A 69,391-nucleotide genomic window follows, 5' to 3' on the forward strand; every position below is an offset into this window, starting at 1 on the left:
AACCAAGAGGTTTTTGCCACAAGCACCAGGTTGGACCATTGTCACTTGCAGCCGTGTACAAAATGTTCTTAATGTCTGGACCATCTCGGACAGGTCCCAGACCCATTGCTTGAATTACCTCTTGCTTTATCTGGTCAAAGGCTGCTTGTTGTTCAGGTCCCCAGTGGAAATGGTTTCTCTTTCGAGTCACATCATACAGAGGTTTCACAATCTGACTGTATCCAGGAATGTGCAGTCTCCAAAATCCCACTATCCCCAAGAAACGTAGGGTCTCTTGCTTGTTGGTGGGACTTGCCATGGTGGAGACTCTGTTTACCACATCCACTGGAATGTGTCCGCGTCCATCCTGCCACCGCACTCCCAGAAACTGAATCTCTGTGGTAGGCCCTTTCACCTTGTCTCGCTTGATGGCAAAACCTGCATCCAGAAGAATGTCAATGATTTTGTTACCTTTCTCGAAGACTTCCTCAGCAGTTTTACCCCAGACGATGATATCATCGATGAACTGGATGTGTTCTGGAGCACCGCCTTTCTCCAGAGCATCGTGGATCACTGCATGACAGATGCTTGAGCTGTGGATCCAGCCCATTGGCAGTCTGTTGAAAGTGTACTGGATTCCTCTCCAGGTGAAAGCAAACTGAGGCCTGCATTCCTCTGCTATGGGAATAGAGAAAAATGCATTAGCAATGTCTATGGTAGCATACCATTTGGCCTCTTTGGATTCCAGCACATACTGTAGCTCCATCATGTCTGGTACTGCTGCACTCATAGGTGGTGTTACTTCATTTAGGGCTCGGTAGTCTACCGTCAGACGCCAGTCTCCATTCTGCTTCCGCACAGGCCACACTGGACTGTTGAAAGGTGAATGAGTTTTGCTGACGACTTTCTGACTCTCCAACTGACGAATCAGATTCTGAATGGGCAACAAAGAGTCACGGTTGGTTCTGTATTGTCTGTGATGCACAGTCTGAGAAGCAACCGGCAATTTAATGTCCTGTATCTTATGTTGTCCCACAACTGCAGATTCATCAGAAAGTTCAGGTCTAGCAGACAGCTTCAATTTTTGTCCATCAATTTCTATAGAAGCTACTCCAAAAGCCCATTTGTAACCTCTAGGGTCTTTGAAACGCCCTTCTCTCAGAAAATCAATTCCCAAAATACAAGGTGCATCAGGTCCGGTCACAACTGTATGCTTCCTCCATTGTTTACCAGTTAAACTTATATTAACCTCTACCTTACTTAACTCTTGAGATCCACCAGTGACTCCCAAAATAGTTATAGACTCTGATCCCTGATAATTTGATGGTATTATGGTGCACTGAGCTCCTGTGTCAACCAAGGCCCTGTACTTCCGAAATTGTGAAGTGCCAGGCCACTGGATGTACACATCCCAATAGATTCTATTATCTCTGTTATCCCTCTCCTCCTCCTGGCGGGAGGCAGGGCACCCCTAGTTATGGGGAACATGCGCACATGTGCATTGCACATAGTTTGCAGGGTTATAACTTTGCATGTTATAACTGGAGCCACTGTTGGAGCCATAAGAGTCGTTCTGGGGAACTGTGGAAGTAACAGCTACCCTTCTGGTATTGCTACCTCGGGTTCTGCCACTTTGCAATTCCCTCAGTCTCCTGAAAAGATTAGCAGTTGGTTGGCCATCCCAGCGGTTCATGTTCTCACCAAACTGATCACGCAGAGTTATCCAAATAGTTCTACGTGATTGCCTTGGTGGTCTGTTTTGGAACGACCTGTTTTGGAATGTCCTGTTTTGGAATGACCTCCTTGGAGGACGTGTATTCCTCACAGATGAAACTTGTATCCACCTGGAGGAAGAATTGAAATTATCCCTTTGTGCCAATTGGGATATGGAATTTCTAAATTCATCTTTTAACTCTCTTATGCAATTCTGAATATCACCAGACATAGTTTTAATGGCTGAAACCAAAGAACCACGTGTCATGCTATCCTCCAATTGTCTCATTTGATCACTGAATTGGCCAACCGTGGGAGAAGCTCCACCATAACTTCTTGACACAATTCTGCTTGCCAGAAAGTTTGCATAATTAGAAGGAGCAAGTTTGATGATCTTTTTAGCAAGACCAATACCCACAGGAATGTCATCAGGATTCAGAGTTTCATGTTCACCATAGAGTAGCTCTCTAACAGCAAATTCTCTCAAGCGCTTAATTCCCTCATCTATGGTAGTCCAGGGTTTAGGGTTCCATGGAAGATCATCTCGGGAAGGGTATCTCAGGGCAACCGCCATTAAGAGGCGCATCCACAGATTAACCTTACCGAGAGCTTCGCCTAGATGTCTATCTATTCCATTGTCCCTTGAGAGAGTTCCTAACTGAGCTGCTGACTTGTCTCCAACTGTTAGAGCTGAAGCACCTGTATCATAACACCTACTAAGCCAAGCTAGAACTGGCTCCTTATCTGCCCTGGTGAAATCTTTACGGACAAAACGCAATTCCTCGCGGGGCGAAGAACAGTCTGTAATATCATCTTCATCTTCATCTCCCTGAATTCTTTGCCCATAAAATCCTGCTGTGATTCTCCTAAGGATCTCTTTAAGCTGAGAACCACCTTTGCCAGCTGCTTTCCTAACTTCATCTCTATCCTGCTTTGATCTCACTAGGTTAGCTAGATCTTTAAAACAAACCTTCTCTTCCTCCTGAGCAGGATCTTTTAGAGTAGAGGGCCCCTCACCAGGATCAGTCTCCTCCTCTTCTTCTCCATCTTTGCCCTTTCCAGCTCTAGTCTTTAAAGGAGCCACCTTAACTGGAGCTGTGTTTGAATTTACAGCCACCTTAATGGAAGCTGACAGGTCCTGAGATAAATCAGCTGCTGAGGCAGTGACTTCCGGTCCCACTGAGGGAGTGGGTGGAAGTGACGTTGCTCCGTTAATGGCCGACGGAGAAGAAGAAGAAGGAGAAGGAGTGGGAGAAGGAGTAGGTGCCATGTTGATACAAGCCGATGCCCTTGGCTGCTTGCTAGAATCAGCAAAGGCATTTAGAGCTGCCTTACCAATTAACTTTTTAGCCTTCTTTTTGACTGGCACGGGTTCTGCACAGTCCTCGTCACTAGATGACTCTGGGACTGATCGAGAGCCACGGCGTTTTCTTTTTGATCTAGTTTTAATAACAAAACAAGCTCGGGACACCTTTCTCTCTCGCCGCAAAGAAATCAGGAGATACACGATAATTATCACTGAGAGCAGAATTATACACATGAAATAAATCACCTTTGGATCCCAGGCATCACCTAAAGTTACTCTCTCCTCAGGCGGAATCTTAAAACCCTTTATCTCAATTGGGAGAGTGGTGGAGGTAACATTTCTGTATCTCACTGGCCATAATAAATTAATACATTTTCCATACCATAATTTAACTCTATACATAACCCACACATAAATTGTCCACACCAAATATTTACCCAGGTAATCCAAAATCAAACCCAAACAATACCTGTAAACCAGAGCCCCAAAAATTGAAAAGAATAATCGCTCCAGAAACCACAATACCTTCATGTTTGCTAATTCAGCTAGAAAACACTAAATCAATCAAATAATAAATTAAACTAATTATCTGCCCCACGTTGGGCGCCAATAAAAAAAATGTGGTGGGTTTGGAAGGGGTAAGGCCAAGAAGCCTCCTCCCTTCCCCCTTGTAAGGTAAAAGGGAAAAAAAAATTGAAGGGAAAGGAAAAAAAAAACTCGCAAGCTGAATTAGCAAAGCAGTGGAGCTATATTTACAAAGCAATGTAGGGAATGCAGGGGAATATTTACAAATTTACAATATCTACAATATATACAAAGATATACAACAGAGCAACACAGAAATGAGAGTAATCCCCCCTCGGCAGAGGGGTCCCCCACCTCCGCTCTCCCCTCTCTCCCCCCCCTTTCCCCAGAGTGGGATAGAAAGAGAAAGAAAAGAGAGGAAAAAAAAGTTAGAAGCAGTTCGTGTTAATTGGAAGGGAGTTAATATACAGGCCTGGTGTCTGGATTTCAAGGCCGAGGCCTTGGCAGAAAGCCCAGCACAGAGATAGCTGCAGAGCTGCTGCTCTAAGGATGAGCGGAAGCAAGACTGAAGATAAAAGTGCCGGAATGCCCAGGATACCCTCCTGCACTCCCAGTTCAGAAGGTGCTTCCTCCCACTTTACCAATGAAATAGTTTAGACTATTCCTTCCGTTTACCAACTTCCGTCCACCATATTCCCTTTCTTAAGGGGGCAACGTCAACCGGCCACATCCTATTGGCCTCAAAGCTGAATTCCCTGGCTGAATTTTTCTCCTGCCCTTAGAGCACACTCTGAAATCCCATAAAGGAATCTGCTTGCAATGCAAGAGAAGGAAACCCTTGCAGAACATAGGTCTGCTTTATGCTCCTTCAGGTTACCTAAATGATCATGGCAGAGATTTATTAATTGGTTTTCAGTCTTCCTCAAAGCCTTAAAACTAATTATTGAAACACAGCAAAGGAGCACTTATGAGGGCCCTGGTAACAGAACAGGATGTCTGCATGAAGAAGGTGAAGCTCTGGAGGCTCTGAGGATGACTTGGCTCTCTGTAGTGGCAGAACTGAGCCCTTTCGCACCACAAGCAGTAGAAGTTCAGGAGTGCTTGGTTCTATTCTTTTCAACCACCTAAAGCTGTTGTAGAGCTCCTGACCAACCTCATGGTGGAAATGTTCTTTTTCCAAATAATTGTTAGCTTCTAGTGAGAGGCAAAACAATCAATGAATTAATTGCTCAGACTTGAAGACCCCCAAGTAAGGAGTCACTGTGGAAGACTGGAGCCCTTGAGTCACACAGGGACCCTTCTCCTAGGCAGGAGCAGGGGGGAATGGGGGTATGGGGGGGTAGGATAACAAACACTAGAAGTGGTGGATGAAGGGATACTCACAGGACAAGAGGATCAAAGTGCTACCAGGTTCAGGACACTCAGCTCATTCTAGCATGAATACAGAATTAACCAGGTTGGAAAAGATCTTTGAGATCATCAAGAGAAGCAATCTACACAACTCTGGGTTACATCTGAGCCCTGGTTTCCTTTCATGACAGAAGAGCAATTTAGAGCCTGTTTGGCTAATGGAATTGAATACAGTTATTAGGCAAGATAATTATTGCTATTGTTATGGCTATAATCTATTTCATTGAGGTGTGGCTGAGGAACCCACTCTTGGCCAGGCCAGGCCCTGCACAAAGAGCCATTCCAGCCCAAGGGAGTAAGAGGGAAGGGCCCAGCCCTGTGAAACACTTAAACATATCTATAAATACCTGGGATTTGTTCCCTCAGAAGTCACCACTAATCACACATGCAAATTGTTGATGCTGAGAAGTTTCCAGCACAAAGTTTGACCACACCAAGCCAGACCTTTGCAACAGCCCAGCGGTCACCGGAGTAAAATGAGTAGATGAGAACCAGGATGGGGGAGCCAGAGAGGGAGAAAGGTGATTTAACCACTTGTAAATGACTTTCCTCTTTGTGGAAGGGCAGTATCTCCAACTGCTTCAGCTCTTCTCCTGTAAGTTGGTCTGAAGAGTTCCATGTTTCACTTGCCATCTCATGGGCTGACTGGAGAGGGTGCAATCAGGAGGAGCTCGTGAACATTGTTAGGGAGCTTTGAAAACCCATCAGCAATTCTCAATACAACCTTGAAGCTGTGACTAGGTCAGGGGTGGTGTTTTATTTTGCCCTTTGTTTCTTTTTTTCCTCTCCCCACCATGTACAAAGTCTGAAGCTTCCTGGGTCACCTGGGGAGGTCTCATGGAAACAGATGCTTACTCCTAAGGGGGAGAGGGAAATCAACCAACTGAACAAGCTGTAATTATTTAAGAAATGTAAAAACCTATCTATTATGAAGTAGTATGGCTGCCAATCTACCTAACTTCTACACTTTTGGAACTAATGAAAATAAAACAATTATAATAAAATTAGGAGGCTGCTGCTTGACTCTGACTACCCCTGGGGGCTTTCTTGGAGTGGGCTGGGGATGAAAGAATACAGAATGCAGAATTAACCCAGGTTGGAAAAGACCTATCACCCAACACCATCTAATCAGCTAAACCATGGCACTAAGTGCCTCATCCAGTCTCTTCTTAAACACTTCCAGTGATGGTGACTCCACCACCTCCCTGGGCAGCACATTCCAATGGCCAATCTCTCTTTCTGGGAAGAACTTCCTAACATCCAGCCTAAATCTCCCCTGGCACAGCTTAAGACTGTGTCCTCTTGTGCTGGTTGCCTGGGAGAAGAAACCAACCCCCACCTGGCTACAACCTCCCTTCAGGTAGTTGTAGACAGCAATAAGGTCACCCCTGAGTCTCCTCTTCTCCAGGCTAAGCAACCCCAGCTCCCTCAGTCTCTCCTCATAGGGCTTGTGTTCCAAGCCCCTCACCAACTTTGTTGCCCTTCTCTGGACACGCTCCAGCAGCTCAACATCCTGACCACCCTCATGTTGGGAATGGAGTACTATGTCCAGCTCTGGGGTTGTCAACAAAGGGAAGATGTGGACCTGTTGGAGTGGGGCCACAGGAGGCCACTAAAATGATCAGAGGGCTGGAAACCCTCTGGTGAGGTCAGACGGAGAGAGTTCAAGTTGTTTAGCCTGGAGAAAGCTCCAGGGAGACATTCTTGTGGCCTTTCAGCATTTAAAGGGGCCTATAAGAAAGATGGGGACAGAATTTTTAGCAGGGCCTGTTGTGACAGGGCAAGGGGTGATGGTTCTAAACTAAAAGGGGGAGACACAGACTAGATAGGAGGAATACACTGATTGCACCAAGGCACACAGTATGTTCTCCATGCATCAGGTAGTTCCCCTAGCACAGTGGAGAGGGGGAAGGCTCCTCAAGGCACTTTAACAGCAGCCTGCTTTCTCTTTTTGCTCTGCTCACCAATGTGGGTTTGTGCACTAGGCTGTTTCCAGCCTAACTGCTCCCAGCTGAAGACTGAGACACTACCCTCAAGCCAAAATCAGGCACCAGCAAGCTCTGTGCTTCTGCAAAGGGTGGAGATGACTGAGCACAGCCCTCCCACAAGCATGCACCCCTCCTCAACTCCCTCCCCACTGCAAATTGTCCTTAGACACCAATGCCACTGGTGGGGTAGAGTGTTGATCACACTTGAAACCACATCCCTTCCTCCCCACCAGCCAATTGGAGAACTCCTGACCTAACTGGGGGGGAGGGTCTTCCCCCTCCATAAAAGTGAGGGTTGAGAGGGTGATTTTTAGGGTAGGTAGGTTACAGAGAGTGGAGGTTTTGCAAGTGAGGAACTTGTAGCAAGCGCAGTCTCTGGGTGGTTTTGTCTTTCAGAGTTGCAACTTTTCTTCAAGTCTAGGGCACTAAGTGTGAAAGTGGACCTGCTACTTCCTTAACAGCTACTGGAAATGCCAGAGGGCCCCTCAGTGAGGAAGTTCCAGCTGCTGACCTCCCCTTTTGTGGGGCAAGTGGTGTCCAAAGTGGGGGGAAGCACAAGGAAGATCAATGTGAATGACCTGAATGCCGTGAGGCTCCAGGACTCCCAGGTGAGCTGTACTAAAGATGACCTTATTGGACCATGGTAAGTTTGAGGCACAGCACTGCTGACCTGCATCTGGATCACAGAAGGTGCAGAACCTGAGAATGGCACCAAGTTTGTTTGAGGTGGACCACTGGCTTTGTTTATAGCCCCCAGCATAGGTGCAGGTAGGCAAGGAGGTGTGAATGCCCTTTTTGGAGTACTGCAGATTTTGGGATCAGATCCTGCAAGGAGAGTGTTGCAGTTTGAGCTGGGTGCCCCCTGCTGTGTTTACTTCCTGTGTCCAGAAGTCCAGCCCAGAGGGGTGGACACAGGAAATTATGTAGTATTTCCTCCCACAATTCTTTGCACCACTATAAGATCCAGTGCGGAGTCTAGCACGCTCTCTTCTTCCTCCTCCGTCAGCTGGTAACTGGGGGAGATGCCTCCTGGCTCTGGGCCTGGCTAGGCCCAAGGCCATGGGGGATATGGGCAGTCTCAGATCGGCCAGCTGAGACTAGCCTAGTGGGGGGGGGGGGAGAAGGAGCCCTGGGGGTTTTGGGTGTACCCTCAGGTGGGGATGGGATCTCTCTGGGTTTGTTTTGGGATCTTTCTTTGTCACTGCGCTTTTGGCTTTCTGTAAATGTTCACTGCTTTCTATTTAAACTTTCCATCACTTTTGCAATCCGTTTGTCTGAGTTATTATTTCTGCCCGTGGTGGGGTGGGGGCTGCCTCAACCCAGCACAGAGAGGATGTTGCAGTGATATGGTTGGACATGGAGATGCACAGAACTATTTGCAGTTTTGAGTGCTGAAGTGCTGGTTCCCTGCCTTTCAAGGGATGAGGAGTTGATGTGGGTGAGGGCTCTTTGTAACAGAGATGAGAGTTGGTTTCTTTAGTATGGGGGTGCTAGAAGCAGCAGCCCCAGCTGTAAACTTTCACAGTTGCTCCTCTTAAACCAGAAGGCAGGTTTTAGCCTGGCTAGGTTGGCAACTGGGCAGCAAGTTAACTGTGAGCCAGCACCATCTTCTTGTGGCCAAAAAGGTCAATGGTGTCCTGGGGAGTTTTAAGAAGAGGAAGGGCAGCAAGTTGAGGAAGGTTTTCCTTCCCTTCTACTCTGCTCTAGGGTGAGGTCACGTCTGGAGTATTGTGTCCAGTTCAAGAGAGACAGGGAACTACTGGAGATGGTCCAGCAGAGGCTATGAAGGTGAGGAGGGGACTGGAGCACCTCTCTGACAAGGAAGAGTTGAGAGATATGGGGCTGCTTAGCCTGGAGAAGACTGTGAAGAGATCTTCTAAATGCTTATCAATATTTAAAGGGCAGGTCCAGACTCTTTTCAGTGGTACTCAGTGACAGGACAGGGGACAATGGGCACAAACTGGAACACAGGAAGATCCAGCTGAACCTGTGAAACAACTTTTCCTGTGAGGGTGACAGAGCACTGGGACAGGCTATCCAGAGAAGATGTGATCTCCTTCTCTGGAAAGATTCAAACCTGCCTGGATGTGATCCTGTGCAGCTTGCTGTAGGTGGACCTGCTTTAGCAGGGGGTTTGGACTAGATCTTCAGAAATCCTTTCCAGCTTCTACCATTCCATGATTCTGTGCAATGTCTGTGCTATGAGTACTTGTGAGATAGTCATACTGGGTCAGCTTCACTTGCCTCATTTCTGTCAGATGGTGATTTGATCTTGTCAAATGCTAGGGCAGTCTCATCTCTGATAACATGATAGCCTCAGCTGGAGGCACAGACATGGGCCTAGCCTGTGGCTTCAGAGCCCTCTCTGAGTTAGGCTGCCCTGTCTTGAGGCACTTGAGGCCAGCTCAAAGTGAAGGGGGCAAAGGAGAAGCAATGATGACATTTTGAAACCCTGAGTCTGTCCTGGTGTCTCTCTTTAGCTTCATAGGAGCTTCTAAGAGGACTTTGCACTGGAGTGGCATCTGGGCACCTTGTGTTTCATGTAGACAAAGAAAGGATGCTGAGAAGATGACTGCAGCTTTGATGGGCATTGCTCAGATGCTAATGAATCTCATTTTTTGGGTGGGGTAATATGCCTTCTATCTAAAAGAGGTAGACAATAGTCAGGTTTGTATGGAAACAGCCAGAAGTTACATGGATCCTTCATGCATCCCATCATTTTTCTTAGGTTCATGGGAAGAAGTTGTTCCTGGCATTTGTGGCAGCTGAAAGTCCCTCAGCACCAACTGCAGAAGAGACAGTGCTGCAAAGAGAGGCTGCTAATGGGGCAAGTTTCCCTGGCCAGGAAGGGCAAGAAGAGGTTTATGCTGCACAGACACATGCCCAGGATGAGGAAGTGCAGGAACTCCAGCACACCAGGTCTGAAATTCCAGATGCAGCAGAGGGTCTGGGCCACTGGCTGCGGTTCCGCTTTGGCTTGTTTGGCAGCGTTCGGGCAAACGAATTCTCCAGAGCAAACAAAGCAAATAAGAGAGGAGACTGGAAGGATCCCACACCCAGGTACTTAGTCAAGTCCTCACAAGCTCTGCTGTTTCCTTGCCTCTTGGTCTGGAGAGGGCATTCAACAAGTCCAAGTGCCAGGTGCTGCACTTTGGCCACAACAACCCCATGCAGTGCTACAGGCTGGAGTCAGAGTGGCTGGAGAGCAGCCAGGCAGAAAAGGAGCTGGGGGTACTGGTTGATAGTAGGCTGAACATGAGTCAGCACTGTGCCCAGGTGGCCAAGAAGGCCAATGGCATCCTGGCCTGCATCAAGAACAGTGTGGCCAGCAGGAGCAGGGAAGTCATTGTGCCCCTGTACTCAGCACTGGTTAGGCCACACCTTGAGTATTGTGTCCAGTTCTAGGCCCCTCAGTTTAAGAAGGACATTGAGACTCTTGAACGTGTCCAGAGAAGGGCAACAAGGCTGGGGAGAGGCCTCGAGCACAAGCCCTGTGAGGAGAGGCTGAGGGAGCTGGGGTTGCTTAGACTGGAGAAGAGGAGGCTCAGGGGAGACCTTCTTGCTGTCTACAACCACCTGAAGGGAGGTTGTAGCCAGGAGGGGGTTGGTCTCTTCTCCCAGGCAATCAGCACCAGAACAAGGGGACACAGTCTCAAGCTGTGCCAGGGGAGGTTTAGGCTTGATGTGAGGAGAAAGTTCTTCACAGAGAGAGTTGTTGGCCATTGGAATGTGCTGCCTAGGGAGGTGGTTGAGTCACCATCCCTGGAGGTGTTCAAGAGGGGATTGGATGTGGCACTTGGTGCCATGGTTTAGTAGTCATGAGGTCTGTGGTGACAGGTTGGACTTGATGATCTCTGAAGTCTTTTCCAACCTTATTGATTCTATGATTCTATGAATGTGTGAGGATGCTCTCAGCCCTGTCTTCTCTCTGCTGGCTCATGAGAGATGGAGTGGGTGTGGGGATTTTTTCAGCTTGTAAATCCACAGTGCCCTTGTGGGATGCACGTTGCCTGCCAGCCTGAGGGTCATGGCACCAGCTTAGGTGAGACTTGTATTCAAAGAGAGCTTTTAGAGAAATCCAGACCGAAGCATGCTGCACACTGCAGCACAGGAGGTTCCACCTCAACATAAGGGGGAACTTCTTTACTGTAAGGGTCACAGAGCCATGGAACAGGCTCCCCAGAAGGGTTGTGGAGTCTCCTTCTCTGGAGACTTTCAAGGCCCATCTGGATGCATTCCTCTGTGACCTGAGTTAGATTGTATGGTCCTGCTCTAGCAGGGGGGTTGGACTTGATGATCTCTTTGGGTCCCTTCCAACCCCTGACATCCTGTGAATCATACCCTGGAAATGCCATTTTTTCCTTTAGCACGGGGGGTGGGCTAGAGAGATGATACCCAGAGGTCCTTTCCTACTCACACCATTCTGTGATTCTCTGCCTTTCCCAGACTGGTTCTGCACTTTGAGAGTGGAGGGTTCCTTGCTTTCTACAACTGCCAGATGAACTGGTGCTCCTCTCCAAGGATTGATCCTGCTACTGACATCCTGTCTGTGGAGTTCCACCGTGGCCAGGCGTTGGATGCTCTCCACAAACCCAGTCCCATCTGCTACATCCTCTTAGACCAAAGATATTTTTCAGGGTTGGGTGAGTTCCAGGGCTGAGTAAGAAATGGAAGAAGGTGGGTGGGAATGTCTACAGATCCAGAGCTTCTGGATGTCTGAACCTTTTATTCCTTAGCTTTGTGGCTTCTGGTTGATCTTGCTGAGGAAGAGGCTTGCAGTCTGTAGCCACAGGCTTCAGATGCTTGAGTGGACTATGTAAGGCCAATGGTGCAGTGCTTACTGAGCCATCTCCAGACCCAGTGCAGGTCTAGTGCCCTCAATATAGGAAGGACATGGACCTGATGGAGAGGGTCCAGAGGAGGGCCATGAAAATGATCAGGGGGTTAGAGCACCTCTGCTACAAAGACAGCCTGAGAGAGCTGGGATTGTTCAGCCTGGAGAAGAGGAGGCTCTGGGGAGACCTAATAGCAGCCTGCCAGTACCTGAAGGGGGCTACAGGAAAGATGGAGAAGGACTGTTTACAAAGGCCTGCAGTGACAGGACAAGGGGCAATGTCTTCAAACTAGAGAAGGGCAGATTTAGACTGGATATCAGGAAGTTCTTCACTATGAGGGTGGTGGAACTCTGGAACAGGTTGCCCAGGGAGGTGGTTGAGATCCCTTCCCTGGACATACTCAAGGGGAGGCTCGATGAGGCTCTGGGCAGCCTGCTCTAGTTGGGGATGTCCCTGCTGACTGTGGGGAGGTTGGACTGGATGACCTTTGGAGGTCCCTTCCAGTCTGGACCATTCTATGATTAGTGTGGGTAGCTGTGTTTTGGCTTGTGGCTCAGAAGAAAGGAAAGTCTGCTTCAAGTGTAGCAGGAAGAGAACATCTTCCAGCCTGATCCCAGCTGTAAGTCTACTTGTTGCATGGCACATTTGATACAGGGAATAACACAGTTAGCTTGAGGCAAGTGTCAGACTGGAGCCATAGGATTGCATCATCTTGACAAGAAACACCTTTATTGTTCCTTTTCAGGAAACATCATTAAGAATGAGATCCTGTACCTGGCCAAGATCCATCCGTTAACACAAGGCTCGCTCTTGGCTCGCTCGAATCTGGAGCAGCTGCTTGACTGTGCCGTTCAGTTCAGCTCTGACTGGCTGCACAGCAAGCTGCATGGTGAAGGGCTGCACCTTCAGATCTACCAGAAGCAGCAGTGTCCCCTCGGTCATGCAGTGATGAAGGGAACCTTTGGACCCTCAGGTGGCTTTAAGAGACTTACATGGTGGTGTCCTCAGTGCCAGCCTGTGCTGCTGTCAGGGGATGGGGATCATTCCTCAGTCATTGAGTGACCTGGCTTTCTGTGCTCATCCTCTTCTGGAGAGTGGTCTCTGAATCATGGTCTTAGTTGTCCCAAGGAGATCTTCATAGTTTCTTTTAGGTTGTTGAGTTTGCTACTTTGGGACAGTGAGTTGGTAGAGTTATGTGCCCAGTGGAGGTTACAGGAATCCTTGGAGGATTCTCTGCCTCTGGATGCAAAAAGCAAAGTGGTTGTGCACATCTGTCACTTCCTGTCACAGTGACAGCAGTGTGAATAGTTTGACCATTTCTGAGGTGTCTTTGCCCCCCAGTTCAGACTAGTGAATGGGAAGTTTAAGGTGTTGAGCAGGTGATTACTGTGGTCTGAAGCGACCCTGTCCCTTGACCCTGGTGTGGATGCAGTGGCTTATGGTGGAGTTAGCAGAAAGGAACATATCCCTCTGCCTAAACATTGGTTAATTTAGTATTGGATAATCCTGCTTCAACTTGTTGCCCAGTGCCTGTGTGCTGGACTGTGATCAGGTGTGGTTAAAAGTAAGTGGCTGTTCCCTCTGTCAGCTCTCAGAGGAGCCTCCTTCCAAGGGGAGAAAAATAAGCCTTAGCAGTGGTGGAGCTCATCTCTGCACCCACAGGTACCGGGTTGGTGACAAAATGTCAGTTTGATATTACTGTAAAAATAAAAGCTAAACATTAAAAGTAGTGTGTGTGATTTGGATTGCATAAAATCATGATCTCCAAGGGAACATGAAAGCAGAATGCTCTGGGGATAGAATTGATGTGGTCTCTTCTTTTCTGAGCTGTGTCCCTCTGCAGTAGGCTGGAGAAGACCTGTAAGGTGATCACCTAACCATTCATTTAACACCATTGAATTGGCTGCTAAACCATGTCCCTCAGCACCACAGCTACACATCTTTGAAATCTCTCTAGGGATGGATGACCCCTCCACTTCCCTGGGCAGCCTGTTCCAGAGCTTGACAACCCTTCCAGTGAGGAAATGTTTTGTAATGTCCAGCCTAAACCTCCCCTTGTGGTGAACTCGAGGCCATTTCATCTTTCACTTGCTACTTGGAAGAACAGACCAACACCCACCTCACTACAACATGTAGTGAGGTGTTGCTGTCATCTCTCTCCCTGGATCTGGGTTTGATTTAACAATAGGTTGTTGGCTTGATTGAAAAATAAAAGCTGGGGTCAGAGTTGGTGATGTTCAGCTTAAGTTCAGTGTATCTAGTCTGAGAGTTACTTGGTTAAACTGAAGTGTACAGGGTAACTTCAGCCTTTGGGGCTTTGTCCTGTAGAGGGTGATTCCAGCAGCTTTCCTCAGTTGTGTAAGGATGGCTCATCAGGAAAACTCTCTTCATAGGAAGTGGATTTGAAGCTGGATTGTAAACCTGCTGGGACACCACCTCTGTGGTAGGCTGCTTCCCAAACAGGACTTGCACAGCCACTCCCCTATGAAGTGTGACAACCTTGAGTGGAGTCTGGTTACAGGACTGCTGGATAATGTAGTTAATAGGGTTATGATGCCAAAGAAGATGCTTATCACCACTTCCGAGTGTATCCTGCAGGATGTGAAGGCCTGAAAATTAGGAATGGTGGTTTTAGTCCCCTACTAAACCAGAGAATGCAGCCTACAAAACAGAACCCACATAACCCCTCACACATCAAAGGATGAGATCGTGGCTGGGTAGGGGAGAGAAGATGTCTGAGCCAAATGCAGAAGGCTAGCTGAGGTGAGGTCGCATGTCCTAATTGTGGCTGGGAGAACTAGATCTATTTAGCCTGGAGAAGAGAGGGGATATGATCAATGCTCATCAAGATCTAAAGGGCAGGGATCAAGAAGATGGAGACAGACTCATCTCTGTTGCGCCCAGTAACAGAACAAGGAGCAATAGGCACAAACTGGAACACAAAGTTCCACATAAATATGAGGAAGAACTTCTTTCCTTTGAGGGTGATGGACCACTTGGAAGAGACTGCCCAGGGAGTTTGTGGACTCTCCTTCTCTGGAGAGATTCCAAACCTGCCTGGATGTGATCTTGTGCAACCTGCTCTGGGTTGACTTAGAGAATGACACACAAGAGACTCAGTAAGTTTCTTGTATTATGCTTCTATTCTGGCACGCCTGACACAGGTAGAATCATTTCAAAAGACCTGTGTGTGTTCAGAGAGTTTTGGGCAAACTTTTATACAAAAAGTTATCTGTCTATAATGACAGAGGTCCAGATGCTTCCTATCTATACAAAGCTTATCTATCTAAAAATAGCAGAAGGACACATATCATGCAGGTGTCCTTTATCTTATACAAAAGATCATCTTGTCCAAGACTAACAGAAGTAAATCACTGAAAAATACTGCTATTCCTTATCTATCCAAAGGCTGTCTGCCAACCCCTCTCCCCCTCCCTGCATTTCAGCTAACAAGCAGAAAATTCTTATCAACTCTGTTATTCTGTTAATGAGACTTTTCTGTTCATCAGGGTGACCCTGCTTTAGCAGGAGAGGGTGGACTAGATTGTCTCCAGAGGTCCCTTCCAGCTTGTACTATGCTGGGATTCTGTGATAGTAAAGGCCTGGGAATGAGGCATTGTATTTCCAGTGCCCTTCTAAACCAAACAAATTTCACAAAACAAACAAAAAGCCAAAGCCAATTCCAAAAAGGTGAAACTTGCACCTCAAAGGATGAGATGGTGGTTGAGTATCTTTAGGGAATAGAATCATTTCAGTTGGAAGGGACCTTTAAAATCATCAAGTCAAATCATTAACCCAGCACAGCCAAGTCCACCTCTAAACCATGCCCCTCAGCACCACAGCTAAATATCTTTCAAATCACTCCGGGGATGGTGACTCCACTTCTCTGGCATCCTGTTCCAGGGCTTGACAACTTTTTTGGTGGTAAAAATCTTTCCTTAAAACCTACCCAAACCCTTCCTGGCACAACATGGGGCAGTTTCCTCTTGTCCTATTGCTTATTACTTGAGAGAAGGCGCTGACCTTCAGCTTGCTTCAACCTGCTTTCAGGTAGTTGCAGAGAGCGATAAGGTCTCCCCAAGCCTTTTTTCCACCAGGCTGAGCAATCCCACTCAGTTTCTTCAGGAGTTCCTCATCAGGCTTGTACTCTATACCCTTCACCAGCTTCATTGCCTTTCTCTGGACATGCTCCAGCACCTCAGTGTCCTTTGTTATACATTACACAGAACATGATCTTAAATATGGAACTATATTCTATTGTAAGAATAGAATAGGTTGGACAGGTTGGACTTGATCTCAAAGGTCTTTTCCAACCTGGTCTATTCCATTCCATTCCATTCCCTATTCCATTCCATTTCCTATTCCTATTCTATTTCTAGTTGAATTGAGAGGGCCAAAAATGAACCCAGTATATGAGGTGTGGCCTCATCAGTGCTGAGTACAGGAGGATGGTCACTTCTCTACTGCTGGCCAAGGTACTTCTGATCCAAGCCAGGATGCTGTTGGTTTTCTTGGCCACCTGAGCACACTTCTGGCTTAGTGGAGATGGCTGAGTGGAACACAGGTTGCTGAGTGAGGTTTCATCCTAACTCACTGGGATGACCCTGCTGACAAAGGTGACTCCAGAGAAGTCTCAGGGGGGAAAAGAGCAGAAGGTGATATAAACAAATGCAGGCTTGTCTGAGGGGGCTGCTTATACCCCAGGGGCTGCACCCGAGGCAGCTGGGGTTGGAAAAGCAGCTGTGGAGCAGAGCTGGAGGTCTCGGGAGCCAGGCAAGTGACCTCCCCAGCATCCCCACGGGCCCGAGGGGGTGTCCCCAGCAGTCTCCGCTGTGCGTGGGCCCCCCCCTCCTCCAGCCACCGCCTTCCCGCTCCGCGTGTGCCCACGGGCGCCGCCACCCAATCAGCGCCCGCCAGCTGCCGTCACACCAGCCCTGCCGCCTTTCTATTGGTTGACGCTCCCCTGGTGCGAGCGCACTTCAACCAATAAGCGGCCCGTCCGGCCCACCGAGCGATGGGACGAGCAAGCTGATTGGCTGAGGGGCGGAGCAGAGGCGGCCGCACCCGAGTACGGTTAAGCACCGGGTGACGGCGGACAGGTCGGATGCGGGGGGATGAACGTGGCCCCATGGAGCTACTAAGGAAATGGCTCGGCCATCCCGAGTATATCTACAACCTGCTGCGGTTCAAAATGGGCGGCTACCGGGTCGTCATGCCGCGGATCGACCCGGTGAGGGGGCCGGGAGGCGGTAACGGGGGATGCGCTTCGTGGTCACCGTCGATGGGGCAGTGTATTGTGCCATGTGGGGTCTGTTATTATCCTGCGCGGCTGCGGCGTTGCCAGGGGTGAGCGCTGCACGGTCTCACCGTGCGTAGCACCAGCCCGGTGTTAAGCCGAGGGCAGCATCGGCTCGGGCGTCTCATTCATCTCACCAGGCGATGGCTTCCCATGTAATTAATGCGTGTCTGTCCTTACCGTGCCTCGCTCGGGGCCCCTACCCTGCGTGCATTGCCCTGGCTCCGAATGATACCCCGAACCCTGGTGCTTTGCGTGCGTTGCACCAGCTCCGAGCATTGCACAACCCCCGGTGTTTTGCATGAAGCCGGCTTCATGCTTCCTGTTCATTGCACGGCTCTGGGTATCGCACGGGCCCGGTGCTTTGACCCCGCTTCTCGTTTCCCGTGCACTGCGTAGCGCCGGTACCCGTTGTGCATCGCACCGTCTCTGGGCGCTGCACGGTCCTGATGCTCTGCACCGGCTTCATGCTTCCGGGTATCGCACTGGCCCGGTGCCTTGCATCAGTTCCGAGTGATGTACCGTCCCAGTGCCTCCCACAGGCTTCATGCTTCCCGTGCATGCTTCCAGTGCCTCCCGTGCCCAGCCCCTCTGCGGGCACTGTCCGGCCCCAGGGCGGGCCCCGCTCGGGTTAAGGGGGCGGGCGGCGGGCGGGCTGGGATGGGCCGGGACGGGGGGGGGGCGGAGCGGGCCGTGTCCCTCTTCAAGCGGACGCTGGCCTTTTCGCCACATCGAGGGTCCCCTAGGGCCTTGGGGCGGCTGCGAAGCGGCGGGCGGGGGGTTCGGCAGCCGGATATCCCCACGGCCCCCGCTCCGGCCACATCCCCTCGCCTTCAGCCGCCACCCTGCACCCCAATGTGCCTGTAGGACTCGCTGGGAGGAGGCCTCCGAACCTGCTACCGGTACCTCAACCAGACCAGCCGAAGCTTCGCCTCTGTCATTCAGGCCCTGGACGGAGAGCTGCGGTGAGTTGTGGAGGGCTGGGGATTGCAGTGGTCCCCCAACACCAGGGCTCCTTGGGAAGTGGCAGGTGCAGTGGGCTCCTGACAGTGGGGTGCCCTGTCAGAGCTGGCCAGGAGCTGGCCCATGCAGTGCCCCCCTTATGCTACCTTTCTTCAGCTGAGCTGCTGGGAAGTGCAGCAGATCGCCAGGGTACTGGGTGAGGTGGCTGGGAGACACTCGGTGCAGTCCCAGCCCATGCAGCTGGACGTGAGGTTTTTCAGGTCCTAGCTGAGTGGGTGTAATTTGTGCCCCCTCCCTGGGCTGGGTTTCTTGGCTAAAGCAGGCCTGGGAATGGGCACTACAGCTTCTTGGCCAGTCCAGCACAGTTCCTGGCCATGTGCTATTTGCGACACCTTGAGAATGTGTCCTAGCAGTGCCAAGCCTGGCGCCGGATTTTGGGCTGGCTGGAGGGAGGAGGTGAGCAAATACCCAGGGCTGACTGAGAGTCTGGACCCTGTCTGGAAAGTGCTTTTGGAAGCAGCTGCCTCCAGACCTATGGGGATCATCAGAGGGAGTTTGCTGCACCCTTGTTTTTTTATCTGCTGTTCAGATTTTGCTGACCTGTGCAGGAAAGTTTTAGATGGCACAAAGCTTGAGTTGGCCTGGGGTCTCATGCAGATAGTGTATGCTCTATCTAAGTCCTTATATCCATAAGGTAATCACTGATTTCAGCACGTAGATGCCTCCAGTTAATCTTAAAATGGGCTAATTGTCAAAACTGGGGCTTCCCAGAAGCTGCACCAGGCACATCCAGGGCTGTGGTTGTGACTCCAGTTGCAGGCACCAGCCTGAACACTGGGTTGTCTGTTGAGCCCTGGCTTGGCAGTTGGGATGTTGCCTTGTAGCTGGCATCCAGCATTTATGAAATGTTCTGCAGCCTGTTTTACAGGAAAGGCAAAGAAATTCAGCAGCTTGGCTGGGGTTGTGTGGAAAGGTGCAAAGTAGAGCCAAGAATGAAACTTCATTTTGTGTGTGTGTGTTTGTTTCCATATTAGCTAATGTAGAAAATAAGGAGGAAAAAAAGAGGTCAGTCAATAAAACACATTGAAACCTGTTAGCAGGGTCTGCATGTGGTGTGGTTGCTTTGATCTGTGTGCAGTTAACTTTTTTTGTTGCTCTTTAATCCTTGCATTGCAGCTTGCTCCAATCAGCAAGGCTCCCATCCAGCAGGGCACAGAAATTCTGTCTGGTATCCTAAAAATGCTATTGCTGGATTATTGCAACCTAGAACTGCACAGGGATCTCTGTACTGGATCAGGAGAAAGCCATTTTCAAAGCATAGTGGCCCTGCTGAAGAGTTCAGGGACCAAAGAGGAAAATAAAAATCATGGAATGATTTGGGCTGGAAGGGACCTTTAAAGGTCGTCGAGTTCAACCCCCTCTGCACTGAGCAGAGACATCTTCAACTAGATCAGGTTGCTCAGAGTTCCATCCAACCTGATCTGGAATGTTCCCAGAGATGGGGCATCTAACACTTCTCTGGGCAACCTGGGTCAGTGTTTCACCACCTGAATCATAAACAGTTCTGTTTATGATGAGGTTTATGGTGAGATTAATGATCTCCCCTCTTTCAGTTTAAAACCATCACCCCTTGTCCTGTCACAACAGGCCTTGCTAAAGTGTCTGTCCTCATACTTCTTACAGGTTCCTTTAAATACTGAAAGGCTGCAGTAAGGTCTCCCTGGAGCCTTCTCTTCTTCAGGTTGAACAGCCCCAGCTGTCTTATGGGCTTCCTTCATAGGGTAAATAAAAAGAGAATACAGAAACAGAGCAGTGAGCTTAGGAAGGGATTGATGGCATCAAATAAGTGCTCCCACTGGTGTTAACCTCATTAGGGGGTTTAAATTGAACCCCTCTGGTTATAGACTGCTTCATGTTTGCTTGTTGCCTGAAGGAACTGCTGGTTCCAAGCATTCAAGCATTATAACCACCACAGTGTGCTGAGATACAAATGCTGCTCCCAAGTGTGGTGTCCTATGCCAGAGTCTGAGGATGCATGAAGCTCTCACTGGTTCACATCCCTGTTCCTGGGAGAGTTCCCAAGGACTGCTGGAAAATGGAGAGTTGGGTAAGTACTAGGAGCAGTGCTCCCCAGGCCAGAGTATTGGTAGTTGAGCTAAAATGTTTGCTTCTTTCTTGCTTATTATCTTTGGCCCCATAAACTGTTTTTCTGGCTAGGACCATGTCCAGGCCATTGCTACATGGTTAGGGCATATTTGTGGAAGGTTGGAGGAAAACTGCAGCTTAGCAAACATCTTGAGTCCTGGTAGTGGAGAGGAGTTATGAGCCAACATCCTAACTCCTGTCCTGCTGGTGGAGACAAGCCTTCTGCTGCCAGCCACATTGCCCTGCCTGCCTCTTTGACCCTTCAGGATCAATTCCTGCAGGTCCTGCTGCTTTGTGGAAAGAAAGAATGTGGTGGCAAAGAGAAAGGAGAAAAGAGACCACTTTGGGAATGGGGGAACCACAGCCAGGACAGGACTGGAGATTGAGCCCTGAGATGAAACCAGGCTTGCTCTTTGGAAGTGGGTGCTTGCAGTTGTGTGAAGGGGAGGTCATGTTAGAGTGTCCTTTTCCCAGCATCATCACACACATTCTCTGGTGAAGAGTGTGTGAATTTGGTTGGCCTCTGTCATCCCCATGGATCTCAGCTTGGAGACCAGCTGGATTTATGGTGCCTAGGAATCATAAAGAGAAATGGGGAGCTGCAGACAGACCATGCTCACTGCACAGTTGTTTTTATGATGGTGTTTCATGGAATCACAGAATGATTTGGGTTGGAAGGGACCTTTAAAGGCCACCTAGTCCAAACACCCTGCAGAGAGCAGGGGCATCTTCAACTGGATCAGGTTGCTTAGAGCCCCATCCAACCTGACTGGGAATGTTGCCAGGAATAGGTCACTTACCACCTTTCTGGGCAACCTGTGGCAGTGTTTCACCACTCTCATCATCAAAATTCCTTTGATTTGCCCAAATTGCCACAGAGCTAAATTCAGTGTGTGATGGAAGTTGGGGATGCAGTTAAGGTTTGGATGCATAGGTGAGAATAGATCTACTGAGGGACTTGGGGCTGTTCAGTCTGGAGAAGAGAAGGCTCTGAGGAGACCTTATTGTGGCCTTCCAGTATCTGAAGGGGGCTACAAGAAAGCTGGGGAGGGACTTTTTAGGGTGTCAGGGAATGATAGGACTAGGGGGAATGGAACAAAACTAGAAATGGGTAGATTCAGATTGGATGTTAGGAAGAAGTTCTTCCCCATGAGGGTGGTGAGACACTGGCACAGGTTGCCCAGGGAGGTGGTGGAAGCCTCATCCCTGGAGGTTTTGAAGGTCAGGCTGGATGTGGCTGTGAGCAACCTGCTGTAGTGTGAGGTGTCCTTGACCATGTCAGGGGGTTGGAACTGGCTGATCCTTGTGGTCCCTTCCAACCCTAACAGTTCTATGATTCCATGATCTAAATCGTTTTAACTATGCTGGGCTCTGGAGTTAGTGACACCCTTCCTTGGGCACGGTGTCAATGTGGGAGGTGCTTCTGGGATGGCATTGCAGGTTCTGCACAGGTAGTTAGTGATGACAGAACAAGAGGAAATGGCCTCAAGCTAAGACTGGGTGGGTTTAGGCTGGACATTAGGAAATTTTTTTTCCCAGCAAGAGTGGTCAGGCATTGGAAGGTGCTGCCCAGGGAGGTGGTGGAGTCACCAACCCTGGATGTGTTTAAAAGTGGTTTGGATGTGGTGCTTGGGGGTATGGTTTAGGGGTGAACTTTGCAGAGCAGGGCTGTTGGTTGGACTTGGTGATCCTGAGAGTCTCTTCCAACCTAAATATTTCTGTGTAATTCTGTTCTGCTCTGCCTTTCTTGGCTGCTGCTGAAAGGGAAGTCATGGGCACTGGCAGTGTGTTGGCTGAACAGAAGCCCAGAATGGAAAAGCTCAGTGGTGTGAAGGAACAGGAGGGCACAAGATAGCTGCTTGTGAGCACTCACATGTGTGGTTTGACAGAGGCACTAAATACCCTGCAATTAAGGCAAAAAAATGCCCAATGTAACAGTATTGGCTGCAAGAGCCAGTCAGTTTTCCCTGGCTGCTTAATCACTGCTTGCACACATTGTCATCCTAGGAGAGCCATGCTCTTGCCTGCTAATTAGCATGTCAGCAGTCCAAGCTCATTTCCATTTGTCAAGCAGTTAATGAGCTCATCATCTCCTCATAGTATCACTGTGCTCATTTTAGAGCTGGAAGATTATTTTAGATAAATCCTAGAGTCTGAGCGGGTATTTCTTGACACCAGCACTGACCTTTTTGCTACAGCTACAGAAATGTGGAGCCCGGGTGGGTTAGGCAGGAGTGGTGTGAGAAGCAGCTCTTCTCCAGCAGCTTTCCACTGGTGGGCTGAGACACATGGGCTGGCTCCAGTGATTTGTGCCTGGAGATAAAAAATATGAGGTAGTTTTGGCTTTGTCTGCCAGTCCTAATATTCCTGTGGCCCAGTAAGGCAGACTCTTACTCCCCCACAAACAGGATAAAAGGGTGCTGGGTGTGGAGAAGGGGAAGTGACAGGAAAAGTGCATTTTCCCCTTCCTTATTTTGCATCTGCTTTTTCCAATAAGCTGAACCCTGGATCTAATTGAAGATGTCCCTGCTCACAGGAGGGGGGTTGAACTAGGTGACCTTTTAAGGCCCCTTCCACTTCAAACTATTACACCATCACTGGAGGTGTTTTAAAAGAGACTGGATGAGGCACTTGGTGCCATGGTTTAGTTGATTAGATGATGTTGGGTGACAGGTTGGACTTGATGATTTTGAAGGTCTTTTCCAACCTGGTTAATTCTGTATGTCCCCCTAAATGCCCTCAGTATGTTACAGCAGCAAATAGTAGAGGATGGTTTCTATAAATCCTGGAGTTGGAGGTGGTTTGATCTGATGGAGGAGGAACTGGATGTGAGCACCCCTAGTCTCCAAACTTCAGGAGACACAGGGATACAATGGTGAGAAAGGAGAAGGCTTCTGCATCACCACTTTTGGTGGCTGAAGTACTGTTATCACTTGAAACACAAAAGCAAATTGTGCTTGACCTTGTTGTATCTTCAAAGGTATCAACAACCCTGTGGTGTCAGTGTGTGCCATGTGGAGCTGGAATCACATCTGCTGAGGGCTGTGTGGTTAATCTGAACTGTTTGTCCTGCCTAATAGGTGAGCCCAAGTAAGGGAGGACAGGACAGGATAGGATAGGATAGGATAGGATAGAATAGAATAGAATAGAATAGAATAGAATTGAATTAACCAGGTTGGAAAAGACCTTTGAGATCATCAAGTCCAACCTATCATCCAACACCATCTAATCAGCTAAACCATGGCACCAAGCACTCCATCCAGTCTCTTCCTAAACATCTCCAGTGATGGTGACTCCACCACCTCCCTGGGCAGCACATTCCAATGGCCAATCTCTCTTTCTGGGAAGAACTTTTTCCTAACACCCATCCTAAACCTCCCCTGGCACAGCTTGAGACTGTGTCCTCTTGTTCTGGTGCTGGTTGCCTGGGAGAAGAGACCAACCCCCACCTAGCTATAACCTCCCTTCAGGTAGTTGTAGAGAGCAATAAGGTCTCCCCTGAGCCTCCCCTTCTCCAGGCTAAGCAACCCCAGCTCCCTCAGCCTCTCCTCACAGGGCTGTGCTCCAACCCCCTCCCCAGCTTTGTTGCCCCTTGTTGGTTTGTTACCGTTTGTTGGTTTGTTTTTTTTTTTTCCCTCCCATTCCAGCCATGCTGTCTGCATCTTCTACCTAGTTCTCCGTGCCCTGGACACTATAGAGGATGACATGACCATCAGCTTAGATGTGAAGGTCCCAATGCTGCATGAGTTCCACTCCTATCTCTATCAACCAGAGTGGAAATACACAGAGAGCAAGGAGAAGGACCGGCAGGTGCTCGAGGACTTCCCAACGGTAAGGCATCTGCCTCCTTGCTCCAGCTGCCTTCTGTCACCTCTGTGTACATGGTTGTCTTTCCATCTCACACCTGAGCTCATTCAGTCCCTGGTGAGCCTGTAGCTTTTTGAAGCACCTGCAGTGCTGGGGTGAGAAAGACAAATCTTGTGCAATGCTCTCTCCAGAGATAACCTGGATGTGGAAAAGTGCCAGCTCTAAAAAATGGCTTTTTATCAGTGAATGACTGTTGTCTTGGGAAGAGAAGTATGGATTTGTTGCCCAACCATGTGTATTCCTTGGGTTGGGTGCCCTCTGACCCCTACAGATAGGAAGAGGAGAAAAGCTTATCTGGGATGTGGCTTATGGAGGGACCTGCGTTGGCAGTGGTCCTGCAGGGTCTGCTCTGGAGCTGCAGGATTCTGTCTGCAGATCTGTGATGTGCATGCAAGACAAAAAGCACCCTTGCTGCTACTAGCAATACTGCCCAAAGCCTTACTGCTCTAAGCATCCTTCTCAAGTAGCTTATTACTTCTAAGGATCCTTTTTCAAAGATGCTGAGGGGTCTGGAACATCTTTTCTTACAAGGAAAGGCTGAGAGACTTGGGGCTGTTTAGACTGGAGAAGGCTGAGAGGGGATCTTCTTGATGCTTAGCAAAATCTATAGGACAGGTGGCAAGAGGATGGGGCTAGACTCTTCTCAGTGGTGCCCAGTGACAGGACAAGCAGCAACAGGCACAAACTGGAACACAGGGCACTCCATCTGAACATGTGGAGCCTGAGCTGGAGAGGGCTCAGGAGAACATACTACCTTCCTGCCTTTCCCCATGGCTGTCAAGGGGGCTCTCACAAATTACAACACAACCAAGCCTGTGCACCAGGCATAGCTAGTTTTGTCCTGCAGCTCCAAGGCCACAGAGCCTTCCCAAAGATACTGCTGTGTATGATCTCAGGCCAGACACCAGACCATTTAGACTGGGAACAGGCTGAGCCTATGCTTTAAGGGCCTTGAAACAGCTCTGGCTGTGGGAGTTGTCCTAGATCTCCAGCCAGGGGAGGATAGAAGCCAGGTGAACAGTCATTTTCTGATCTCTTAATAAATACTGAGCTCAGCTCTTCTGTCCTGATGACGTCTCTCTGTTTCCTGGTGGTGGTTTGTGCTGCAGATCTCCATGGAGTTCAGGAATCTGTCAAAGGTCTATCAGGATGTGATCTCAGATGTTTGCCACAAGATGGGCGTTGGGATGGCAGAGTTCTTGGAGAAGAAGGTGGACTCTGAGCTTGAGTGGGACAGGGTAAGTCAGCCTGGACAGAGGAGTGGACTGAAGCTGACCAGGGCCTGCCTTGTCTGTGTGCAAGAGGAGAGGGCATCCATGTGGGAAGAAGGCTCAGCTGGGTGAGGAAAGGCTGTGTGGGCATGGGAAGGCCTTGAGAGGCTGTTTGGTCCCGTGGGTAACAGGAGGGTGGCACAGGTTGTTGGTGTTGCCCAGTGGCATGTTTTGGGTGACTCACCACATGAACTGTCCCCCTGGGGGTGGTTCAGTTGGCTGCCAGTGACATCCTTGGTGAGATGTTTGCTGGGCATGGGAAAGCTGAGACTCCTGGAGGGGGGCTGTGGGAGCTTGCAGAGAACACACTGCCAGTAGCTTCTGAGCATCATTTCTGTAGAGGCCATTGCAGGAAACAGGCAGCTCTGGGTAACTGCTCCTCTTGTCTGTTTTCTGTCCTCTCCCCTCTGGGTGCCCTGCAGTACTGCCACTACGTTGCTGGGCTGGTGGGCATTGGCCTTTCCCGGCTCTTCTCTGCATCAGAGCTGGAAGATCCAATCGTGGGGCAGGACACAGAGCTGGCCAACTCCATGGGCCTCTTCCTGCAGAAAACCAACATCATACGTGACTACCTGGAGGACCAGCTGGAGGGAAGGGAGTTCTGGCCCCAAGAGGTGAGGGACGGCGCCTCCTTGGGGTGAGCTGTTCTGCTGTGCCTCGTTCAGAAATGCACCGAGGCTGAAGGTGCTGTCCTTGCTGCTCTGATACAGTCACTTGCATCCTCTCACTAGAAGGGTTCCTGCTGGGATTTCCTTTGGAATCCCCAAAGCCAGGGGTTGTCCTACCAGTTGTTGGTGTCCCTTGACAGTCTTTAATACTTTTGCCAGGTGGGGGTTGGTCTCTCCTCCCAGGCAACCAGCACCAGAACAAGAGGACACAGTCTCAAGCTGTGCCAGGGGAGGTTTAGGCTGGATGCTAGGAAGAAGTTCTTCACAGTGGGAGTGATTGGCCATTGGAATGTACTACCCAGGGAGGTGGTGGAGTCACCATCACTGGAGGTGTTTAGGAAGAGACTGGATGAAGCACTAGAGAAGATGTTGAGATGAGTTCCATGCTTGTTCTTTACAGTCCTTGGTAGGCCACTGTCCTGTCTCTGCAGCCTTCTTTCCTTTAGCCTAATGATCTCCAAGGTCTTTTCCAAACTGGTCTAGTCTGTCTTCCCCTTCCCCTCCCCTTCCCCTCCCCTTCCCCTCCCCTTCCCCTCCCCTTCCCCTCCCCTTCCCCTCCCCTTCCCCTCCCCTTCCCCTCCCCTTCCCCTCCCCTTCCCCTCCCCTTCCCCTCCCCTTCCCCTCCCCTTCCCCTCCCCTTCCCCTCCCCTTCCCCTCCCCTTCCCCTCCCCTTCCCCTCCCCTTCCCCTCCCCTTCCCCTCCCCTTCCCCTCCCCTTCCCCTCCCCTTCCCCTTCCTTTCCTCTTCCCCCCCAAGCCATCAAGGCTGTTGTGGGTCTCTGGTGGTTCTTGTTACTCTCCTAGACCTCAGAGTGTCGCTGATGTCTCTTCTCTGGCATGAATGTACCCTCCAAGCTGTGAATCCTTATCTTGATGTGCAGGTCTGGAGCAGGTATGCCAAGAAGCTCTCAGATTTTGCCCAAGCAGAGAACATTGATGTGGCTGTGCAGTGTCTGAACGAGCTCATCACCAACGCCCTCCGCCATGTCCCTGATGTCCTCACCTACTTGTCCCACCTGAAGAACCAAAGTGTCTTCAACTTCTGTGCTATCCCCCAGGTGAGTTGTGCTTTCCAGTGGTTCTTCATTGTCTGCATGAGAAGCTGGAGGTGAAGGATGGTGTTAGCCTGTTTATCCTCCATGACTTTATGAGGAGAGGCTGAGGGAGCTGGGGTTGCATAGTCTGGAGAAGAGGAGGCTCAGGGGAGACCTTATTGCTCTCTACAACTACCTGGAGGGAGGTTATAGCTAGGTGGGGGTTGGTCTCTTCTCCCAGGCAACCAGCACCAGAACAAGAGGACACAGTCTCAACCTGTGCCAGGGGAGGTTTAGGCTGGAGGTGAGGAGAAAATTCATCACAGAGAGAGTTGTTAGCTGTTGGAATGTGCTGCCCAAGGAGGTGGTGGAGTCACCATCCCTGGAGGTGTTCAAGAGGGGATTGGACGTGGCACTTGGTGCCATGGTTTAGTAGTCATGAGGTGTTGGGTGACAGGTTGGACTTGATGATCTTTGAAGTCTCTTCCAACCTTATTGATTCTATGATTCTATGACTCCTGTCTCTTTCTTCTTTCCTGGTCCTGCCTTTTCTGCTCTCATTGAGGCGGTGACTTCACTCTGAAGTGTTTTGCCATGGTGTGACCGTTTGAGGCTGTGTCTTTAAGAAAGGGACACTATGGCTGAATGTTTTGTAAACAAAAGACAGGTCTAAACAAATTTCATTGGTAGATTGGTAGAATGCAACTTTAAGTGCGACTGAGACTTTTCTCAGTTTCGATTCTTCCCTCCTCCTTTCCAGCTGGTCCGCTTCTAGGCTCTCTGCCAGGCTGACCTTGGACAGATAAGCGTGGCCTACTAACACTTTGCTTTAATTAACAACTGCTCTTTTTCTCTCTTTCTAACCCTTTTTGGGGGAAAAAGGGGAGAGAAGGGGGTACAGGGGGGGAATGCTCCTCCAGAAGGGGGGGAATTTCGTTCCTGTATTACTTTGCTGTATATTTCTGTGTATATATTGTAAATACTGTAAATTGTGTATATATACCCTGCATTCCCTAAAACTGCTTGTAAATACAGCATTCCTTTGCTTCTCCAGCTGTGGCTAGCTGTGGTTTTTATTCCTTTTTCTCTTTTGTGGGGGGGAAGAAGGCTGGGCCTTCCTCTCAAACCCACAACACATGGATTTCACTAGGGCCAAGGTTCCTCCTTGTGGTGGGTTGAAATTTCCCCCCCAACATTAACTTCTTCAGACCAGCCCAGTTGGAAAGCTGTATTTAGAGGCAACCAGCACCAGAACAAGAGGACAGATTCTCAAGCTGTGCCAGGGGAGGTTTAGGCTGGATGTTAAGAAGAAGTTCTTCACAGAAAGAGAGATTGGCCATTGGAATGTGCTGCCCAGGGAGGTGGTGGAGTCACCATCACTGGAGGTGTTTAGGAAGAGACTGGATGGGGTGCTTGGTGCCATGGTTTAGTTGATTAGATGGCGTTGGGTGATAGTTTGGACTTGATGATCTCAAAGGTCTCTTCCAACCTGGTTAGTTCTATTCTATTCTATTCACATTTTACTCCTTTTCTGTTCAAGATCTGTGATGAAAAGAATTTTAAAGGCATAGCCTAAAACTACCACACTCCTTTGGCAAGCTCCTGACAGTGCAGTAAGAGCTGTTGGTGTTTCTCCTTAGGTGATGGCTATTGCCACGCTGGCTGCCTGCTATAACAACAAGCAGGTGTTCAGGGGGGTCGTGAAGATCAGAAAGGGCCAAACTGTCACTCTAATGATGGATGCCACAAGCATAGAAGCTGTCAAAGCCATCATGTACCAGTATGTGGAAGAGGTATGTTGAACAATTTGCTTTAAGTAATTTCTGGCTGTTCCCATCCTCATTCCAGGGGTGGAATTAGGAAGACATGTGAGTGTGTTATTCCTTTCCTTGTATCTCTTAAGTTGAGTGGTGACAGGGCACAATGACCCTGATGTGGTTTTGGCTTGGACCAAACTGAGTGCTTGAAGGTGCCATTGGTCTGTGCCTATCCTAAGAAGCAGAGACCATGAGAAGGTCAACATGAGCCACCAGTGTGCACTTGCAGCCCAGAAAGCCAATCACATCCTGGGCTGCATCTAGAGAAGCATAGCCAGCAGGTTGAGGGAGGTGATTCTCCCCCTCTACTCTGCTCTGGTGAGACCCTACCTGGAGTACTGTGTCCAGTTCTGGAGCCCCTATTACAGGAAGGATCTGGAGGTGCTGGAACATGTCCAGAGAAGGGCCACAAGGATGATCAGAGGGCTGGAGCTCCTCTCTATGGAGGCAGACTGAGGGAGTTTGGGCTGTTCAGTCTGGAGAAGAGAAGGCTCCAGGAGACCTTCTTGTGGCCTTCCAGTATCTGAAGGGGGCTACAAGAAAGCTGGGGAGGGACTTTTTAGGGGGTCAGGGAGTGATAGGACTGAGGGGAATGGATCAAAACTAGAAATGGGTAGATTCAGATTGGATGTTAGGAAGAAGTGCTTCCCCATGAGGGTGGTGAGACACTGGCACAGGTTGCCCAGGGAGGTGGTGGAAGCCTCATCCCTGGAGGTTTTAGCAGCCAGGCTGGATGTGGCTGTGAGCAACCTGCTGTAGTGTGAGGTGTCCCTGCCCATGGCAGTGGGGTTGGAACTGGCTGATCCTTGAAGTCCCTTCCAACCCTGACAATTCTATGATTCTATGATACCCCAAATCATGGTTAGTAGAGCTGCCTTTGCAGGCTGGCCAACCCCATGGCAAGGGACAGTGACACCTTAACTCAGAGGCTCTGCTTCTGCAGGTCTTACTTGTCTACAAGAGTATTAGGACCTCAGACTGGGTTTGCAGCCCATGAAAATATAACCACAAAGATCATGGGGTTATCTGATGAAGGTGGCTGTTTCCTACCCATCACACCAGCTTCTGATCACACTGGGGTGTCCTCACTGGTTTGGGGTGGGCTGCAGAACACTGGTAATGAGTGAAGATTGCTGGACAAGAGCCCCAGGTCCCAGCAACACCAGTGGTGGCTGAGGGCTTGTCTGAGGCTGTGTGGCCTCATGGGGTGCCCTCAAGAGGCTGCTTGGCTTAATGCACTTCTCCAGGGAAATGGGCCCTGGCCCCATCCAGGCATCCCTTGCAGGTAGTCCTTGCTCCATGGCAGTCCACCACTGAGGTTGCTCTTGAGGCCAGTAGCTGTTAAGGCTTCCTTTTGCATGTAGCTATGCCATGAGGATGCAGCTAGGCTCTTCTCGGTGATTCCCAGTTACAGGACAAGTGGCAATGGGTGGATACAGGAGGAAGAATTATTTCACTGTGAGGGTGACAGGGCACTGGAACAGGCTGCCCAGGGGGGTTGTGTGGTCTTCCTCTCTGGAGATATTCAAGGCCTACCTGAATGAGTTCCTGTGTGACCTGGTGTAGGTGATCCTGCTCTGGCAGCGGGGCTGGGCTGGATGATCTCTCAAGGTCCCTTCCAGCCCCTAACATTCTGTGATTCTGTGATTTGTCTCCACAACCTTGGGTAGGAAGCCTAATCCTTCTCTCTCACTCCAGATCTACCAGAAGATCCCCAGCACAGACCCCTCATCCAACAAGACAGAGCAGATCATCGCCTCCATCCGGGCCATGAGCTTGCCAAGCAGCCCCATGGCCTCCCGCCACCACTACTCCCCCATCTATCTGTCCTGTGCCATGCTCTTGGCTGCCCTAAGCTGGCAGTACCTCAGCACCATCTCCAAGGCCACCGAGGAGTACGTGCAGGCTGGCGAGAACTGAGGGGTAGCGGGCGGACGGGGGGAGAGCTGGGCAGTGGATGGGCAGTGGAGGCAGGAGGCTCCTCATCCCCTGCCAGTGGGCATGGATGGGCACCAGGGTGCCACGGGGCCTGGGACAGTGACAAGGATGGGTCACTGGTGAGCTGCAGCCCAGGATGATGGTGCAGTGTTGCTGGAGCCTGCTTCTCACTGCCCTTGTCATCCTCTTGGATGGTTGCAAACGCCAATCGGAGTCCTGCTGCTTGAGGTTGAATTGGTGTGCTTCACTTCTTCCCCTTTGGACCACAGACCCAGCTGCATCTTGTTTTGGTTTATATAGAAACTCAGTTGCCTCTCCTCTTGCTTGACATTTGAGACACCTTTCCAGCTCAGAGCTGAGCAAAACCTTCTGGGTTTTGCCTCCATCCTCATCCCTGATGCCTCTGGTAAGTGCTTCCTGCTGGAAGGATGCTGCTTCGTCTGGGAGAGGAACATCCTTCCTCACTCAGGGAAGTATTGGCCACTTTCTGGCCCTCAGCCCAGGCTGGTTGATATCCTGGACACAGGCAGAGGCATCTTCCACCTTTCTGTTGTGCTGCAGGCAGCTCCTAGGCTTGAAACAAGCCCTTGACACGTTAAAGTTGGAGGTGGTGTGCAGCGTGCAGCATGCTCCCAGCTGAAAGCCAGCTCCTGCAGCTCCATGCTCTAGCAGATGGTATGTGACACTTGCAAAGCTTCTGTGTTTTAGCAGCTGGGGAGGTGGTTCAAAGGAGAAGGGAGCTGCTTGTGTGGCCCCGAGCTCATAACCCTGTGCTTGACTGCTGCAGGGTCTGGGCACTGCCCCACTTCAGCCCAAGACAAGGTGCCATGGCAGAGCAGCATCATGGCAGCAGTGCCTGGTGCTTCTGCAAAGCTGAGGAAGGAGGATTTGCACCATGCTGTCTTTCATGGGGTGCTTCTGGGGGAGCCTGTGTGCACTGGCCACCCTGAAAAGCAGTGGTGATCCCTGCTGTGGGCTGGGAAAGCTTAAGCCAGTGAGAGGTAGTGAGGGCAGCTTTCCCTAGCCCACCTGAAAGCATCAAGGTCAGACTGATGTGCAAACTGGAAGAGCCTTCCACTGCTGTTTATGAAACACATCAGGTTGGACAAAGGAACACTTTAAAGGCAAGTCCTATTTCCCTGGAGTAGATTTTTCTTCCCCCTCAAATGCTGCTTTGCCTGTGTGAAGGGAAGGACAGGCCACGTTCAGGTGCAGGGCAAAACTGTCTACTAGGTGCAGAAGGCCAAGCCCATGTGGACAGACTTCTGCAGAAGGAGGATCCCTACTCCACAAGTACCAATGTAAATACTTCTAAGCTGTTGTTCAGAAGAAACTTGTGGTAGCTCCCTTTGTGCAGCTTCCTGTCTTGTGGAAATTAAAGTTTTCTTTGGGGAAAAGAAGAAACCAACCAAAAACAACAACAAAAAATGTGTCTCATTGTCATTACTTTCTTTAGTTGTCACTTTTACACACTCAGCAAGCTTGCAGATGAACCCAAACTGAGTGGTGCAGCTGATGCACCTGAGGGATAGGATCAATCCAGGGGGACCTGGAGAAACTTGAGAAGTGTGAACCTCATGAGGCTCAACGAGGTCAAGTGTAAGGTCCTACACCTCTGTGGTGGTATCATACAAGCTGGAGGATGAAGGCATTGAGAGCAGCCCTGCAGAGAAGGATGACTTCTGGGGGGTACTAGTGGGTGAAAAGCTGGGCATGAGCCAGCAATGTGTGCTCACACCTGAAGCCAACCATATCCTGGGCTGCATCCAAAGCAGTGTGGCCAGCAGGTTGAGGGAGGGAGGGTACTCTGCTCCGGTGTGACTTCACCCCAGCGGTGTGTCCGGCTCTGGGGTCCTTAGCACAGCAAAGACATGGACCTGTTGGAGTAGGTCCAGAGGACAGAAGAATGGTCAGAGGGCTGGAACCCCTCTGCTATGAGGACAGGCTGAGAGTTGGGGTTCAGCCTGGAGAATAAAACAGAATTAAGCAGGTTGGAAAAGACCTTTGAGATCCTCAAGTCCAAGCTATCACCCAACACCATCTCATCAACTAAACCATGGCACCAAGCACCCCATCCACTGGAGGTGTGTAGGAAGAGACTGATGGTGACTCCAACACAGTATCACAGTATCATAGTATCATTTAGGTTGGAAAGGACCTCGAGGATCATCGAGTCCAACCTATCAACACAGACCCCATGACTAGACCATGGCACCAAGTGCCACGTCCAATCCCCTCTTGAATGCCTCCAGGGACGATGACTCAACCACCTCCCTGGGCAACCCGTTCCAATGACGAATGACTCGCTCGGTGAAGAACTTCCTCCTCACCTCGATTCTAAACCTCCCCTGGCGCAGCTTGAGACTGTGTCCCCTTGTTCTGGTGCTGGTTGCCTGGGAGAAGAGGCCAAACCCTTCCTGGCTACAACCACCTTTCAGGTAGTTGTAGAGGGCAATGAGGTCACCCCTGAGCCTCTTCTTCTCCAGGCTAAACAATCCCAGCTCCCTCAGCCTCTCCTCATAGGGCTTGTGTTCAAGGCCTCTCACCAGCCTTGTTGCCCTTCTCTGGACACGTTCAAGTGTTTCGATGTCCTTCTTAAACTGAGGGGCCCAGAACTGGACACAGTACTCAAGGTGCGGCCTAACCAAAGCAGAGTACAGGGGCACTATGACCTCCCTGCTCCTGCTGGCCACACTATTCCTAATGCAGGCCAGGATGCCAACGGCCCTCCTGGCCACCTGGGCACACTGTTGGCTCATATTCAGGTGGCTGTCGATCAGCAACCCCAGGTCCCTCTCTGTTTGGCAGCTCTCCAGCCACTCCAACCCCAGCCTGTAGCTCTGCATGGGATTGCCGTAGCCAAAGTGCAGCACTCGGCACTTGGACTTGTTGAATGCCATCCCATTGGACTCTGCCCATCTGTCCAGTCAGTCGAGGTCCCTCTGCAGAGCCTTTCCACCCTCTAACTGACTAACATCTGCCCCTAACTTGGTGTCATCTGCAAACTTGCTGATGACTGACTCGACCCCCTCATCCAGATCATCAATGAAGATGTTGAAGAGGACAGGGCCCAGCACTGATCCCTGGGGGACACCACTAGTGACTGGCTGCCAGCTGGATGTGGCACTGTTCACCACCACTCTCTGGGCCCGGCCCTCCAGCCAGTTCCTAACCCAGCACATAGTGTAATGGTCCAATCCACGGGCTGACAGCTTAGCCAGCAGTTTGCTGTGGGGGACGGTGTCAAAGGCCTTGCTGAAGTCCAGGTAGACCACATCCACAGGCCACGTCCACCGGACGGGTCACCTGATCATAGAAGGAGATCAGGTTGGAGAGGCAGGACCTGCCCTTCCTAAATCCATGTTGGCTGGACCTGAGCCCTTGGCCATCCTTCAGGTGCACAGTTATTGGATAATCTGCTCCATCACTTTCCCTGGCACTGAGGTCAGGCTGACTGGCCTGTAGTTTCCAGGTTCCTCCATCTGACCCTTCTTGTGGATGGGGACCACGTTGGCCAGTTTCCAGTCATCTGGGACCTCACCTGTGAGCCAGGACTGGAGAAAAATGATGGAGAGTGGCCTAGCTAGCACATCTGCCAGCTCTCTCAGCACCCTAGGATGGATCCCATCTGGTCCCATGGACTTGTGAATATCCAAGTGGCTCAGCAGGTCCCAAACTAATTCCTCATGGATTTCCGGGGCATTACACTGCTCCCCGACCCCATCGCCCAGCTCAGGAGGCCACTCGTCCTGAACTCCTCCTGCCTTGCTGTTAAAAATTGAGGCAAAGAAGGTGTTCAGGACCTCAGCCTTTTCCTCGTCTTCAGTCACCGTGTTCCCCTCCAGGTCCACTAGGAAGTGCAGGTTCTTCCTGCCCTTCTTCTTATTGTTAATATATTTATAAAAATGCTTTTTATTATCTTTGACTGTGGTGGCCAGCTTCAGTTCCAGCTGGGCCTTTGCCTCCCTAATTTTATTCCTACATAATCTAACAGCTTCCTTGAACATACCTCGAGAAGCCTTCCCCTCCTTCCAAAGGTGATACAGCCTCTTCTTCCCCCTTAAATCCTCCAGGAGCTGCTTGCTCATCCAGGCCGGTCGCCTTCCCCGCCGGCTTGCCTTTCGGCACATGGGAACCACCAGCTCCTGTGCCTTCAAGAGCTCCTGTTTGAAGTAGGTCCAACCCTCCTGAACCCCTTGGCTCATGAGGGCTGGTACCCAGGGGACTTTGCAGACAAGTTTCTTAAATAGGCTGAAGTTCGCCCTTCGGAAGTCCAAGGTGAAGTACCAAGCACCCCATCCAGTCTCTTGTTAAACAACTCCAGTGATGGTGACTCCACCACCTCCCTGGGCAGCACATTCCAATGGCCAATCTCTCTTTCTGTGAAGAACTTCTTCCTAACATCCAAGCTAAACCTCCCCTGGCACAGTTTGAGCCTGAAGGCTCCATAGAGACCTTGTGGCCTTTTCAGTACTTAAAGGGGGGGTTATGAGAAAGATGAGGACAGACTTTTAGCAGGCCCTGTTGTGACAGCACCAGGGGTGGTGGTTTAAAACTAAAAGTGGTGAGATTCAGACTAGAGACAAGGAAGAAATTACTTATTCTGAAGGTGGTGAGACACTGGCCCAGGTTGCTCAGAGAGGTGGTAGATGCCCCATCCCTGGAAATATTGCAGATCAGGATGGACAATGCTTTAAGCAACCTCATTTATTTATAGATGATGTCCCTGCTTACTGCAGGGAAATCTGACTAGGTGATCTTAAAAGGTTGCTACCAACCCAACCCATTCTATAAAGGACAAAATACAACCTTCTCCCAATCTGGTTTCCACTGGATTTCACCTCATGTTCTTGAAAACACCCATTAAGAATAAAACCAACCAACGACCCTGGGCTTTAGAAATGCAAGAAATGATGCTGTGTTCACTAAGCACCCTCAGGAGATCTGCTCTGAGTGCAGCTGGCTCTCCATCTGCTGAACTCATGGAGAAAAATCATAAAATCAATAAGGTTGGAAAAGTCCTCAGATCATCAAGTCCAACCTGTCACCCAACATCTCATGACTACTAAACCATGGCACCAAGTGCCATATCCAATCCCCTCTTGAACACCTCCAGGGATGGTGACTCCACCACCTGCCTGCGCAGTACATTCCAATGGCTAACAGCTCTCTCTGTGAAGAACTTTCTCCTCACCTCGATTCTAAACCTCCCCTGGCACAGCTTGAGACTGTGTCCTCTTCTCCTGGTGCTGGTTGCCTGGGAGAAGAGACCAACCCCCACCTGGCTACAACCTCCCTTCAGGGAGTTGTAGAGAGCAATAAGGTCCCCCCTGAGCCTCCTCTTCTCCAGGCTAAGCAACCCCAGCTCCCTCAGCCTCTCCTCATAGGGCTGTGCTCGAGGCCTCTCCCCAGCTTTGTTGCCCTTCTCTGGACACCTTCCAGCAACTCAACATCTTTCCTAAACTGAGGGGCCCAGAACTGGACACAGGACTCAAGGTGTGTCCTAACCAGTGCTGAGTACAGGGCAGAATGACCTCCCTGCTCCTGCTGGCCACACAAGTCCTGATACAGGCCAGGATGCCATTGGCCTTCTTGGCCACCTGGGCACACTGCTGGCTCATGTTCAGCCTACTATCAACCAGTACAGCAAGGCAGAAAGGCACAGAAGAAGAGTATGAGGTGGTTTGTAGTCAAGACGACAAGACACTGGAGAAACCATTTATTGGCACAGCTGTTCCACTCACAGACACCATGGCTGTCTCACTGGTGGCCAGGGAAGCAGAGGTAAAAGGCTATTTTACAGTGCAAGGGAGAGCCTGCAGCACACATTCCAAGCTTGCAGCCTCAGTAATGTACTTTGTGCTCTAATTGAGGGGGGAAAAAACAAAACAAAACCAAACAAAAAAAGCTCTTCCACTATATTAGTGTTGGTAAATGACATGATTCCTCCCACGCAGCTATTACACCTGCCCCTGGTAACAGAAATGAGGGGTTTTATCTTCTTCCTTAGTGCCTGTGGCTCAAAAGAAAAGAAAATTAATAAAAGAGAAAGTTTAAGATACCTCCAAGCATCTGCATGAGCTCCCTGCAGCAGACCTTGGGGCCCATTCCTAATCTCTGTGTTCAGCGCCTCCAGCCCCAGAGCGCCACACTCCTTTGGGATGCAACACCCAGGACCCTGCTGCTGCTCACCCCAAACTGCAGGAGAAGTGGTTTGCTCTTTCCAGCATCCTCCCAGATGCTTATAGGACATCTGAGCAATGGCTTGTTGAGCTCCAAGCAGGCCCTTCCCTAAGATCAACAACCCCAGGCTACAGCAGAATAAAAGCAAATGAACAGTTGAGGAACAAGAAGTGGCTTTTAAAACAGCAGCCCAATGGATGGAGTAGAGGAAGTGATGCACAAAGGACTTGCTGCAGGCAGGAGAGCCTCAGTGCAGCTCCAGCCAGAGCCAGCCCCACACCAAGTCCATCAGTATTTTGTCATTAATAGGTCTAAGTTTAGCCAGTTCAAGGCACACACTAACACACCCTGTTTGGTTTGGGTGCTAACAGTCAGATCAACCCAGCCAAGGCTGCACAAATTACACCTGGCCATGGCCTCCCAGCAGGGAGTCTCTATTTCCAGCACAAAGCTACTGCTTCCTCCCTTCCCTAGTAACAGACCAGGCTGGAAGGGGTCCAGGCTAACCCAATACCACATGGCAAGAGGCCAGCAAGCTCTCCAGCAGTCCTTTGAGCAGGGAATGTGCCAGAGCAGAGGGCAGGCCTACCCCCAGCTCCACCATATCATCAAAAAAAACCCAACATAAAACCAAACCAAACCAAAAAGCCCACCCAAAAGATAAAAAGCTTTAATAAAGTAACCTCAACTATAGTCTCTTAGAAGGGGGGACCTCTGCACCCAACCCACTATCTGTTAAAAGCATCAGGGGCTGAGGATTGTGTGTTGTGCTCCAGGAGGTTACATCCTCTTCCAGTACTGCTCCATCCTGGGCACTCCAGCCACCACCTCCGACTCAATGCCGCAGTGGTCCTCTCCTCGAAGGATTTTGAAGAAGCCTGGGAGCACAGCAAGGACAAAAAAAAGTCAACCTCACCACTGTGCCCAGAGCAGGGAAAGGGCTCCCTGCAGCCGCAGCAGCAGGCTCTGGGGGGTGCCTCACCGTTGTCCCCCCAGTCGGTGTTCCAGGAGTTGGCGACCAGCCAGTAGGGAGTGTTGTTCTCCACCCCCCAGCCCAGGATGCGGATGGCATGGCCTCCAACCTGCTCGCCTGACACGTGCTGGTACACCCCTGCAAGGCAACAGGCACACAGGTCAACAGCCACCATCTCTCCTCCCACTTCAGAATCATAGCACTGTAAGGGATAGAATAGAAATTAACCAGGTTGGAAAAGACCTTTGAGATCATCTCAAGGATCATCCAGTTCCAACCACCCTGCCATGGGCAGGGACACCTCACACTACAGCAGGTTGCTCAAGCCACATCCAGCCTGGCCTGAAAAACCTCCAGGGACGAGGCTTCCACCACCTCCCTGTGCCAGTCTCTCACCACCCTCATGGGGAACAATCTCCTCCTAACATCCAATCTGAATCTCCCCATTTCTAGTTTTGGTCCATTCCCCCTAGTCCTATCACTCCCTGACACCCTAAAAAGTCCTTCCCCAGCTTTCTTGTAGCCCCCTTCAGATACTGGAAGGCCACAGTAAGGTCTCCTCAGAGCTTTCTCTTCTCCTGACTGATCAGCCCCCACTCCCTCAGTCTGTCCTCAGAGGAGAGGTGCTCCATGCCAGCTTGTAAAACATATGAGATCAAAGCCCAGAGAACAGCTAAGATATTTTTGTTTGGTTGGTTGTTTTTTTTGGGGGGGTGCTAAATGGAGGGCAAGGAAGCTGTGTAGGGTCTGGAGAATCTCATGAGGAACAACTGAGGGAGCTGGGGATGGTTAGTTTGGAGAAGAGGAGGCTCTCTACAACTACCTGAAAGGATGTTGTGGAGAGACTGGTGCTGGTCTCTTTTCACAGATAATTAGTGATAGAACAAGAGGGAATGGCCTCAAGCTACAACTGGTTAGGTTTAGACTGGACATTAGGGAAAATATTTTCCAGGAAGAGTGGTCAGGGATTGGAATGTGCTGCCCAGGGTGGCGGTGGTGTCACTAAGCCTGGATGTGTTTAAAGGTGGTTTGGAGGTGGTGCTTGGGGATATGGTTTAGGGGTGAACCTTGCAGAGTAGGGTTCTGGGTTGGACTTGGTGTTCCTGAGGCTCTTTTCCAACCTGAATGTTTCTGTGATTCTGTAAACCTGAGGTTTAGTGTGGATTTTGGAGGAAAGACTGATGTCAAGTGTCGGCTCAGCACACTGGATACCCAGAGACACTTGGAGAAGGTCCCATAGGTAGCACACTCCAAGAAGCTCAGAACAGGGAACTGGGATCCACACCATCTGCTAAGATTTCACCTTAAATCCTAGCTGTCATTCTCAGCTACAGTTCTGGGGGCTCCCCACTGGGGTTTCACCCCTGAACCATTCCCAAGCAACCTATTCCCCTTCCTACAAATCAAGGAGATGGTATCTGCCCATCTTCTTGCAATGCCAGATACTTCAGTGTGACCTTGAGATCTCCTTTTGGACTTGAATGGAGAGAGAGAAGGGCCATAAATGACAGACCCTAGGCATGAAGTAGGCAACAGGGCTCCCTACAGCCCCAGTGCTGCTGCTCACCACACTTGTACATCAGGAAGTCCTCATAGACAATAAAGGCTCCTTCCACTGGGCCATTCTTGTAGATCTCAGCCATGATTTCCTTCTCACTGCGAGGGACACCATAGGATGTGATGCCTAGTGAGCAAAAAAGTCCCACCATTAGTACAGCCTTGGCAGGCCACATGAGTCTTGGGACAGCTGGACAAGGTCTGCTCAGTGTGCCCCTGCATGAAGCCTGCTCCACTTCAAAGTTAAGTTCAAACCCAGCTGCTCCAGAGGCACTCACACAGCCAAGCAGGAGAAGTGGGCTACAAGCATCCCCCTTCCTGAGGGAATGATTTAACCTGAGTCCTGTTCTACACCCAAAGACCTATTCCAGACAGCTTCCATGGGAAGTTTTCCTTCTGTATATCCTTATTTCCAGAACAATCCAAATTGCTCAAGGCCAAGACAAATCTCCAAGCTGCAGCCAGGCTATCCTACATATATGGATCTGGCTACCACCAAGGAGCACCAAGAAGCTGCTTTTGACCCCTGACTCCCACAGGGCTCAGCACTAGGCTCTTCAACCCAGGCATGTGCCCTGTGAGGACTCAGATCAGTTCCCCCCACACCAGCTGAGATCTCAGCCAACAGAACTGTGCATCTGCCAGGCTCACATTCACCCCAGGACCACCCATCCCGAGGGCACAGAAGCCAACCACCAGAAAGCTGCTTGGAAAAAGAGAGGGAGGTCCAACCCTGCAAACCAGCCCCCTCCCCAGAGCTCTGGAGCTGCTGTGCATCATCAAGCAGTGCTGGAGGCCACCTTCCTTACCGTAGTGCTTGTCCTCCTTGTAGGATGGGGAGTAGCCAGGCTCACAGTGCTGGCTGCACCTGGGGGTCTCCCCTCCCTCCCCGCTGCAGGGGGGCCGGGAGCCATTGACGTGGTGCTCACAAGGGGGGATGGAGTAGGGACGGCAGCCTGGGGAGGACAGAGCAGCATCAACTGGGTGCCAAGAGGCAGGGGACAGGCTCTGCTCACTTGCACCCTGTGACAGGACAAGGGATACAGCACAGGAGGTTCCACCTCACCATGAGGAGGAACTTCTTCACTGTGAGGGTCACAGAGCACTGGAACAGGCTCCCCAGAGAGGTTGTGGAGTCTCCTTCTCTGGAGACTTTCCAGACCCATCTGGATGTGTTCCTGTGTGACCTGTGCTAGATTCTATGGTCCTGCTCTGGCAGGGGGTTTGGACTCATCTCTGGAGGTCCCTGCCAATCCCTAACATCCTGTGATCTGTGATCCTGTGAACTGGCTGTCCCTAAGCATCCCAGTCCCCAACAGCCATGCTGGAGAACACACCAGATGGCTTGAGAAAGTGCATGACTTTTCTGAGCCAGAAACCCTACATTTGGTCTTGAGAAGAGGAGACTGAGAGGGGATCTCATCAATGTCTATCAATATCTGAAGGGTAGGTGTCAAGCAGAGGGGGCCCAAGCTCTTTTTGGTGGTGTGCAGTAATAAGACAAGGAACAATGGATACAAACTTGGACATAGAAGGTTTCACCTCAACATGAGGAGAGACTTCTTTACGGTGAGGGTGACAGAGCCCTAGAGCAGGCTGCCCAGAGAGGTTGTGGAGTCTCCTTCTCTGGAGACTTTCCAAACCCACCTGGATGCATTCTGGGTGGACTACCCTAAGTGATCCTGCTTTGGCAGGGGGGCTGGACTTGATGATCTCTGGGCATCCCTTCCAACCTCTAATGTACTCTGATACTGTGATCTCTGGAGGTCCCTTCCAATATCTAACATTCTATGAGCCTACAGGCTAGTGAGATGTGAGCAAGAGCAGGTCTGTCACCACCAGATGAGCAATCCACGATGGAGCCCATTGTATGGAAACTCATTAGCAAGGAGTTTCTCTCTGAGCCTGCTTCCTACCACCTCCTTCCTGACAGTGATTGACAAAATGGAGACATGAACCAACTCATGGCCATGCTAGGTAGAAGCAGAGGTTTCCAACATGGAAGTTGCTTTTTGAGGGGGAAACACATCAGGAAGACTCCCACCCTCATCCAAGTGTATTGAGGTGGTCCAAAACCACCACCAACAACCAAAAAACCCCACAGTTTGATTCATTCTTGCTATGGAAGCAAGAACCTAGTGAGGTGGTTAAGTCTAGCTACTGTGCTGCCTTCCTAGATGGGTCTCCTGCCACTAGGTGCTGCTCAGGGACCATTGTCCAAAAGGGGGAACCAGAAGCATAGAACTTTTTGGGTTGGAAGGGACCTTTAAAGGTCATCTGGTTCAACCCCCAAAGATGGAGCCACCAGGAACAAGAGCAGCCAGCTGGGATAGCAGAGGAGAAGGAGCAGCCACATGGATGAAGAGTGGGAGAGAAGTACCCCAAAGAAAAGGAACCTCCAATAACAGAGATGCTCCTCTGCTTCACAAGGCTATCTGACAGGACTTACCCACATGGGAATCATAGAGACCCCCAGACACAAGGCCCCTCTCTGTCCAGTATCTCCATGCACCAGAGGGGTAGCCCCCATTGCACCTGGGGAAAGAAGCAGCAGTTCCAGGTTCAGCCTGATCACAGCCATCCCCTTTGGGGTGAGGAAGGCAGCTTGGGATGGCTGAAGGCAAAACTTTCATAGTATCATAGTATCAGTCAGGGTTGGAAGGGACCACAAGGATCATCTAGTTCCAACCCCCCTGCCATGGGCAGGGACACCCCACACTTTCAGCACACAACATTCTCAAGTTTGTCCCTGCCTTCTCCAGCCTTTTCTAGGCCTTGAGAAACCAAAGCCTGGGGCCAAGAAGGAGCTAAAAGCATCTATGCCTCCAAACCCCAAAGCAATGGTGCCTCCTTACCAAGTCCCTGGTTGGCCCAGGCTGCCAAGAGCAGCAGAAGCCACACAACTCGAAGACCCAAGTCCATACCCTTCTCTCAACAACTGCAAAAGTCACAGGCAAAAGGTTTGTGCCTGGAAACCAAGGCTTTGGAGCTATTAAAAGATCCATCCTTTGACTTAGGCAGCTGCCAGCTCTGTATGGGAAAGCATTGTTATGTGCTTGCCCTCCCTCCACCAGCCATCATCATCCACTGCTACTGAAGGCTGGTTGTGGCCCAGAGACTTTCAGTCCATGCAGTCACTTTGATGTTCCCTCCTAACCCCAGCAGCTACGGCACAAACCACTGGTAGGGTTTCCTGCTCACTAGGAAGATCAGGAAGCCAGGGCTGAAACAATCAGCACCTTCAGGTTGTGTCCTTGCTCCTCCCACCTTTGAAGTGCACAAGAACCAAGAGCAGCTCACCCCATGCCACATTCGAAGCCGCAGCATGACAGCAAGTCCTCTGCAGAGACCTCCACGCTCACCTTGGCATTTGTGTGAACACAGATCCTGTCTGAAATTGCTTCTACAGCACCAAAAGCCTGTGGACAGCCCCCAAAACCCCAGAGAAAAAAAAACATTAGAGCTGGCCATGGTAGAGAAACCACACAACCTTCTGGCAACAGGCACGAGCCTGGCTGGGAGAAGCCCATTGAGAAGCTCAGATGCTGCAGGGTAATAGGATGACAGAATGCACTGGGCTGGGAGGGACCTTCAAAGGTCATCTTGTCCAACCCCCCTGCAGTGAGCAGGGACATCTCCAATGAGACCAGGGTCCCATCAAGTTAGACCTTGAATGCTTCCAGGGATGGGACCTCCACCACATCTCTGAGCAACCTGTTTCAGTATTTCACCACCCTCACTGTGAAGAGCTTCCTGCTGATGTTCATCCTAACTCTACATTGCTCATGCACAAAAAACCCTCTTCTTCCTCATTTTGGAAATGTATTTTTCATGTGCCAACCTCCAGCAGGAACACAAATCCTTGTGGTGGTTTTGGTGCTCAGAAGTCTGCTCTCAACCTTCTTGGTTTAAAAGGATTGATTGATAATGAGCTGCATCAGGCAGCACCTAACAATTACTATGTGCATGATATTGGAGTAGCAGTTATAAGGCATATTGTTAAGTAACTCCACCATCATTCAGCTGTCACCAGGAAGCTAAAGGAAAGCATTCTCAGATGCCACAGAAGCAGCAGAGGAGCCTCTGTGCTCCTTATCACCAGAGAGGCAATTTTGTTTGCACCAAAAATAGATTGGTGAGGGATACCGCCCATTCCCCCTGGCTTGTGCAGCAGCAGCAAACTCAGTGGTATGCTTTTTTATCCAACAAGCTCCCTATCAATGTGATGTTAAAGCCACCCATGTTCTTACCCAGCAAGAGCCACAAGAGCCCTGGTCTCTTATCTCACTGATGGTAGGACAGTTAGGCCACTGCATCCGTGAGTCAAAGCTGTCAGGCAGCTCCATGTCTGCAGCAAAATCTACCCTGCAAGTGACAAGAGGGAAGCCCTGTTACAGGAACACCACTGTGACAGGGCTGGGTGCACAGGACTCTCCTACCTCTTCTAAAGGCAACCTGGTTTGCTTTGGTTTGCTTGCTTACTGAAGGAGAATAAATACTTCTGAAGGTCTCAGAGCAGATCAGCAGCTCCTCCAGTGTTTCAAGGAATACAAATTGCACAACTGGTCAAGTGTCTGGCAGGACAGATACTCCTCCCATGCATGCTTCTCTGCTTCAATGATCTCAAAGGTCTTTTCCAACCTGGTCTATTCCATTCTACTCCATTCTATTCCATTCCATGCAAGATGTCCACCAAGCTGCACCCAAGGGAATCTCACTCAGTCTCACCCACTCCAGACGCACCAGGAGCATCCACACAAGCTTTTTACAGGGCTTTCATCTTCTCCCAGCACTCACCTCTCAGGCAGCTTGGGCCCACCCAGGAAGGTGCCACAGAGCTTCTTCACATAGCTCATGTCAGTGTTGAGGAAGTTGTGCCCTGCCTGGGAAGAAACACAGAGAAATGGGACATGACTCTTCACAGCCACCCAGTGCAGTGCTGGGACCAGCCTGGTGCTCCAGATCAGCTTCAAACCCAACCAGTGCCTAACACTTCCTATAAAACTCAGAATCACTGCATCATGACCAGTAAGTCCAACCCTAGGCTTTGGGCACAGCAGCCCAGTCAAGGAAGGTTTGGCCAAGGTGATCAATGCAGCTTGACTCTTGCTGCTTGTTTCTAGCCTCCTGGTTTCCTCCTCTTAGCATTGCTCCTATTCAATAAATTCATTAGTGCTTGGCTCCAAAGGGGAGAAACTCCACAGTTAGTCATCACAGGAATCCCTGACAATAACAACTCCTCACTGGAGAAGTCAGCTGAGACCAAGGCTGCTGTCATGGGTTAGGGTCTCCAACCAGGACAGTTAGCTTGATGCAGTTACTGTGGTGAAACTCGCAAGGCTCAGCTGCTGAGTCCTACAATGAGACTGCTGAGTAATGCATTCCCCCCACACACCAAAAAAACAACAACACCCAAACCAAGGCAGTACTCACCTTCCAGGTGGTGTTGAGCTTGTTTATGTGGTTGACTAAGTCACTGGAGAGAGGAGGGAAGTAAGGAATACTGCGAGCATTGGCAAAGGCCACCAGGACACACAGGAGGGACACGGATGGCCACATCTTGGCTACAGAACAGGACACTCCACCTGCAGACAGATTGGGACATAACTGAAAACCTTCCCAAGGAGGGCTCAGACTGCAAGAAAGGGCTTGCCAGAAGAAGTGTCTCAGCAGCACGTGGCAGTACAGAAACATGGGACTGCACAACATCCCTCCCGATCCAGATTTGCTCCAGAGGTCAGGAGAGACACAGGAGCAGACTAACAAACCTGTCTTGCAGCTCAGAAGAAACTAGGTGAGGCAACCCTGTTTGCTGAGCACTGAAGGATTAGCAGCAGCAGGAAGATATCTTCTGAAGCAGATCCAAGGGATTTGGAGGGTATTACAAGCTGTGTTTACTTCCACAAAAATTAAGAATAAGGTCTAGGAGAAGGACTAAGTGACAGCCAACCTCCATGGCAAACTGCAGCCCTGGGGACTTGCTAGTCCCTGTCCCACTGCAGTGCTCTTTCCCTGGAAGGTTTCACTCCAAACCACATTTCTGGACTTTATGGCCTTGTTTTGGCCAGCCAGGGACTCTGAACAGGGTCACACTACCCACACAGAGGTGGGTCTGCATGCATCAAAGCTGCTGTGCTCCCTTCCCACTGGGGAATGATGCATGATGGGGGCTGGGGGAAGCCACATTCCTTGGCATGAGGCACCAGGTAACTCCCAGTGCAGGGAACAGAGTTGCAGGGAAAAAAAAAAAATAAAAAAAAATCGCAGAATGGTAGGGTGGAAAGAGACCTCTGGAGATCATGTGGTGCAACTCCTTGTGACCTTGTGACCGTTTGAGGCTGTGCCTTTAAGAAAGGGAATATGGTGGACGGAAGTTGGTAAATTAAAAGAATTATCTAAACTAATTTCATTGGTGAAGTGGGAGGAAGCACCTTCTGAACTGGGAGTGCAGGAGAGAGTATCCTGGGCACTCAGGCACTTTTATCTTTAGTCTTGCTTCCGCCTCTTCTTCGGGCAGCAGCTTTCTGTGCTGGGCTTTCTGCCAAGGCTTCGGCCTTGAAACCGATAAGATATAAGGCCTATATTAACTGCTTTCCAATTAACACAAAACTGCTTTTAACTTCTTTCTTTCTCTTTCTCTCTCTTTTCTGGGGAAAGGGGGGAGAGAGGGGAGAGCGGAGGTGGGGAACCCCCTCTGCCGAGGGGGGGGAACTCTCATTTCTGTGATACTCTATTGTATATCTTTGTATATATTGTACATATTGTAAATTTGTATATATATTCCCCTGCATATCCTACATTGCTTTGTAAATATACAGCTCCACTGCTTTGCTAATTCAGCTGTGAGTTTTTTTTCCCTTTCCCTTCAATTTTCTTTCCCTTTACTTTACAGGGGGGAGGGAAGAGGCTTCTTGGCCTTACCCTTCCAACCCTCAACACTCCTCTACTAAAGCAGGGTCATCTAAAGCAGGTTGCACAGAATCACATCCAGGCAGGTTTGGAATCTCTCCAGAGGAGATTCTGCAACTTCTCTGTGCAGCCTGTTCCAGTGCTCTGTCACCCCTGAAATCCAGTGGCACAGCAAGAATGGACCACAGCTTCCCACGAAGGAGCACAAGCATCATCCAGTCAAAAAATGCTGCATGACTCTGTGGTTCTCCTGCCTCCTTTAACCTGATTCACATTAAATTGCCCCACTCCAGCTTAACTCCCTACACCAGCAGCCACTGCCTGATACACATTCCCTGACTCAGCCAGCCAGCCAGACCATGAGCTGCTTGATCTCTACAAACACAGAATGGTTTGACCTTCAAGATCACCTGCTTCCAACCTCACCCTGGCTGGGCACAGACACCTTCCACTAGACCAGGCTGCTCAAAGCCCCATCCAACCTGACCTTTGACACATCCAGGGCTCTTTGTCCACCATATCTATAGCCACTCTGAGGAGCTCCAAGCCTGGTGAGCAACCCAAGACCTCAAACACTCCACAGTAGCCTGAAGAGCAGATATTTAGACCTTAATTCCTAGACACCCCAGCAATCATCTGAACATATAATCACCTCTGTGAGCCTGGGCTTAAACCCATCTGGACAAATACACCCAAGCTGGGCATGCAGCTCTTGCCAGCAGCTCTCTGGTCCCATGACAGCAGGGCAGGGGATGGAGAGATCTACACAGGTTTCCATACAGGCTGCTGCCACCCACACACAGCCAAGTTTAGCCTTTCCAGAGAAGAAAACCCAGCAGGAGTGTCCTACTTTCTGCCAGCAACAAGCCCAGGCGGCTGCAGCTAACTGTATAAAAAGGTTTGCTTTTTTTTTTTTTTCCCCCTTCCCTATCCTCCTTCCACCATTTATTTATTTTTCTTTGCACACTTCACTTTCAGCAGGCTACTTGAACAAACAGCTTGTTGAGGCTCAGTAGCACTCGAGTCCTCCTACCCCTAAAGCTCACCTTTATGAATCACTGAATCATAGAATCAGTCAGGGTTGGAAGGAACCACAAGGATCATCCAGTTCCAACCCCCCTGCCATGGGCAGGGACACCCCACACTAGATCAGACTGGCCAGAGCCTCATCCAGCCTGGTCTTAAACACCTCCAGGGACGGGGCCTCAACCACCTCCCTGGACAACCCATTCCAGGGTTTCACCACTCTCATGAAGAACTTCCTCACACCCAGTTTGAATCTCCCCACCTCCAGCTTCATTCCATTCCCCCTAGTCCTATCACTACCTGAGATCCTGAGAAGTCCCTCCGCAGCTTCCTTGCAGCCCCCTTCAGATACTGGAAAGCCACAATTAGGTCACCTCGGAGCCTCCTCTTCTCCAGACTGAACAGCCCAAACACCCTCACAGGAGAGGTGCTCCAGCCCTCTGATCATCCTCATGGCCCTTCTCTGGACACGTTCCAGCATGTCCATATCCCTCTTGTAATAGGGGCTCCAGAACTGGACACAGTACTCCAGGTGGGGTCTCACCAGAGCTGAGTAGAGGGGGAGGATCACCTCCCTTGACCTGCTGGCCATACTTCTCCTGATGCAGCCCAGGATCTGATTGGCTTTCTGGGCTGCAAGTGCACATTGAGAGCTCATGTTGAGCTTCTCGTCCACCAGCACCCCCAAGTCTCTCTCCTCAGGGCTGCTTTCCAGCCAGTCACTGCCCAGCCTGGATTTGTGCCTGGGATTGCCTCAACCCAGATGCAGGACCCTGCACTTGGTCTTGTTGAACTTCATGAGGTTGGCTTGTGCCCTTTTGAAAAGGCTTCATAAATATTTGCTTGCTTAGTGGTTTCCCACTCTCCAAGGAGCTACTGGATAGAATCAGGTAGAGGGCTATGAAGATGATGAGGGGACTGGAACATCCCTCTTATGAAGAAAGGCTGTGAGACCTGGGATTGTTTAGCCAGGAGAAGAGAAGGCTGAGAGGGGATCTTATCAATGCTTATCGATATCTAAAGGAGAGGGGTTGAGAGGATGGAGCCAGGCTCTTTCCAGTGGTGCCCAGAGATACAACTAGGGCAGTGGGCACAAACCAGAATGCAAGAGGTTCCATCTGAACATAAGGTAAATCATCTTCCCTGGGAGAGTAATGCAAGACTGGGACAGGCTGCCCAGGGAGGTTGTGAAGTCTCCAAACCCGCCTGAGCAAGATCCTGTGCAACCTGCTCTAGGTGAACCTGCTTAGCAGGGGGACTGGACTAGATAATCTTCAGAGGGTCCCTTCCAAACCTTATCATGCTGAGATTCTGTCACTCTTGCAGACATGAGACTCAGTGGCACTGCTGGTGTCTCCACCATGCCTACACAGGAGGTCATGCACAGAAAAACCAATACACATTTCTACTGGGCCTTTTGCTGTGTGGCCCTTCAACAGGACCACAGGAAGCCTGCAGGTGAGCAGCCTGAGCTGAAGCACCTTTTCTAACCAAAAATATCTTAAAAACACTCCACACCACCAAACCAAACCCCTAAATCCTCTGTACCTCCTGTACTCGAGTTTGTATTCTTGTAGCACAGAAGGGAGACAGTTTTGAGGCCAGAAGCCACACTTTCATTCTCAGCAGGATGCTTCCAAGTTTGCTGACATACTGAAACTCCCCCAGCAAACCCTCCTGCATTGAAACAGTGCCTTGCACCAAGCTCCTGATGGATGGACACAGGAGATCTCACAGCCTCAGGTTCCCAGACCACACTGGCTGCAGACTGCAAGCTGCAGGCAACTTGAGACCAAGCTGGAAACAGATACCAGGCAGTTTCTCCTCTGACAGCCTCTTGCCTTTTAAGATCTGCTGCATTACATCCATCCCACAAGGTGGCTGACAGCCAGCACACCCAGCAGCAGCAGCGAAACGTTGCCCAGTGCAACCCAGAGAACTGGGAGCCAGCTAGTTGCTCCAGCAAACAAACCTCTTGGCAAGCCTCCTATGGGCATGAAACCTCCCTGCAGCCCATGAGAGAGCTGGGGTTGTTCAGCCTGGAGAAGGTTCCAGGGAGATCCTATTGCAGACTTCCAGTGCTTAAAAGGGGCCTGTAAGAAAAGATGGGGACAGGCTTTTTAGCAGGGCCTGTTGTGACAGGAAAAGGGGTGAGGGGTTTAAACTTAAAAGAGGGGAGACACAGACTAGAAAAAAGCCATTGCTTGTGCTGAGGGTGAGGAAACACTGGCACAGGTTATCCAGAGGGGTGATAAAAGCCCCATGCCTGAAAATATTGAAGGACAGGCTGGATGGGGCTTTGAGCAACCTGATCTTGTTGAAGATGTCCCTGCTGACTGCAGAGAGCTTTTGAGGTGTCTTCCAACCCAAACCACTCTATGATGCTGTGAAGTTTCCTATGGGCTTGAAGTTTCAGGAGGGAAGCTGATACTTTGCGGACAGCAGAGAGCATCCCAAGAGCTGGGTGGAGAAAGAAGGGGTGACTCTCCACCTCACGCAATTGCTTCCTCTCTGCCCACCCGATGATTTCAGCAAGCCCCCTGTGCACAGCAAATCTAGAGAGAAAGAGAGCAAGCATAGGCATGAGATCCTCAAGATAAATTTCCACCCACATGAAGTCACAGAGCAGCAACAGCAGCAACAAGAGCCAGTAAGCAGAGGCTGCTGATGCTTCCTGTCCCAGTGTTATTGTGCACAAGCTTCCCCCAGCACTGCTATCTCTTCCACACAGGCCTCCCTCCCCCTCAACCCCCATGCCTGTTTTAAATGCTACCCAAAAACCCCCAGCACCCAAACCCACATAACAGCTGCTGCTCCTCCCTCTGCATGGTGCACAGGCCAGAGAAGTTCCTCTAGCAAGCCCAGCAGATCCCTTCCTTGTGCACCCTCCAAGTCCCTGGATGTACCTCGCAGCTTCATGATGACCCTGGCAAAAGCTGTCCTCACAGGTCACATCCCACCACAGCTTAGTAGCTTGAAAACCCAAGCAAAGCTCAGCTGTTGAACTTCTTAAGACAGAGCAGCTTCACCCTAGCAAACTCTCCAGGTAGCAGGAGGATGTTTGGGGCTTGCAAAGAGTCCCCCAAGCTGCTCCACCTCCTTTGCAGACCTGGAAGCTGAGAATGAGGGCCCCCCTCCCTGCTTTGTGATCTGAATGATCCAATAAGGCAACTTCTTGAATGATGAGCAAGAAGGCTGGCCAGCCTGATCTAGTGTGAGGTGTCCCTGCCCATGGCAGGGGAGTTGGAACTAGATGATCCTTGTGGTCCCTTCCAACCCTGACTGATTCTATGATAAAACTCCAGGAAGCTGCTACCCACCAGCATGCCTGACCCTGGGCAGGACTCTCAAACTTCAGCCAGCTGGTTGCTTAAAAAGAGGGCATTTGGGCCACCCAAGTGCAGCCCTGTCAGTTAGAGAGGAGGAAGCACGGAGGCTGAAGGCTCTCCAACAGGAGCTGCTCTGAGCAGAGCAGCTGCAGCTCCGGAGCGAGATGGCTGCAACTGCTGCTGCACCACCCACCCGCAGTCCCTCTGCACCGAGAGATGGAGAGGAGGGAAGGTAGTGACATCACTCAGATGCCTTCTCCATCCATCCTGAGCAGCAGATCTTGGAGGCAGAGGCAGTTGCCCACCTGCTTTCTCAGGGTCAGAGCTCCCACTTGCTGTACCACATTGTGCCACAGATCAGCCAGGTCTGGAAGCAGCAGCCCAGGGAGTGGCACAGTGCCCCCAGGAGCAAACCCCTCTGCAGCTCACCACTGCAGAGTCCCACCACAAAGGTCTTCTCTTTATCACCCAGAAAGCAAAGCTCATAAATCCCTTTTACCTGAGCATTTCTCAGCAGCAGTCAATAAAACCCTCCAAACAGGCTATTCAAAGCCCAGCTCACATGACTCAGTTTCAGTAGGTCATGAGATAAGTCACAGCCCTCAGGCAGCTCTCAGCTCCTCACCTTCTGGACCAAACCCCTCCAGGCACAGACAGAGGCACTCACACACCCTTCTGCAAGGGATTAAGGAAGATAAAAACTGTCCCAACCTCACAGCTGTAACCCTCCCAACCCCTCCAGAGTCAGAGCTACTCAGCAAAAGCCCAAGTCATGTGTCCTCCTCCTGCAAGCAGCCCTTTCCCCAAGCTGAGCTTTGTCCTTTGTTCCAGCTGCCAGTTGGTGACTTTAAACCACAACAAAGCAAGCCTATGAACAATCCAATCCGGTTTAGCTTGCTGCAACACCAGGTTAGCCTGGTGGCCCCAAACTCATGGTCTAGTGACTCCATTACAGCCACTATCAGAGCTTGATTTTGTTGGCCTTTTAAGAAAAGGGAAAAAAAAAAAAAAAAAAAGCATGAGGCACCTCTTTGCTCCATTCCATCCCAGGAAAGCCAAATTATCAGCACAGAGTAGAATCATAGAATTGTCAGGGTTGGAAGGGACCTCAAGGATCATCCAGTTCCAACCCCCTGCCATGGGCAGGGACACCTCACACTACAGCAGGTTGCTCACAGCCACATCCAGCCTGGCCTTAAAACCCTCCAGGGATGAGGTTTCTACCACCTCCCTGGGCAACCTGTGCCAGTGTCTCACCACCCTCATGGGGAAGAATTTCTTCCTAACATCCAATCTGAATCTACCCACTTCTACTTTTGTTCCATTCGCCCTGGTCCTATCACTACCTGACACCCTAAAAAGTCCCTCACCAACCTTCTTGTAGCCCCCTTCAGATACTGGAAGGCCACAATAAGGTCTCCTTGGAACCTTCTCTTCTCCAGACTGAATAGATATCTGGCAAAACAGATCCTGAGACAAGCTGCACAGCTCACCTCTCCAGCTTGACTCCACCACAAACACAAGATTCCTCCCCAATGGGGCTGCACTGATTTTTATCTTTTGTTTTTCCTCTTCTGCTTACAAACCACTCCACAAACCACAGCCCTGCACAAGACCCCAGCCGCTACCCTGCGCCACCCAAATCCCTCACCTTCCACTTTGCGACCTGGAGGTCATAAACACCAGAAGGAAAGGGATCTTTGCTGCATCCTGCCCGCAGCACGACCCTGGCAGCGAGCTATGGGGACAAGAAGTGTATCATAGACGGGACAGACAGATCCAGCACCATCTCGCAGCCGTGGTCCCGGTGCCAGACCGAGCTTGGCCGCACATCACGGGATGTTCCCAGAAGCGCTTGAAGCCGGTGCCAAACCGACCTCCTCAGCGTCAGCTGACAGCGGGGACGGGGTGCTGGGGGGTTTGGCTTTTGCCATATTGATTATGAAAACAAGGCTTCCTCTCTCCTCCCCTGCCACTGACAGGAAGGTGGCCGCTTTATGGAGGGTTAATGGCATTTTTCCTGCACCAAACCTCACCCCCAGAGCCGCAGGGCATCCCTCCTGGAGGCAAAAATACCCCAAAATATAGCTGGGAAACATGGTAAATGCTGCTGCTGATGCTGCGGGTCCAACAGAGTGTTTCGCAGCCCCCGCGGTAGGCTCCAGGCTGGGGTTCCCCCGCCCCCAGCTCCCCCACCCCAGCAGTAGTTGTCACATCGCCACCCTTCTCACGCATGTCCCCACCGCTCCCCGGGGGCGCGCAGCGCAGCACCCCTCTCCGCCCTTACCTGCACCCCGCTACAGCGCCCGCGCCGCGCCCCGCTCCGCTCCTTATGCCCACGAAGCCCGCCCCGGCCCGCCCACCCCCGCCGGGACTCACCGCCCCGCACAGCCCCGGACGGCCCTCGCCAGCTCCGCTCTCCTTCGGTGGCCGCGGAAGGGGCAGCTCCCGGCGGCTGAGTCATTCCCGCCCCGCCCCCGGCGTGACTGCATGCTGCCGGCTCCCCGCCTCCGGTTCGCCTGCTTCCCTCCTGCTTCCCCTTTGCTTTCCCGCTGCAGCCGGCTCCCGTCCGATCTCAGGCCTGCCTGCATCCCTCCTGCATCCCACCTGCATCCTAATTCTATCCTACCTCCATCTCACCTCATCCCACTGCCATCCCACTGCATACTACTTCCATCCCACCTGCATTCTTCCTGCATCCCGTCTCCTTCCCTCCTGCATCCCGTCTCCTTCCCTCCTGCAGCCCACCTCTATCCCACCTCATCTCACTTCCATTCCACCTCATTCTCACCTCCCCACATCTCATCTACATCCCTCCTGCATCCCTTTGCCAGCCTGTCTCCATTCCATCGAGTGTTCTCTCAATTCCACTCTCATCTAACCTGCTTTTCTCTGCCATTCTGCCTTGATCCCGCCTGCATCCTGTCTCCAGTTTGCCTCCATCTCACCTGCATCCCAACTCCATCCTGACATCTTTCCTCCTCTAACCATTCTTCATCCTGCCTGCTCCTCTCCTGTGTCCAATCTCCATCTGCTGCCCATCCCACCACCACTCTAGCAGTCTCCTTTGACTTTTCCATCTGGAAGTACAGCAAGTTTTTTGCTGTTGCTGTGTTAACATGGACCTGTTGGAGTGGATCCAGAGGAGGCCACAAAAATGATCAGAGTGCTGGAACACCTCTGCTTTAAGGACAAGCTGAGAGAATTGGGGTTGTTCAGCCTGGAGAAGAGAAGGCTCTGAGGAGCCCTTTTTGCAGCCTTTCAGTATGTAAAGGGGGCCTGTAAGAAAGAAAGAGACAACCTTTTTTACCAGGGCTTGTTGTGATGGGACAAGGGGTGATGGTTTTAAACCGAAAGAGGGGAGATTCAGACTAGGCATAAGACAGTAATTGTTCACACTGAGGGGGAAGTTTACGCTGGAGGTAAGGAGAAAGTTCTTCACAGAAAGAGCTGTTAGGCATTGGAATGGGCTGCCCAGGGAGGTATCACAGTATCACTTAGGTTGGAAAGGACCTCAAGGATCATCGAGTCCAACCTATCAACACAGACCCCATGACTAGACCATGGCACCAAGTGCCATGTCCAATCTCCCCTTGAACGCCTCCAGGGTCGATGACTCAACCACCTCCCTGGGCAACCCGTTCCAATGACGAATTACTCGCTAGGTGAAGAACTTCCTCCTCACCTCGAGTCTAAACCTCCCCTGGCGCAGCTTGAGACTGTGTCCCCTTGTTCTGGTGCTGGCTGCCTGGGAGAAGAGACCAACCCCTTCCCGGCCACAACCACCCCTCAGGTAGTTGTAGAGGGCAATGAGGTCACCCCTGAGCCTCCTCCTGCATTAGTGAGAAATTCACTCCAGTCCAGACAGCCACCCAGGACCTGGGATATCACATGGACCCTGTGCACAGACCAGTTTTCAACCAAAATAGATGTACTACAGATCACCTTATTGCTCTCTGCAACTACCTGAAGGGTGGTTGTAGCCAGGAGGGGGTTGGTCTCTTCTCCCAGGCAACCAGCACCAGAAGAAGAGGACACAGTCTCAACCTGTGCCAGGGGAAGTTTAGGCTGGAGGTGAGGAGAAAGTTCTTCACAGAGAGAGTTGTTAGCCATTGGAATGTGCTGCCCAGGGAGGTGGTGGAGTCACCATCCCTGGAGGTGTTCAAGAGGGGATTGGACATGGCACTTGGTGCCATGGTTTAGTAGTCATGAGGTGTTGGGTGACAGGTTGGACTTGATGATCTCTGAGGTCTTTTCCAACCTTATTGATTCTATGATTCTATGAGGGTGATACACTGGCACAGGTTGCCCAGAGAGGTGATAGAAGCCCCATCCCTGGAATCATTCCAGGCCCGGTTGGATGAGGCTCTGAGCAAATTGAGCTAGTGGAAACTGTCCCTGCTCACTGCAGGCTGTTTGGAAGCAGCCAGTGTGGAAAACCCAAACTGACAGAGGGAATCTCCCAGGACTTGTTTTAATCACTGAAAAGGGGAACTCTGAGACCTCCTTAGGAGGAACAGAGAGCAAGAGGGATGGTCCATGGTGCTGCATGGATGGAGCAGCAGGGCTGGTCTGCAGAAGCCAGAGTGATGCAGTGCTACTGGCCAGCTTCTCAAGACATTTAGGATGCTTCCCATGCCTTGTAGGAGCTTAGGCTTTATGGCAGGAAACAAGCAAATGCCAGGCAGGATGAAATCACCAGGCAGGTGATTCATCCTCATTTCTTCTCAGCTTCATCTGTGGTGCCTGGGCAAGGCTCCTTCAAACTCTTCAGTCACCATTTCTGCAAGGTAACAAATGCATCCCTCAGCAGCTGGTGGGATCCCTCTCTCTTGGGTTTTTATGAGCATTGGGCCTCACAGACACGTTTTTGACATACATTTTATACTGGCATTCTGCTGCTTGGGAAGTTTGTTGTATACTATAAGTAGAAAATCATAGAATGTTTTGAGTTGGAAGGGACCTTTCAAGGTCACCTAGGCCAAACACCCTGCACTGCAGTAGGGACATCTTCAACATGATCAGCTTGCTCAAGCCTCATCCAACCTGTCCTGGAATATGTCCAGGGATGGGGCTTCTGCCACCTCTCCGGGCAACCTGTGCCAGTGTTTTACCAGTCTCAGTGACAAAAAAAGAATAATCTTTTTTATCTAGTCTAAATCTTCCCTCTTTTAGTTTAAAACATCACTCCTTGTCCTTTGGCAACAGACCTTGCTGAAAGATTAGTATCATAGTATCATAATATCAGTCAGGGTTGGAAGGGACCACGAGGATCATCTAGTTCCAACTCCCTGCCATGGGCAGGGACACCTCACACTAGATCAGGCTGGCCAGAGCCTCATCCAGCCTGGTCTTAAAACACCTCCAGGGATGGGGCCTCAACCACCTCCCTGGACAACCCATTCCAGGGTTTCACCACTCTCATGGTGAAGAACTTCCTCCTCACATCCAGCCTGAATCTCCCCACCTCCAGCTTCATTCCATTCCCCCTAGTCCTATCACTACCTGAGATCCTAATTGTCCCCACCTTTCTTATTGGCCCCTTTAAGTACTGAAAGACCACAATAAGGTCTCCTTGGAGCCTTCCCATCTCCAGGCTGAATCACAGAATCACCAAGAGAGAGGACCTCAAAGATCATCAAGTCCAACCTGTCACCACAGACCTCATGACTAAACCATGGCACCAAGTGCCATGTCCAGTCCCCTCTTGAACACCTCCAGGGATGGTGACTCCACCACCTCCTGGGGCAGCACATTCCAATGGCGAACGACTCTCTCAGTGAAGAACAACCCCAACTCTCTCAGCCCATCCTCAAAGGAGAAGTCTTCCAGCCTTCTGATAAATTTTGTGGCCTCCTCTGGACCCACCCCAACATGTCCATGGGTTTTTTTTTGCTGTGGTGAGGATCCAAGAACTGGACACAGCACCGCAGGTGGGCTCTCACCAGAGGAGAGCAAGTGGGGCAGAATCACCTCCCTCAGAAATCAGTGAGGGTTTTTTTTGGTTGGTTGGTTGGTGTTTTGGTTTGGTTGGGTTTTTGCTATTTTTCTCTTACTGCCATTTGTATCTAATAATTTTTTGGACACATTTGTATTTTCAAGATGAGTTTTGATTTAGAAGACTTGAAAATAAAATGATCAGAATAATAACATTTAATCCACTGACTCCCAGCACTTCTTCAGGAATACAGGAGATGTTGTTGCTGTCTTCCAAGTGTATTTCTGCTCCAATACACTGTGCAAAGACCCTTGGACCGTTGTCTACCCTCACATATAATATTTAACCAGTGGAGATTAAAGCTCTTTGCTGTTCTCAGGTGTGCTTTGACAATTAAAATCATAATTTAAGAAGGCAAAGAAATCACTTGTAAGCCTTCTGACCTCCATCTGACTCATACAGGATCCCTCTGCTCTGCTCATTCCACTCTGAGTTTTCTGTCTTGCCTGTGAGGTTCTGTTGACACAAAGCACAGGCAGATGAGCCTGGGGTTTGCCCTGCCCTTTGCACAATGTGGCTCAGAGGTCCTTGGTGCCTCCAGCCATGTGAGAATGTTGTGTGATGCCAGGGAGCTGCAGAGAAGTCATCACAATGTTTATTTTCCTCCAAAAGTTGCTGAAGTTACCTCTTTATTCCAAATTATTCCTTACTTCCAAACGGGTTTTTGCCTGGAAGTTGCATATTAGTGATTTTAAACCTGTGCAGTCACAGTATCACAGTATCACTAAGGTTGGAAGAGACCTCAAAGATCATCAAGTCCAACCTCTCACCATAGACCTCATGACTAAACCATGGCACCAAGTGCCATGTCCAGTCCCCTCTTGAACACCTCCAGGGATAGTGACTCCACCACCTCCCTGGGCAGCACATTCCAATGGCTAACAACTCTCTCTGTGAAGAACTTTCTCCTCACCTCCAGCCTAAACCTCCCCTGGCACAGGTTGAGACTGTGTCCTCTTGTTCTGGTGCTGGTTGCCTGGGAGAAGAGACCAACCCCCACCTGGCTACAACCTCCCTTCAGGGAGTTGTAGACAGCAATAAGATCTCTCCTGAGCCTCCTCTTCTCCAGGCTAAGCAACCCCAGCTCCCTCAGCCTCTCCTCACAGGGCTGTGCTCCAGACCCCTCCCCAGCTTTGTTGCCCTTCTCTGGACGTGTTCCATCCACACAGCAAGAGAGGGGAAATCTTGGGGTCTTGGCATCCTCCAACTCCTGTGCACCATTTTTGCCTTATGCTGCTGAATTTCTTTAAGAGATGGAAGGTTCCTTCTAGACCTGGAGGCTCATGCACCATCCTCCCTCCTGCTCCTTTGCAAATTCTTGTGAACAGGAAACTCCAGTTGTGCAACCCCACAGCTCCTGGTGACTCAGATGAGCTCACGAGGGAGCTGGCGACTTTGCCAAGGGGTGACTCAAGAATGGATGATATAAGCAAAAAGCTGCTTCTGCCATTGCTGGCCCAGACTGAATTAAGATCTGGGTGAATTAAGATCTGAGATGATCCTAGAGGGATGTGGGAAGGCAATGGCAGGGATGTCATAGAATCATAGAATCAATAAGGTTGGAAAAGTCCTCAGAGATCATCAAGTCCAATGTATTACTTAATACCTAACACCTCATGGCTACTAAATCATGGCTCCAAGTGCCACATCCAAGCAATTTTTTAACACCTCCAGGGACAGTGACTCCACCACCTCCCTGGGCAGTCCATTCCAATGGCTAACAACTCTCTCTGTGAAGAACTTTCTCCTCACCTCCAGCCTAAACCTCCCCTGGTGCAGCTTGAGACTGTGTCCTCTTGTTCTGGTGCTGGTTGCCTGGGAGAAGAGACCAACTCCCACCTGGCTACAACCTCCCTTCAGGTAGTTGTAGAGAGCAAGAAGGTCTCCCCTGAGCCCCCTCTTCTCCAGGCTAAACAACCCCAGCTCCCTCAGCCTCTCCTTGTAGGGCTTGTACTTGAAGCCTCTCCCCAGCCTTGTTGCCCTTCTCTGGACATGTTCAAGAGTCTCAATGTCCTTCTTAAACTGAGCTGCAGCTGCTCAACATGGAGTAAGCAATAGGACAAGAGGAAACAACCTGTACTCAGCATTGGTTGTGCCACACCTTGAGTACTATGTCCATTTCTGGGCCCCTCAGTTTAGGAAAGATGTTGAGTTGCTGGAATGTGTCAAGAAATTCAAGAGCAGTGGCAGGTGCCTAGATCTCCCTGGGCACCTGATCCTGACCTTCTCCTTACATCACTTGCTGAGCCTGTAATTTCTACCTGCTCAGTTGCAGTCTGTCCATCATATCTGTCCCAGCTTGTGATGGAACGTGGGAGCTACTTCCCCTCCATCACACTCCGTGGTCATCCCCCACTCAGATGACAGACTTGTGCAAGATAAGCCACGCTTAGCAGCAGTTCTCCTGCTTCAAACAGAAACCTCCAGCTGTCCCTGGAGGAGGAAATTGAGTGAAAAGCAGAAGTGAGAGAGAAAGCAGGGCGCTGACACACACCACGAAATTTTGCATCCAAAGCATTTTCTCTGTGGGTGCTGCACAGAGGGACAGATAAACAAACAATGAAAACCCCACCAGCCCTACACTTTCATGTTCTTGGCTGTTCTGCAGGACCAGGGTGTCAGTGCCTCTTATTGAGAGTGACTTTCATCTTCTGACTTTACAGCATTTTAGGGGAGTATTTAACACTTTTGCCTTTCTCCCCCCCTGCTCAGCTCTGGTGAGACCCCACTTGGAGTACTGCATCCAGTTCTGGAGCCCCTATTACAAAAGGGATGTGGAGGTGCTGGAAGGTGTCCAGAGAAGGGCCACGAGGATGATCAGAGGGCTGGACTCCTCTCCTATGAGGACAGACTGAAGGAGTTGGGGCTGTTCAGTCTGCAGAAGAGAAGGCTCTGAGGTGACCTAATTGTGGCCTTCCAGTATCTGAAGGGGGCCTACAGGAAGGCTGGGGAGGGACTTTTTAGGGTGTCAGGTAGTGATAGGACTAGGGGGAATGGAATGAAGCTGGAGGTGGGGAGATTCAGGCTGGATGTGAGGAGGAGGTTCTTCACCATGAGAGTGGTGAAGCCCTGGAATGGGTTGTCCAGGGAGGTGGTTGAGGCCCCGTCCCTGGAGGTGTTTAAGACCAGGCTGGATGAGGCTCTGGCCAGCCTGATCTAGTGTGGGGTGTCTCTGCCCATGGCAGGGGGGTTGGAACTAGTTGGTGACTTCAACCTCCCAGATATCTGCTGGGAACTTAATTCAGCAGGGAGGAGGCAGTCCAGAAGATTCCTGGAGCGAATGGAGGACTGCTTCCTGACACAGCTGTTAAGCGAGCCTACCAGGGGACAGGCTCTGCTTGACCTGCTGTTCTGCAATAGGGAAGGGCTAGTGGGAGATGTGATCGTGGGAGGCTGCCTAGGGTGCAGTGACCACGAGATAGTGAAGTTCTCAATATGCAGGGAGATTGGGAGGAGCACCAACAGAACCTCCACCTTGGACTTCCGAAGGGCGAACTTCAGCCTATTTAAAAAACTTGTCTGCAAAGTCCCCTGGGTACCAGCCCTCATGAACCAAGGGGTTCAGGAGGGTTGGACCTACTTCAAACAGGAGCTCTTGAAGGCACAGGAATTGGCGGTTCCCATGTGCCGGAAGGCAAGCCGGCGGGGAAGGCGACCAGCCTGGATGAGCAAGCAGCTCCTGGAGGATTTAAGGGGGAAGAGGAGGCTGTATCACCTTTGGAAGGAGGGGAAGGCTTCTCGAGGTATGTTCAAGGAAGCTGTTAGATTATGTAGGAATAAAATTAGGGAGGCTAAGGCCCAGCTGGAACTGAAGCTGGCCACCTCAGTCAAAGATAATAAAAAGCATTTTTATAAATATATTAACAATAAGAAGAAGGGCAGGAAGAACCTGAACTCCCTAGTGGACCTGGAGGGGAACACAGTTACTGAGGATGAGGATAAAGCTGAGGTCCTGAACACCTTCTTTACCTCAATGTTTAACAGCAAGGCAGGAGTTCAGGACGAGTGGTCTCCGGAGCTGGGCGTTGGGGTCGGGGAGCAGAGTAATACCCTGGAAATCCATGAGGAGTTAGTTCGGGACCTGCTGAGCCACTTGGATATCCACAAGTCCATGGGACCAGATGGGATCCATCCTAGGGTGCTGAGAGAGCTGGCGGATGTGCTAGCTAGGCCACTCTCCATCATTTTCCTCCAGTCCTGGCTCACTGGTGAGGTCCCAGATGACTGGAAACTGGCCAACGTGGTCCCCATCCACAAGAAGGGTCGGATGGAGGAACCTGGAAACTACAGGCCAGTCAGCCTGACCTCAGTGCCAGGGAAAGTGATGGAGCAGATTATCCTGGCAGCAATAACTGCGCACCTGAAGGATGGCCAAGGGCTCAGGTCCAGCCAACATGGATTCAGGAAGGGCAGATCCTGCCTCTCCAACCTGATCTCTTTCTATGATCAGGTGACCCGCCTGGTGGATGTGGGGAGGCCTGTGGATGTGGTCTACCTAGACTTCAGCAAGGCCTTTGACACCGTCCCCCACAGCAAACTGCTGACTAAGCTGTCAGCCTGTGGATTGGACCACTACACTCTGTGCTGGGTTAGGAACTGGCTGGAGGGCCGGGCCCAGAGAGTGGTCGTGAACGGTGCCGCATCCAGCTGGAGGCCAGTCACCAGTGGTGTCCCCCAGGGATCAGTGCTGGGCCCTGTCCTCTTCAACATATTCGTTGATGATCTGGATGAAGGGGTAGAGTCAGTCATCAGCAAGTTTGCAGATGACACAAAGTTAGGGGCAGATGTTAGTCAATTAGAGGGTAGAAAGGCTCTGCAGAGGGACCTCGACCGACTGGAAAGATGGGCAGAGTCCAATGGGATGGCTTTCAACAAGTCCAAGTGCCGAGTGCTGCACTTTGGCTATGGCAATCCCATGCAGAGGTATAGGCTGGGGTCGGAGTGGCTGGAGAGCTCCCAGACAGAGAGGGACCTGGGTGTGCTGATCGACAGCCACCTGAATATGAGCCAGCAGTGTGCTCAGGTGGCCAGGAGGGCCAATGGCATTCTGGCCTGCATTAGGAATAGTGTGGCCAGCAGGAGCAGGGAGGTCATAGTGCCCCTGTACTCTGCTCTGGTTAGGCCGCACCTTGAGTACTGTGTCCAGTTCTGGGCTCCTCAGTTTAAGAAGGACATTGAGACACTTGAGCGTGTCCAGAGAAGGGCAACAAGGCTGGTGAGAGGCCTTGAACACAAGCCCTATGAGGAGAGGCTGAGGGAGCTGGGATTGTTTAGCCTGGAGAAGAGGAGGCTCAGGGGTGACCTTATTGCCCTCTACAACTACCTGAAGGGTGGTTGTAGCCAGGAGGGAGTTGGCCTCTTCTCCCAGGCAACCAGCACCAGAACAAGGGGACACAGTCTCAAGCTGCGCCAGGGGAGGTTCAGACTCGAGGTGAGGAGGAAGTTCTTCACCGAGCGAGTCATTCGGCATTGGAATGGGTTGCCCAGGGAGGTGGTTGAGTCATCGACCCTGGAGGCGTTCAAGGGGAGATTGGACGTGGCACTTGGTGCCATGGTCTAGTCATGGGGTCTGCGGTGTCAGGTTGGACTCGATGATCCTCGAGGTCCTTTCCAACCTAAGTGATACTGTGATACTGTGATACTGTGATCCTTGTGGTCCCTTCCAACCCTGACTGATTCTATGATTCCATGATTCTATGATTCTTTCTCTGCAGGCTCAGAGGTTGGCCATGGCCAAGACAAGAGCATGAGCAAGGTGGGCACTTGGGCTCTTGGTTGATGGGGCTTGTTCATATGCCTGTGGAAGTCTTCCCTCCCAGTTTAGGGTTGGAAGGATGTTTTCTCAAAGGAACTGGTCAAGGAATGGTGCTTTATTTGCCCCTGTCTATTCAAATAGAATCCCAGACTCCTATCTGTGCCACTCAATTTATCTCCATCATTTGGTCTCTCCTGTTCAAGCGTGAAACATGCATTGTGGACGGTTCCTTAGGGCCAAAAGATTTGTCCAGCGTTGGCTTTGGGTTTGGTAGATGACCTAGGGGTGGAGGCTGTGTCTTATACTTACACAATTAGTTTAGTCTGGAGAAGATGGAGAGGGGATCTTACCAATGCTCTTTTCAGTGGTGCCCAGAGACAGTACAAGGGGCAATCAGCACAAACTCAGAACACAGGAAGTTCCATCTGAACATGAGGCAAAGATTGTTTTCCTTTGAGAATTCCAGAGCACTTGACCAGGCTGCCCAAGAAGGTTGTGGTGTCTCCTTCTCTGGAGAGATTCCAAACCACCCTGGATATGATCCTGAGTGACCTGCTCTGGGTGAGGCTGTTTTAGCAAGGGGAGTTACACTTCATGATCTCCCTTCCAACCCCCACCATCCTGTAACTGAGGTTCAGGGAGGTATCAGTTTTGCTGTGGAGCCATTCCCCTTGTCCACTTTGCAGAAGGGAAACTGAGGCATAAAGAGTCCACATCAGGATGAGCCCAGATGGTGAAAGCAGAAGTCATGGCCCGTGGGGAGCCCTGCTGCAACCACCTGGTCATGCTGCCTGCACCCTTCTCCTGGCTGCAAAACTAGAAGAGTTGTTGGCTCTTGCAAGGAAGGGAACCCACCTAGGGTTCTTGAGAAACGGGTGTTTGTGTGTGCTCCAGTGAAAGGTTATCTCAGCAGGCCCATGGCAGGGGGGTTGGAACTAGATGATCCTTGTGGTCCCTTCCAACCCTGAATGATACTATGATACTATGATCATGCCAGGCACTCAGTGACGTGTGAGGGTCCATCACATGCTGCCAGGCCACCAGGGACCCATTTTTCCCTGGTAACCCTGATTTACCCTGATCTTTGCTTTGTTTATACATAAGCCTCAGGGGAGGAAATGGAAACAGGAGGAGGACTGGTGGGACTGGAAATCAGAGTAATTTGTGAGGAGCTGAGGCAGGAAGGGCAAAGTGCTTGGAGGCTTTTCTAAGGGTCAGTGGTGAGGGTCTGTGGACTGGGTGAGATGGGTACCTAGAAGCCAGCCTGAGCCTGGGTGGGGTTTAGGGGAAACTGGAAGGACTCTTTATTTCATTTGACTTTATTTAGAAATAAATGAATGTGCAGGGTGAGGAAGCTGAAGGGCAGTTTCCCATGGGCAGAAGGGGTGTCCCTGAGAGGAGAGACACCCTGCACCATAAAATCATAGGTTTGTCAGGGTTGGAAGGGACCACAAGGATCATCTAGTTCCAACCCCCTGCCATGGGCAGGGACACCTCACACTACAGCAGGTTGCTCACAGCCACATCCAGCCTGGCCTGAAAAACCTCCAGGGATGAGGCTTCCACCACCTCCCTGGGCAACCTGTGCCAGTGTCTCACCACCCTCATGGGGAAGAATTTCTTCCTGACATCCAATCTGAATCTACCCATTTCTAGTTTTGTTCCATTCCCCCTAGTCCTATCACTCCCTGACCCCCTAAAAAGTCCCTCCCCAGCTTTCTTGTAGGGCTGCTTCAGATACTGGAAGGCCACAATTAGGTCTCCTGGGAGCCTTCTCTTCTCCAGACTGAACAGCCCCAACTCCCGCAGTCTGTCCTCATAGCGGAGGTGCTCCAGCCCTCTGCTCATCCTCGTGGCCCTTCTCTGGACACCTTCCAGCACCTCCAGATCCTTCCTGTAATAGAGGCTCCAGAACTGGATGCAGTACTCCAGGTGTGGTCTCACCAGAGCTGAGCAGAGGGGGAGAATTACCTCCGTCGACCTGCTGGCTACACTTCTCTTGCTGCAGCCCAGAATGCAGCTTTCTGGGCTGCAAGTGCACACTGCTGGCTCATGTTGAGCTTCTCATCCACGAGCACCCCCACGTCCTTTTCTTCAGGACTGCTCTCAAGCCAGTCCCTGCCCAGCCTATATCAGTGCTTGGGATTGCGCCGACCCACATGCAGGACCTTGCTCTTGGTCTCCAACCCTGCAAGATCTTACTCAGGACCTCTAGATTTACTGGATGAGGCCAGATCAGAGGCGAAACCAGTCAGGCTACGCTGGTTTTGGATGCCACCTCGTGGTCTGCGAAGGCTTTACAAAGGGAGGCGTGGAGCAAATTTCCTTGGCTCGGCAGAAAACTGCAGTCAGGCATTTCTTGTTGCTGCTCCCCAGCACGTTGTGAAAGCTGGCCCTGGCCCTGGCCCCATCATTTTTAACGTCTCATTCCTGGAGGAGGATTTCCACCACCTCATCCCACACCTGAGAACTGCCGTCCTAGGGAGCTGGGCTCACTCATCCCATTTCATTTTAAGCTCCTACAGGGGAACGTCCTTCACTCCAGCATCCCTCCAAGGGAGTGGGGAAAGAGTGCAGAAAGTGTCCACCTTACCTTAATTCCTAGCCCTCTCCAGATGACCTCTGTCACTACAGAGAGGGTTTGGGTGTTCCCCTCCTCTTTCTGCCCCTCCCTAAATGAAACAAAGGTAAATCCACATCAGAGGTCAGGAAAATCAGGAGGTGTTGAGATACTGGAGCATCAGTATCCTTATCTGTGCCTACAGGAGAGACTCAAACAAACCCCAGCCCAGAGAATCAAAGAACCATTTTGGTTGGAAGAGAATTTTAAGATCATCAAGTCCAGCTGTCAGCCAGCACTGCCAAGACACCACCAAACCACGTTCCTCGGCACCACCAAACCACGTTCCTTGGCACCACATCTACACAGCTTTTAAACCCCTCCAGGGATGCCCTTCCATCAAAGTGCTGCACTTTGGCCACAGCAACCCCATGCAGTGCTACAGGCTGGGGTCAGAGTGGCTGGAGAATGGCCAGGCAGAAAGAAACCTGGGGGTACTGGTTGACAGCTGGCAGAACATGAGCCAGCAGTGTGCCCAGGTGGCCAAGAAGGCCAATGGCATCCTGACCTGCATCAGGAATAATGTGGCCAGCAGGAGCAGGGAGGTCATTGTGCCCTATGCTCAGCACTGGTTAGGCCACACCTTGAGTCCTGTGTCCAGTTCTGGGCCCCTCAATTTCAGAAGGACATTGAGACTCTTGAATGTGTCCAGAGAAGGGCAATGAGGCTGGGGAGAGGCCTTGAGCACAGCCCTGTGAGGAGAGGCTGAGGGAGCTGGGGTTGCTTAGCCTGGAGAAGAGGAAGCTCAGGGGAGACCTTATTGCTGTCTACAACTCCCTGAAGGGAGGTTGTAGCCAGATGGGGGTTGGTCTCTTCTCCCAGGCAACCAGCACCAGGAGAAGAGGACACAGTCTCAAGCTGTGCCAGGGGAGGTTTAGGCTGGAGGTGAGGAGAAAGTTCTTCACAGAGAGAGCTGTTAGCCATTGGAATGTGCTGCCCAGGGAGGTGGTGGAGTCACCATCCCTGGAGGTGTTCAAGAGGGGATTGGACATGGCACTTGGTGCCATGGTTTAGTAGTCATGAGATGTTGGGTGACAGGTTGGACTTGATGATCTGAGGACTTTTCCAACCTTATTGATTCTATGATTCTATGATTCCCTGGGCAGCCTGTCCAGGGCTTGACAACCCTTTCTGTGAAGACATTTTTCCTAGTGTCCAACTTGAACCTCCCCAGTGCAATGTGAGGCTCTTTCCTCTTGCCCTACTGTTTGCAATTAGGAAGAGGAGATAAACCTCCACCTCACTATGACCTCCTTATAGATAGCTGTAGAGAGTGAGGAGGTGTCCACAAGTCTTCTTTTCTCCAGACTAAACAACCCCAGTTCCCTCAGCTATTCCTCAGAAGACTTGTGCTGTAGACCCTTCACCAGCTCCATTGCCCTTCTTTGGACATGCTCCAGCACCTCAATGTCTTTCTTGTATCCAGGGGTCCAAAACTGAGCCCAGTATTCAAGTTGTGGCTTCACCAGTGAAGAGCTGCCCAGGCTCCTTACACAGTATTCAGCAAGCAGTATTGGTGGTAGCATTTAAAGTGGATTCTGCAGAGCCCTGCTTCATCACAGCACAGAATGAAAAAGCTGCAACAGGGACCCAAGTGCAAGGGGTGCCTCAGGAATGAAGAGGAAGCTGAGCACTGTAAAATCTCCACAGCAGAGAGGACTGAACCCTTCTTGCTGCAAGCCTGGTTGCTCAACAGGAGGCCACGTGCTGTGGTGTACAGCAGAAATCATTCAGGGAGCCTGCTCAACATCTGCAGCTGCAGAGATTTGAGTGAGTACCTCCTCCTGCCTGGCACAGGCACAGCTTCCAGGTGGGAACAGATCTTACCAAGGGGTGCAAAAACAGTGAGGAGAAAAAGGCAGCTTCCCAATGTCCTTTCTCACTGTGGGTTTTGGAGTGGTTTGCAGTGGTGTTCTCCTCTGGTCTTGCTACTACAGGATGGTGTGGAGGTGTCAAAACTAGTGTGGCCAGCAGGAACAGGGAAGTCATTGTGCCCCTGTACTCAGCACTGGTTAGGCCACACCTTGAGTACTGTGTCCAGTTCTAGGACCCTCTGTTTAAGAAGGACATTGAGACACTTGGATATGTCCAGAGAAGGGCAACAAAGCTGGGGAGGGGTTTGGAGCACAAGCCGTATGAGGAGAGTCTGAGGGAGCTGGAGTTGCTTAGCCTGGAGAAGAGGAGGCTCAGGAGAGACCTTCTTGCTGTCTACAACCACCTGAAGGGAGGTTGTAGCCAGGTGGGGGTTGGTCTCTTCTCCCAAGCAACCAGCACCAGCACAAGAGGACAGAGTCTCAAGCTGCACCAGGGGAAGTTTCATCTCGAGGTGAGGAGAAAGTTCTTCACAGAGAGAGTTGCTGGCCGTTGGAATGTGATGCCCAGGGAGGTGGTGGAGTCACCATCCTTGGAGGTGTTCAAGAGGGGATTGGATGTGGCATTTGGTGCCATGGTTTAGTAGTCATGAGGTCTTGGGTGACAGGTTGGACTTGATGATCTCTGAAGTCTCTTCCAGCCTTATTGATTCTTTGATTCTATGATTCTATGAAATCTCACTTGCATCAGTAAGGATGGCTTTGGACCATCTCCTAGGCAGAAGAGAAGTGGCACCAGCTCATACTGGGAGCCTCGAGTTAGAGATGAGGACTGTGAAGGTTTGGGAGGAGAGCAAGTCTCCAGCCCAAGGACAACAAGCCCAGCTGTTGTCTTCAGCTGATGCTAAAGACAGAAATTCTCTGCAGAGCACAAGCAACTCAACAAATGATGAGCAGCCTCCCAGCTTTACACTGGAATTACCCTGAGGGGGACGTGAGAGCATCTTGCAACAGCCACATCAGGATGGAGGCGGCTGCAAGTTTTCTCCCATGGCTGCCGCCCAAATTCTCTCCACCCCTGCTGCCTCCCCAGGCACTTTCCAACCAGTTAAATCTTACTGATAAATATAGCAGGAGGAAGGCAGCAGGTTTGGCTTGGGAAGAGTGGATGGGATTGGCTCAGAAACATGGAGTGTGCTGTGTACTCATTGCAATGGAGTCACAGATGTGTGTTTAAGCTGAGACCTGAGTGCAACACTAGGCTGTGCTGGGACTTTGGAGGAGTCCAGGATTTTGGAGGGGAACTTGGCTTCTGGGTTATTTCCTTGCTACTGATGTAGCAAGTCAGCTGGATTGAAATGCACAAAAAGGACGTGGACCTGTTGGAGTGGGTTCAGAGTAGGCCACAGAAATGGTCAGAGGGCTGAAGCACCTCTGCTGTGAGGACAGGCTGAGAGAGTTGGGCTGAGAGTTGAGCCTGGAGAAGAGAAGGCTCTGTGGAGACCTTATTGCAACCTTCCAGTACTTCAAGGGGGCCTATAAGAAAGATGGGGACAATCTTTTTAGCAGGGCTCACAGAGACAGGAGAAGGTGTAATGGCTTTAAATTAAAAGAGTGGAGATTCAGACTAGACAGAAGGAAGACATTTTTTGTGCTGAGGGTGGTGAAACACTGGCAGAGTCCCCAGAGGGAATGGGCTGCCCGGGGAGGTGGTGTGGTTGCCATTGCTAGAAGTGTTCAGGAGGAGACTTGACAGGGTGCTTGGTTGCATGGTTTAGTTGGTTGGGTGGTGTTGGATGATAGGTTGGACACAATGATCTTGAAGGTCTCTTCCAACCTGGTCTATTCTATTCTATTCTATCCCTGGAAACATTCCAGGTTAGGTTGGATGGGGTTCTGAACAAACTGAGCTAGTGGAAGCTGTCCCTGCTCATTGCAGGGTGTTTGGACTAATTGTCCTTTAAAGGTCCCTTCCAACCCAAATCATTCCATAACCACATGAAATGGGTTTTCTTTTGCTATGAGGTGGCCTTCTTAACCTGGGAAAAGGGAGGCAGGTGTCCTAGCATAGCCTTTGAATGCATTCCTGTTGGTATCTCCAACTATGCCTGTGCAGTGAGGGCCAAAGGGATTTTCCCTCAGGTCCTCATTCCTGTTCCCCATCCTGAGGCATCACTTGGCTTCAGGAGATTCCTGGGATGGAGAGCCTCTGGGAAAGAGGTGGTTGTGCATTCTGGCTGCAGCCTCCACTATGCTGAGGCACCCAGTTGCCCACAGAAGGATGGACCTTGGTGTCTGAGGGCTGAGAAAACAGCATAGGGTCTTCCCAGTGGGGTCTCACTGCATGTTCCAAGCCCAGGGTGCATCTTCAGCCTCTCTGAAGACTTGTAGCCAACAGATACTGTGTGCTGGTGTTTGCAAGAACCATGGGCTCCTGATACTGGCCCACCAAGGTGCATGGTGGACACCATCTGTGG

The 69,391-nt window shown here is 50.7% G+C and overlaps 3 protein-coding genes across 4 annotated transcripts; 2 read left to right on the plus strand and 1 right to left on the minus strand.

The window, feature by feature from the left end:
- Positions 1–7,391: 7,391 nt before the first annotated feature.
- NEIL2 (nei like DNA glycosylase 2) lies at positions 7,392–13,462 on the plus strand. Its single transcript, XM_068143292.1, has 4 exons — positions 7,392–7,529; positions 9,650–9,981; positions 11,368–11,564; positions 12,502–13,462. The coding sequence occupies exons 1-4, from the start codon at positions 7,392–7,394 to the stop codon at positions 12,816–12,818; spliced, it is 984 nt and encodes a 327-aa protein (XP_067999393.1). The 3' UTR covers positions 12,819–13,462.
- A 3,353-nt stretch (positions 13,463–16,815) lies between these two features.
- FDFT1 (farnesyl-diphosphate farnesyltransferase 1) lies at positions 16,816–32,198 on the plus strand. Its single transcript, XM_068143219.1, has 8 exons — positions 16,816–16,986; positions 17,920–18,017; positions 23,808–23,991; positions 25,137–25,265; positions 25,721–25,912; positions 26,846–27,022; positions 28,639–28,791; positions 30,514–32,198. Exons 1-8 carry the CDS (start codon positions 16,861–16,863, stop codon positions 30,733–30,735), a joined length of 1,281 nt encoding a protein of 426 aa, XP_067999320.1. The 5' UTR covers positions 16,816–16,860; the 3' UTR covers positions 30,736–32,198.
- A 4,259-nt stretch (positions 32,199–36,457) lies between these two features.
- CTSB (cathepsin B) lies at positions 36,458–53,202 on the minus strand. 2 transcript variants are annotated; one of them, XM_068143220.1, is made up of 10 exons: positions 53,110–53,202; positions 44,900–45,051; positions 44,264–44,349; positions 43,717–43,831; positions 42,767–42,885; positions 41,916–42,001; positions 40,276–40,422; positions 39,477–39,593; positions 37,919–38,047; positions 36,458–37,814 (listed from the first exon to the last, which is right to left on the minus strand). In XM_068143220.1, the coding sequence occupies exons 1-10, from the start codon at positions 53,192–53,194 to the stop codon at positions 37,717–37,719; spliced, it is 1,134 nt and encodes a 377-aa protein (XP_067999321.1). In that variant the 5' UTR covers positions 53,195–53,202; the 3' UTR covers positions 36,458–37,716. The 2 variants fall into 2 exon arrangements, with proteins under 2 accessions (XP_067999321.1, XP_067999322.1); XM_068143221.1 differs by lacking the exon at positions 53,110–53,202 and adding an exon at positions 53,018–53,069.
- Between the last annotated feature and the right edge of the window lie 16,189 nt (positions 53,203–69,391).

Source organism: Melanerpes formicivorus, unplaced genomic scaffold (assembly GCF_026170545.1).
Source record: "Melanerpes formicivorus ecotype bairdi unplaced genomic scaffold, bMelFor1.0.p_v2 SCAF_9, whole genome shotgun sequence".
Taxonomy (NCBI): domain Eukaryota; kingdom Metazoa; phylum Chordata; class Aves; order Piciformes; family Picidae; genus Melanerpes; species Melanerpes formicivorus.

Bases quoted from the DNA above. Each gene is read 5' to 3' on its own strand.
- CTSB (XM_068143220.1), bottom strand. From the start codon at position 53,194: ATGACTCAGCCGCCGGGAGCTGCCCCTTCCGCGGCCACCGAAGGAGAG. The intron at 45,052-53,109 runs GTGAGTCCCGGC...ATCTGTCTGCAG, and splicing joins GTCCGGGGCTGTGCGGGGCG to GTGGAGTGTCCTGTTCTGTA. The intron at 43,832-44,263 runs GTGAGTGCTGGG...TGTCACTTGCAG, and splicing joins GGGCCCAAGCTGCCTGAGAG to GGTAGATTTTGCTGCAGACA.
- FDFT1 (XM_068143219.1), top strand. From the start codon at position 16,861: ATGCGGGGGGATGAACGTGGCCCCATGGAGCTACTAAGGAAATGGCTC. The intron at 18,018-23,807 runs GTGAGTTGTGGA...CTCCCATTCCAG, and splicing joins GCCCTGGACGGAGAGCTGCG to CCATGCTGTCTGCATCTTCT. The intron at 25,266-25,720 runs GTAAGTCAGCCT...GGTGCCCTGCAG, and splicing joins CTGAGCTTGAGTGGGACAGG to TACTGCCACTACGTTGCTGG.
- NEIL2 (XM_068143292.1), top strand. From the start codon at position 7,392: ATGCCAGAGGGCCCCTCAGTGAGGAAGTTCCAGCTGCTGACCTCCCCT. The intron at 7,530-9,649 runs GTGAGCTGTACT...CATTTTTCTTAG, and splicing joins TGAGGCTCCAGGACTCCCAG to GTTCATGGGAAGAAGTTGTT. The intron at 9,982-11,367 runs GTACTTAGTCAA...TGCCTTTCCCAG, and splicing joins TGGAAGGATCCCACACCCAG to ACTGGTTCTGCACTTTGAGA.